The following is a 68,412-nucleotide window of genomic DNA, read 5'->3' as shown; positions in this document are numbered from 1 at the left end:
CTTTTCGACCTTTCCAGTTACGGCGTGGTCGACGTCAATGAGGAGCCGTACTATCCCCCTCTTCCACTTATCATGCACCCTCCCTGCTGCCCCGATAAGCAGGCTGGGTACCCCGTTCGTCAATACGTGACTCGATCCCACCTTGGGATATCCACCCATGTCGACACCCTGGCCAGGGAACTCCTCCGACTCGGCACCTCGGCCGAAGAGCTCTGGTCCAACGCGATGCAAAGGATCCTGAACGACTGGCATCGACGGATTAACATGTTAAAGAAGGACATGGTCCGGGACCCTGACCCCCGCAAGGTTACGGCCTACATTGACCCGGTATGTCAAGTCATATCGTCCCTGTTCGGGCAAAAGTTGGCAGTTGAGAAACCACAGAAGTTGACGGATGCATTTTACATTACAACTTATGTTTCCGACTGGTTTCTCAACCGATAACTTTTGCACGAACAACGATATTCAGGATGGTTTTGTCGTAGGATTCTCTTAACTTTCTTTTCATGTCCAGATTGTAACCTATTTGGAAGACATGTGGCGCCATATCACCGACACGGCTTGCTCCCCCGCCCAGTCAGCCTTCGTGCTCAAGAACCACGTCATCATTTCGGGGCTGGTTGTCTCCCTGAGAATCTGCACCAGTGTGGATGGTCTGCTTCGGAGCTTCACCAAGTTGTTGGAACACTGTGACACCTTCCAGTCCAGCGTCCCGATGAGGAGTCAGCTCGATTATCTTTCCCCAAAATTGGCCGCCTTTCAGGTCAGGATTTAATTAAATGCCTATGTGCTAATTTTTTAGTAGTGATTATTAAAATGTGAGTTTATTTATGCAGGAGTGGGGCACTCTTTCAACCGTAACTCTACTGGGAATGCCTGGTTGCGTTCATATCGCGGGCATTTACCCCGTCGTGTTCTCCCTGCCGACGAAAACACGGCCAAAGAAGGTCCGTTTCTTCGCCTCAAATGGGAAAAGTTACGAGTATCTTGTCAAAGGGAACGAGAACTTGAACGTGGATTCCAGCATGATGCAGTTACTCACTTTGAGCCAGTCGTTCCTAAAAGAGCCCGTTTGGACGTATGCAGTCACGCCGTTAGGTAAGTGGTTATCTAGAGTAGAGGAACTATTTTGTGAAAATTTAAACCGGGTTTTTGTGCAGATTTAGATCGGGTTTTGTACACAATTTAAACGGGTTTTGTACAAATTAAAACGGGTTTTTGTTACTATTTTTTAGGAAACCGAGGCGGCTTGATCCAAATGGTTCAGCGCGCCACACCAGTCTTCCAACTGTACAAGCGGCATTTGAACCGAACGATGCCGGGAGAGCGGACTTCCGAGATGTTCTGGAAGAAGATGGCATCCTACGGGGTGGTTGGACGGGATCGCACAAACGTTGACGCCTTTACCCTGAAACAAGTCTACCACTCGTTGGCCAACTCGGCTCCAAAAGATCTAATCTCGAGAGAAATGTTTTTCGGTGCGCCGAGTGCCAAGGGATGGTTCAAGGCGGTCAAAGGTATGCCTAATTAATAGTGAGAGGTGTGTAATTGTGTGACCTTAACCTCTTGTTTGGCACAGGCTTCACGCGAGACTCTGGAATCTCCGCGTCCATCGGGTATCTCATGGGGATCGGGGATCGCCACTTGGATAATATTTTGGTCGACGTGGAAGACGGGAAGTTGGTGCATGTTGATTTTAGCTTAGTATTTGGTCGAGGTGCCAAGCTCCGCGTGCCGGAAGTGGTGCCGTTCAGGATGACACAAAATTTTGAGACGGCCTTGCAATACCCGGGAGTTGGGGGTGCGTTCTCCAACCGGGTAGAAATGACGATCTCTGCCTTTCAGGAAAACAAGGAGCTGGCAAAGTTTTGCGCAAGGAGCATTGCCTTCGCGTCCCAGGTAAATTAATAAGCGACAGATTTTTTAAGGAATAAAACTGTTAACTAATTTGACCCTTGTAATTCTCCTTAGATTGAGGAGGACTTTGTCATCGATCCCACCAAACTTCGCACGATTGAAGTCATCTCTGCCATAAGCATATTTAAAATGCGGTACATACCGATGATCCAGAATATTAGGAGTTCTCGGTATGTCATTCTTTGACCTGTGACCTACTTGTTTTTTTTCTCTCCATATCTTATCTTACCTCTTTTTTGCAGGACTGAAATTGCCAAAGTGCTCCTTGAACTAAGCCAAGTACAGTACGCCATAAAACAGCAGACCGAACTCGTCGCGTTGTACTCCAACTCGGTGGAGCAACTCACCGTGACGATGGGGCACATCAAAAATGCCGAATATGACCCCGCTCTATTAAAAGAACTGCACACTCGCATCGTCCTCATGGCCGCTCCGTCCATGGAGTGTGTCCAAGAACAGGTCCTCTTCCGGTTGACGAGTCAATGCAGAGAGTCTCCTCGTTCCGGGAACGTTGCAGGGGATCCAGTCGTATGGCTGAGTCGGGTCGGCGACCTCCTCACGCACGACCTCCAGACCACCGTGAAAAACAAATTTGACGAATCTACCCGGCTCAACGTCTCGAAAAGAGAACTACTCGATAAGAAGGCAGCGTTGAAAAGAAGGCTAAACAAGATGCGTCGTATCGTCGCAAATCTGGATCCGCTCCTGGTCTTTGCTGCCGGTCAGTTGGGAGGAAACGGGGGTAGCAGTGGGTTTTGGGGACCGTTTAAAGCCCTCGTGGAGGACAAATGGATCGGAGACGTTGCCCATATCTGGCTCCACACCCACATGGACGTCATTCCCGTGGGGGAAGACTTACTCGTGGCGGTGGAAGTGGCTGAACTGACCCTAGTCGAAATATTCCTCTCCGTTGAAAACGTTCCCGTTGTAACGATGGACGACTTGGTGGGTATCGACGGGAACTTGGAGTATATCAATATGGCCCGTGTCGACTCTTTGATCGGTTATGTGGCCGACAAGGTGGAGGGTTTTAACGTGAAAAGCTCGGTAAGTGAGGTGGCTGACTGAATTTATGATAAGTTGTGCAGTTTATCTTACTAATTTGTACACCCTTTCAGGTCGAAGTTTTGGTCCGGGATGCGAGCAATGATGTCAACCTGAGTAAAATGTTTGAGGGATGGACACCCTGGATTTAGTCAAATCTTCTCCCCCTAGTCGTCCTCACTTCAGGAAGAGTTACCAAACTTATTTCACTCCACAAAACTCGAACAACGAACAAGAACAGAAAATCTGCAATCAATACTTCTCTACATTTTTGTCCATTACAAATAATATCTCAAAACACAAAACGAATGGTGCCTATCTTTTATATCTTATCATCATCCCCCCATAGTTTTTATCACCTCGAAAGTATTACTTTTACTACTACAAGAAATCAACTAAAACTTTTTAATTTTATACACAAATTTTATCAGTCATGAAAAATGAATGAAATATTTATCCAGAAAACGAAAACGTCAACTTGACTCATTTCTCATGAAGACAAAGACAAGCTTCCGCTTTAATAAATGTTGTTTGACATGCACGCACGGACGGGTACATGTATTCTTTAATGATGATGATGATACCGAGCCGGGTGATCGGGATGTGTTGCTTGCTGCTGCTGATACCCGGGTATTAGCCGTGGTGGTGGTGATGGTGGTACTGGTGGTGGTGGTGATTTAGGGAGAAAAGAGAGTGGTATTGGTGGTGGTGATGCCTCTCTCTCTCTCCGGGGTGGTTAGATCGATCCGTGACGTGACGCGGAATTGTGTTGCGGCGTCCAATCCCAAGGCAGGCGAGTGTGTAGAAAGAAGTAAAAGGAAGAAGAAGAAGAGCATACATTATTTTGTAATAAAGGAAAAACACTCATTCCTCAGCTGAATAGTAATAAGTTCCCTCCAACGATAAGATAACTGTAAAAAAAGGCGAGGAGGGTAATCATCTCGTTAACGGCGATCCGGTCTGTCCTGTCCCCCATTCATTGTTCTCTCCTTCCTTTCACCTTTGTACTGTTAAAGGTGTCGGTCGGTGGTATGGCAGACTTTAAATTGTGTGTGTAGTTGGGATTTTTGAAGATAACTAACTCGAGGGTTTAAAGTTAACTAACGGTGTGAAAGAATAAGTCGGTAAATTTCTAGTAATTGCAAGTAATTAATTTTGTTGCCGAGAATTAAGGAGTGAAGACTGTTTCGTGAACTTGATTGATTAACAATTTATTAGACAGTGACGACGATAAGTGACAAGGTTAAGAAGGCGATAAGTAGACGAGGAGGACGACATTATCTTATTGAAAGTGTGAGTTGTTATCGTTATAATATCAATTTTTCAGGTTTTTAAACTTTTGTTCCAGTATTTTGGTCGGCTTTGTTCGATTCCATTTTAAATTTAAGGAAACTTTAATAAATTTGGGCAGAAATTTGTAAACAAACTTCGTCATCAATTAATTATTCATATTCTGTGTGATATAACAAGTTTAATTAATGAAAAACCTATAAAATCTGTATTGTTATTGTTCCTCTATAGATAACCGAGGCGAGGTATCAGCGACTTTTTCCTTGGCTGGCCCCACCCACCACACCACCACCCCACCTGCCCCTACCGCCACACCCGACAAGTTTGCTATTATGCAAACCCTTTTTTCCTCATGTTGAGTTGAAGGTAAGTCGTGTCGCCGATAAGTTCAACTGTATCTCAGTTAAACAATCATAGTTATCTTCGTCGATTAAGTTTATTGCACATTTTAAACAAACGACAACCCAGTATCGTTAACAAATTAACACGTGCATTTCCCAACAATTGCCTTATCTCGATAAGTACGGTTTATCACTGCAGCAGTGTCCTTATTTACACGTGTAACTATGTAGTCACACTCAACTTAACCATGGTTAAGCAAGGACAAAATCTGTCTGGGCTGGACTTTTGGGTGGATTGGAAGAGGATGAGGAGATTAGTGAATGTATTATTCAGGTTAATGCATCCTGATAACATTGATATGCAGGCAGATTACCATTGCATACATAGATTTTCATTTAATCAGCTAAATGTATGACTTTAGGAGTCGAGCTTTGCATTCCATTCTACAATTTGCATACATATCATGCCGGCGAGAGACTTAGATATTTTCTTAGACTGTCGGCATATATAATTAATAACCAGGAAGCTGGAAGAGTAGAAGCCGAGATAATAATATTGGACGAGGAGTTAGTGATAGGAAGACGGAGATGATGATGGCAGACAGAGAAAGGCCAAGTAAGACTATTTATTTCGTTAAGAAAAATAAGAAATTTCTAGCTGTCATCAATTACAAAATTTTGGGTAAGATTTTTATCCTTCTCTTGATTTGTCATCGATTTCGCACATGTGCTATCATCATCATTTCATCGAGTCATGTTAATAAGCAGACGAATCACAAGAAGACAAAGAATTCCACGTGTCTTGTCTTGTACAGAAATTAATTAATTGAAATATTACTTCAATAAAATGTGATGTGACACAAATAAAATTGGAAAAGTTGTTTAAGGAGTTTAGATAAATTGCTAATTTTGTCATTTTGTTTTTCAGGGATGAAGCGAAGCGCTGACAGAGATATGGGTACTCCTTTGAAACGTGCAAGAAATGTGGGTCATGAACTTCGCATCTTGATCCCATCCAGGGTACGGATAAGAATTATGTTTAATTTAAGAAGGATGACGAAAAATGTTTATGTAAATTTGTTGTAGAACGCGGGCAGCATTATTGGCAAGGGTGGCAGCAACATTAGTCGCTTAAGGACAGAGGTACGTAAAGGAATGATTTATTGTGGAGTACTTAATTTGATGCGGTATTTTGTATCGTTACAGAACAAGGCAACAATCAGTGTGCCAGATTGTCCGGGTCCGGAACGGTAGGTTTTCAAAATAGTGCTATTGATTGCAGAGATGGTCGAAATACTTTATCAAAATACAGTGTTTTGAGCTGCTTTCTTCCCAGGGATTGGATATCAGGGGGTGTTACACTCACAAAAAGATGGAAATCTACGTGGAGAAAAAAAAGTCATACGAAAATATGTTTTGTTCGACGAAATTAACTTTTTATTGGTGTCAAAGTACTTTGTTTTTTAACAGTCGATGAAGTAAATGTATTTTCTAGTTAATTTCTTCACAAAACCCGTATTTTATACTGACCGTTGCCTTCTCCACGTAGATTTTCATTTTTTTGTGTGTGTAACACCACTGGAAATCCAAATGTTGAGAAGAACGGAGCTCAAAATATTGTATTTCGACAAGTTGTACTTGCTTATTTGACGTCAAAGTCGCCGTCATCCATTCTAAACTCTCGTTTGATCCTTTTAGACTCATCACGATCGCGGCGGACGATCAAGATACCAGTTTCAACGTGTTGACAGAGATTGTGCCTCTACTTGAAGACGTGAGTGTTTCCTTATTAGCCCTTATTTCCCTTAAATAACTAGCTAACAAATTGATTATCTCGTTTTTGTTGTAGGCGAGTAGTAAGAATGGCAGTCGGAGCAGTGGTGGTGACCGTGGGTCAGACTCGGGTGCTGCGACCTCCAGTTCAGGGGCGGAAGTTCGTCTCCTCCTGCACCACAGCCAGGTCGGCTGCGTCATTGGCAAGGGAGGCGGCAAAATTAAGGAGCTTAGAGAGGTGAGACTCCATTACGATAGCAGTGGCTGCGGAAGCTGTGGGGATATGAACATTGTAGGATAAGGGAAGGAGGGGTTTATACAGATGAGGAGTTGATAGGACATTGTCCACACGCTTCCGCAGCCACTGATTACGAGTATATCCATCCCAATCAGCCACTGACGACTCGCACATCTTGGCGACGTTTTTAGGATCTCCCAACCTCAGCAAAATTGACATCCAAAGAATGACAAAGATGTCTTTAAAACGTGTCTTATCTTGCACAACACGCGACACGACTTAAAGACATCTTTGGCATTCTTTGAATATCAATTTTGCGGACATTCGTGTATCTTAAGAACATTATGTGTAACTCGCCATTAGCTAATTGAAGCAGTTAAGAAGCATTTAATTTAATCCACTGCTTTTTATTCATTTTAGTCGAGTGGTGCCCAGATTAAGGTGTATGGGAGTTGTTGTCCTCGAAGTACAGACCGCGTTGTGGCCGTCGTGGGTGGATCGGACGTTGTGGTAAATGCTGTCAAGCAGATTGTCGCATTAGCGGCGGATGTAAGTTCTATTTTTTAATTCGTCATCCTTAACTTTTTAACTGACTTGTGTCCTTATTTTGTTGTTAGAGTCCCATCAAAGGGATGAGTGAGCAGTACGACCCGCACAACTACGACGAACTGTACGCGGCTCAATACGGGGGATTTGGGGAAGGGCGAGGTGGTGGGTATGGTGGAGATCGCGGCTACTCGCGTTCCATGGGGGGAGGAGGAGGCGGGGGACGAATGATGTCCGGAGGTGGTGGTGGAGGAGGCGGTGGCGGCGGGGGGTCGAGAGGCTCCTCCTCCAGATATCGGAATGGCGGCGGTGGTGGCGGAGGGAGAGGAGATGGACTTAGGGAGAGTGGAAGCTCCTCGTCGCGAGGAGGCAGTGATCGTGGTGGCAGTCGTCACCGGAGTGGAGGTAACAAATAATAAAAGAAGAGGAGAGGAGAGGAGGGATGGTGAATTAATATGTATTCCGATTGTTATTTAAGGGAGCAACAATGGAGGTGTACGCGGCGGTAGTGATGGTGCCGGTGGGTCATATGACGAATATCCGGACGCTGAGAGGACCACGAATCAAGTTACGATACCGAAAGAGGTCAGTCAGATCGACAATAGAGATCGCTCAGCGTAGAGTGCTCTAAGATTTCGATCACGAATTTAAGTAGTATGAAATTTGCGACACAAACAATCTCCTAATGGTCACAACTGGCAGAGGCATTTGCATCCTAAGAGAAGAAAACGCGCCTAAAAGTCGACAAATTTTACACTTTCCAACTTTACTGCTCATTTTCTCCTCTTCGGATGCAAATGCCTCGGCCAAACGTTCCCATTGGGAGATCGCCTCTTTCGCAAATTTCATATGTCATCAATTGAAACTAATTTTGTCCTAATCATACGCTGGGAGACCTGCATTGTTAGTAATACCTATGACCAACCAACTCTAACTTATATTTAATTGTGCAGTATGCGGGGGCAATTATTGGGAAGGGAGGTTCCCGCATTCGCCGGATAAGGGCGGATTCCGGAGCGAGTATTACGATTGATGAGGCTCTCCCTGGGGCCACCGATAGGATCATTACGATCGCCGGAGCACCCGGACAGATACGCATGGCACAGTATTTATTGCAGCAAAGGTACCAAATCAACCTCCTCTCCCTCCCCTAAAAATATTAACGTCTCAAATTAAACTCCTCCCCCCCCCCCCACGAATATTCCCCCTAATTTCTGTCTTCCTCTTGCAGCGTCAAAGACCACGGAGAACTGAAGGAGCAGCACTAAACAATAAAGAAAAAGGCATAATATGATGATCTGAGTTAAGAATCCACCTCCAACCCACCAACTTAATAATGATATAGACTACACACACACCCACCCACACACCACCAACCACCACAGATACTAAAAATAGGAGTGGATCTTCTCCACCGTAAAATACTACTTAATACTATACTACTCAATTTTACAAGATACCATTATTATAAATACTTACAAACCTGCCCTTCAATTGTTAACCGTCAGAAGAAGAAGAAGAAAAAAAACAGTTATCCATGATATCCTCCTCTCTTCACTATTGTGTATCTACTACTATCTACTACTACTTTACTCCTGTGCTAAAAATTTATACCCTCAGCCAAACCAATAATCTTCTACCCAGTACACGCCGACAAGTATTATTTTACTAATAATCAATCCTAAGTAAATTAATAACCTCCTTTGTTTTTTTTATCATCGTCACTCTTGACCTTTTCTGTGACCTGGTCGATGCATATTGTTACTTTCTTTGCATGTGGAAATCAAGTTTATCCTGTTTTCCAAATTTCCAAACTTAAAAGCTATGTTCTCAAGTTCATACATAACATAGGACTCGTAAAAATCAACGCATTTTCAATCAATTCTCCGCTCTGGGAATTTATTTTAAAATTCTGGACGACAAATTTGTAGTCGGTGAGTTGATTAATGGAATGGCGTTGAGTTTTTTAACCTAGTTTCGATGAGACCCAATTTTCCTGAAGGCTTCTTAAACTTGAGATCTCCTCCTTCAAAAATGGCCAAAATCTGGAGTGTACATTTTCAAAAAATTGGCAACGACTTGTTCTAGAATTTTAAAATACATGCTCAGAACCGAGAAAGGATTATAAATGTGCTGATTTCGACGATAAGTCATCGAGTCCAATGATAAGTAATTACATACTTATCGTTTTACTTAAGTAATGCACTTCCAATTTTTTTTAAAGTGTCACATTTACATATAATTTCTCCTCCTAGAATTTGTTACATACACGACTTTGTATGTATGTATTTCTACTTTTGACAAGCTACTCACTCACCTCACTCACTCACCCAGATACTTAATGTCACCACGTTAGTTCCTAAATTTCGACTCTTATCCTGCGCAGTTAAAGAATAATTTACATGTTCACGTCTTGAGTTAATGAGAATCCAATATCAGGCAGGGTCAGTACATATTTACATATATTACTTACTACGATTTAAACCTAGAGAGAAACGTCGTCAATAAAACTGTTTGCTATTAATTGTTAATTATCATTACTGCCGACTAGTGCGCACGTGTATGCGTGCAAATTATCGTGTCTCCTCCTCATATAAAATCCCCCTTTGTTATTATTTTGTATCGTGTACAATTTCCTTGTTGTCGTTGATGTTTGCTTGTTACGTAATTTTATTGATTGGATAGTTAATTAATTAGTTAGTTAATTAGTTAGTAGTACTTACAATGGAACCTTTTTTCAAGCTACACCTGGATTTTGTAGCGAGTTATATAACAAAATCAAGCCAAAAATTAGGAATTACCAGACCCTTATCTTTCCGTTGAAGGGTACCCCCTTTGAAGAAACAAGGTTCAATTTTTGAGTAAATTTTTCCTCCACGTGGCCAAAACCACGTGGGAACTTTGCCCCCAATATTTTTCTTCGAATGGGTCCCTCAACGGAATCATAAGTGCCACGTGATTCCTAATTTTTGGCTCGATTTTTTACTATAATCCGCTCCACAATCCCGGTCTAGCTTGACAAAAGGTTCCCTTGTTCGTGTTCGGGTGTGACAATTAGTTGGTTATGTCCTTATTTATATACATTGATTGGTCATCATCATGACGGCGGTGATTACAATGATGACGATGATGATGATCCTATAGTATTAAATTTGCATTTGTATTAAAAAATACCTACCTACTTCACCCCTCCTCCTGCTCTGGGGTGTGGTGGGGCGTCATTGTGCGTCGCCACCACCGCCGCCACCATAATAATAATGATATTGCTATATGAATCTGTTTGTAATACGAGAATGGAGACGTGGATTGGGGATTGGAGAATCTCTCTCTTTTTTCTTCGGGGGAAGGCGCATTTACTTCGACGACGAGGGGGAGGAGGAAGGAGAAGAATAAGAAAAGAGCGTAAATATTTAAGAGAATGAAATGATCATGTAATATCCTATATTCCATTAAATTATCCAATCCACCAGGACAAAAATTGAATAATAAAATTTCACGTCAACCTAATTAAAATCATGCCAGTTCTTATTTGTCATGATGTTCAGAAATAATGGACGATAAATACCCACAGTTTTTCGAAATACAATGCAATGCAAAGTTATCATCTATTGTTGTGTCAAATTCTGGAGAATCGCGAGTCAAAACTTTGATAAAAATTAGGACATTTTCACCCGAAACTTATTTAGTTTCTCGATTTTTCTCAATACTAATCAATGCATGTATAGTAAAACCAAAATCTATCGATATGTTAAACTCTGGAGAAACACGAGTTAAAACAGTGTTCAAAATTTGGGAATTTTCATCTAAACTTTCGACTTTTTCTTCTAATCCTAATCAATTTAAAGTCTTGATCTATCCCTGTGTTAAATTCTGGAGAATCGCGACCCAAAACTTTGTCGAATATGAGGGGGAGGTCCGACACTACATATTTTCTGACCCCACTTCTTTGCTCATGTAAAAAACTTTGAAATTTTCATCATTGTCTCAAAATGTCCCCCAATCTTTCCTTAACCCTCAGTACGCAAAATTTACATAATTTCCCCATGAAACGTGCACCTTGCATAGTATTCACTATCCACCCACTCCCACTCGTTCCTTCTAGATATTCAATGATCAAGAAAATTATCGCTCATTTTTAAAAACAAGTATTTCCATGTAATTTAATATTTTTGACTTGATGGTTATAATTATTATTTCACAAGTAATACATATAATTAGTCACACTAATTAACTTTTGCCAGGGGTAGTGTACACACATATTTTAGTAGTTAGTACATACAACAGTGAGGAGACGCTATACATACATATAGACTAACAGGAAATGGATAAGTATTTAAATAACCACATAAAATAAATTACACCATGATATTCTCACTACTCACTACTTTTTCATAGGCATCCCTACTCTGCGCTACATTTACATATGCGCTACATTTTTTTACAAAGTGTTTTTTTATAGAAGCACAAACTGCACAGGAGAAGGACACCGTCCAAAAAAAAGTTGGAAATTTACCCCTATATTTTCGGAAGAGTAAGATCAATATTATGGGGTCATAAATACATATGTAAATGAGTAAATAAGTGACGAATAATTAACCCACTTTGACTACATAAATACAGCTAAGTATAATTACAGTGTGACATTTTCGCCAAGATTGGCCACGTACTAAATACGTAGATAGATACATATAACTACAAAAATAAGCATGTGATGATAATGTCACGAGGGTGAAAGGTTGACATAATCTAATTTTATAAGTGAGTCATTAAAAGTGATGGATTTTTTAGAGTCAAATTTTACACTAAATTACAGAGAAGTAGATACATAAATATGTACGGGGAAAGCACATTTATTAGGAGATAAAGATACATCGAGAGAGAGAGAGAAAGAGATAGAGATAGACTGCTATTTATTTAGTAGGAGGACTTACTTATGGATGAAATTATTTCCCACGTGACGCTAAAAAATACCGCATGGCTCTACTACATATTGCTAAATACTATTCATGTATGTATCATTGCATTGTTCCAGTAGTTCGTGGAGGTAAGGTATAAGGACACATCTAAATAAGTACATATTTTTGGGGAAAGGTACATACTTCTGGAAAATAATACACTGGTAGAGTCAGATATTAAGTACTCCGTACTGGGATTGATTTGGTAGTAATTTTCTACCGGATTGGTAATAGTTTTCCATTGTCACAACATTAGGAATAAGTAGTGTCCCTTAGAGTCGTAAATTTACTCCGGTCAGTAATGATTTAACCCCAGTTTTCTAAGAGTTTATGAGGGCAAAAAGAAGGTAAAAGTGTGAGGTGAATGTTTAGACAAAAATACTGCGGCATGATAAGGATAAGGACTGGGTGGTTATCATCTAGATTATTAAAAGTCGTTGGTGGTTGGGAGGAGGCTGTGAGGAGGGGACGGTTGTCTCTTCCCGAGGAACTCTGACCCTAGCCGAGCCCTTTTCCAGGAGAAGTCGGGCGACGGGCGGAGGAGGAAGGAGGCTGGTGACCGCTTCCCTAAAAATTCGGACCCCAACGCGCCACGTTTCCGTTTCCCCAGAAATTCCGACCCCAGGCGTCGCTTCCCCAGAAACTCGGACCCCATCCGCATCCTCGCCCGTTTCGAGAGGGAGGAGGTGAAAATACCGTCCGAATCCGGCCAGGAGGAGGAAGGTGGCTCCCAAACGTCGCCCGCGGTCTCCTCCTCCAACGAAGGAGGGGACGACCTAGATATGCAAATTATTTTAATTTTTGCATGTATGTAAATCATTTATTTCCAGTGTTTCATTTTTTGCAGGTTTTGCTACATTTTTCGCACTTCAAAAAAATGCGAGGTGCAAGAAAGTGCAAAAAATACTGCGCCACGCGCCATACAACTGCGTGGCATCATTTCTTGCGCCGTGCATTTCTCCCAGGTCAAAATAATTCTCTGCAAAAAAACCACTTTCTCCCCCTTATTTATTCCACGTGGTGGTCTTGCACCCGAAACGCTCTTTATTTCGTGACAGGTAACTGTTTTTGCTCACCTTTTCCCAAGAAACTCGGACCCCAGGCGTCGCACTTGTCTCAAAAATGGGAGCTCATCTGCAAAAAATACAAGTTCATATTAAGGACCTTTCTTTTACTTACTTACATATGTCCACTAATATGTAACTCACAATTAATGACATTGTTGTTTGGGAGGGACGCGGCGTCGTAGTCGTCGACGTCGCGGACCACGTGGTTGTTGAGCATGAGGGGGAAGGTGTTGGCTGCGACGGTGGGGGGCGAGTAGGCCGCGAGGAGGAGGGCGAGCAGGGCGGACGCGATGAGGGACGAGGTCAAATGCTGCGCTTGACGTGGCTCCGACATCACAAACGTCTCGAGGGCTTCGGACTTTGGCTTCTGATTGGATCCCAACTTTTCTACGTGATCTGCAACTCCAACAAAAACAGGAACAAATCAGAACTAAATTTCTCGGAAACATGATGATTATTCAGTCGACGTGATTTCCTGCCAGGAATTAAGTACAGGGTTCCCCTCTGATTTTTATAACGACACAAAACCGGTTCAGAATACAGAATTTTGGACGTTCAAAATGTTCAAAAGTGTCAAAAATGGGGTAAATGCTACAAGTTCTTTATTTTCGAATTCATTGACATATTTTTGTGTAATCTCCCACTAATTCTGAGCATTTTGCTTTGTAATAAATACCACATGATTTAGAAAAATGGTTAATTTCTCATAAAAAACATGAAAACAAAAGTTTTTCCAAAATTTGCAACCTTGCATACACTCGCTCAAAATTGATGGTGGATCACATATCTGCGCATAGATTTGCAAAAAAGTCGTTAAGAAAGAAGTTGTAAATATTAATCATTTTGCCTCATTTTTCAATGTTGGACACTTTTGAAATATTATTTTGCGCAGTTTTTGTACGCTTTTGGACGTAAAGTAAGGACGGACCAAAAGTAGGTTTCGACCCTATTAACGAAACACTGCTTAGATAATTCCTGTTGCGCCTTCTTCTTCTGTGTCAAGGCCACTTATTATGTATGTGTCATCCTAGAATATTGAGAAACCAGTGGAAAACGAGAGGTCTGATTACATTAAGTCCGGGTCTTTTTTTCTGAAAATTATTTGCATCTCATCATACTTTCAGGAAGTAATGAGTGGATGGATGGACATAGTGAATATGTGAGTGACTGACACCTGTCAGTCACTCACTTTGACATGGAAATGACCCAAGGGAGAACGGAAGTAGAAAGTAGTAAACACGTTCTTATCATCACGTCAATTCTCGTACATACTTCCTAACTAATTGCCAATTAAATAAATGTATAAGTACGATATTAAGTACATGTTCACATCCACGTGGTACATGTATACATAAGTACACTTCATTTTTCCAGAAAAAAAACAACACAGTTTCTGCGGAGAAAGTTGACCTTTCACGATTTTGAGTGTCATGCAGTCATAAGTTTGCTGAAATTAAATCGTGGTCAGAATGGAACGCCAGGTCACGTCACGAGGTAAGAAGGCAAACTTGGGGCGACTATAAGTCGTACGAGTGAAAGTGGGGTTTCAGGTGCTTACAGTTTGATTCAATTAGACAGCTTAACTCCCAAGAAGACTGCATCCACAATGAGGAAGATGCTATATATGCTAACAAACATTTCATTCATTGAACATCTTGCATTTGATGAGACACTAGTCGTAGGAATTAGCACGGACAGACTGACACGGCCAGACCACATCATTAGCGAGCCAGGAAGGGTGCTAATTAAGATTGGGAAGGAGAGGGAGAAAGTATATCCAGTCTCATTCTGCCCCCCGTCCTCTCTGTCTCTCTGCCAAGTTGACGGGGAAGTTGAGACAAGGTTTATATTTCCACTTCCACCTCAGGCTACTAAACGGGAACCACGTCAATGTTTCACTTCAACTCTTCTGATTTAAATTCAGCCTGGATTATGATGATTGGCAAGGGGGGATTATCCTCATCGTCACCCGATGGTTTATAAATACCCCAAGAGAGAGGAGGTGACCTCTGACTGAAGAAGTGACGATTCTCAAGAAAATAGATATATTTATCGAGCCCCATCCATGTTTTATTCATTTCCCCTGTGTCGTCATCTTCTACTTCTTCTTGCGGAGGAGGAAATTGAATGATTTCTCGTAATTCTGCCTGCCTTCCCCCCAGGCGAAGACCGTCACAGAGTGGAACGTAAGTATTTTTAGTGGTTTTAGTGAGAGATGCAGTGGCCGCGGAAACTAAGCCGTGGGGACATTAACATTGTCGAATAATAGGGGATGAGAGGTTTATATAAGATGGGGGAATGATGCGGACATCGAACAAACGTAAGGATATTGTCCCACGCTTCCGCGGCCACTGTACATCCTCCCTTTACACATGTATCTTTAACGCGGAAGCCGGGGGGACATGTGGGTACATTAACATTTTAGAATTAGGGAGTGCAGGATTTATATAAGGTGGGCAGATGATGCGGACATCGAACAACCGTGGGGACATTGTCCCTCTGTCCTCACATACCTTCCGCGGCCACTGTTTTTTTTGGTGGACGGACCACGCCACGGCCAGATAAGAGAAGAGAAGAGCCGGAGGAAGCCGTCCATCACGGGGGATGAGAGAGTGACTCAACGTCACGTCACGTAGCTGCGCCAAAACCCACGCCAATTTCAGACAGGCCACTTGTTGGTGGTGGTACTGGAGGTGGGCTTATAGGTTACCGGATGGGGTGCCCACCTCCATATTAATTACAGGACACCCTTGACAGCAGCAGCAGCAGCATGTAAATACCAGAAATGAAATGAGCTGTGAGACCAGACCCCATTTCTTATTTATGCAAATTTCAATTTCCTCCTCCTCCTCGCCCCGATCACTGCTTGTTGGTTGCCTATTTAAGATATGTAAATGAGGAAGGAGAAGAAGGAGGACAAGAAAATGAGCTGGGGGACGGGGAGGGAGGCAAGGCGAGATTTTTCATCACGGGGACAGAAGAAAATCTAGGATTTTGAACGAGACAATTCTGAGAATCTGATTTCTCCGCGTGTCTGCTTTCTCTCTGGTTCGTGATGGATTACGTATTCATGGCCCCATTTATTGACTCGATTGTTTTCCTCCCTAGTTCCCCTCTTCTTATGTTGAATGCAAAATTAAGAAGATAACAAGGCTAATTATTCGGCAAGATTGCATTGATTTGGAGGAGATGATAAGCACAGTGATGGTGAGAATGAATAGATAAGTAAGGAGTGTCAGCCACCCTTTTCCCTCTGGGGAAAGGAAGGAAAGCGAAATTGAGGGGGCAGATAGAGATGGATTATGTACTTATTCACTGTTCCAGTTATTCACTCGATTGTTTTCCTCTTCCTTTCGTTACGTTGTTTCGTTCCATGCAAAATTGAGGAGGTGAAGATAACAAGGCTAATTATTTGACAAGATTACTTTGATTTGGAGGAGATGATAAGCACGCTGATGATCACAATAGATAAGGAGTGTGTCACCCTTTCATAAGGCTAATTATTTGGCAAGATTACATAGGTCGAGATGATAATCACGGTGATAGTGAAAATGGATCAGGAGTGTCACCCACCCTTTTTCCCCTGGGGAAGGAAACGAAACAGAATTTGAGTGGGCAGAAAGCGACAAGTCTAATTATTTGGACAAGATTTTGAGATGATAAGCAGGGTGATGGTGAGAATAGATAAGTCTTTCTTTTTCGCCCCCATCCATTCCTCTGGGGAGGAAAGGCAAGAGAGTGAAATGGGGCAGAAAGAGATCATCTTCATTCCTAACAAAATAATGCGTCATTCTTCACGAGCTCAATTTAGTAATTATGGTGCCGTTCTCTAAAGAAGAAGAAGGAGATTAGCCAGTCAATTGTCCTCCCTCCCATTGTGGTGGCCTCTTCTATATATTGATGTCCATTCTATTGTTGTGCACAAGCAGAGACCGAAATACCAGGGTTTCGGGTGCAAGAAATAACGGGGAGAAAGTGGTTTTTTGCAGGTAAATATTTCGACCTGGGAGAAATGCAACGACACCACGTCGCTGTTAATACATGCGTGGCTGGATGGCGCACATTTCTTGCACATTTCTCCCACTTTCTTGCACCTCGCATTTCTTTCTTTGCACTGCAAAAAATTAGCAAACCCCCGCAAGAAACGAAACACTGCAGAAGATGACGTATTTTGAATAGGGTCCCCGAATAATGTGGAACATTTAATTAAACGTGGGACGTATTTAGCAGAGAACGCCGTCTTATTTAATGACGACCAACGACGACCCACGACGCACTACTGTCCGGTCCCAAGAGACTCTAGAGGAGAAAAATGACTCCTTTTTTAATTTCATGATGATTCTTGTTAATGCAGCTTTTAGTCGGCTTTTTAGCCTCCTTCCGCTCCGTCGGTCCGGTGGCCGGCCCAGCAGAGCGGATCCTCAAGGAGACACACCACTTACTCAGCCCGACTTACATAATTACCTGAGATCAGGACGATGCAGGGGCTGCGGAAGCCGTGGGGACATCGGGGGGACACTAACATTTTAGACTAGGGGAGGGACGGGTTTACGTACATAAGATGGGCAGATATGGGGACACCGATCAACCTTGGGGACATTGTCCCTCTGTCCTCACCCTTCCGCGGCACTGTGCATCCTCCCCCTTTGCATATGTTTCCTCAGTGGCCGCGGAAGCCGTGGGGACATCGGGGGACATTAAAATTGTAGGATAGGGAAGGGAGGGGTTTATATAAGATGGACATATGATAGCGACACCCAACAACCGTGGGGAAATTGCCCCCCCATTTGTCCCCTCACCCTTCCGCGGCCACTGTTAGCGACGATTATGTCAGCCAGATTTTTCTGAGTCATGTTTTTCCTTCAAGTGGGGAAAAAAAGAAGTCGCAGATTCACAAAAAGTTTAAAGTGGCCGACGGAAATGGAAAACCTGTTGATTTTTTATGACTGACTTGAGACTGGAGTCTACGTACGTATGTACATAGTTTTTATTTCCCCACAACTCAGCCACCCGAGAGTGAAAGTCATCATAAAACGAGATAAAAAGTTGTCTTCGAATCAAACGTGGTAGTAAATTGGTTGCTTTGTCTGAGATCGATTTCACCTCAAAATAAAACTAAATCTGTATGCTTGGAGGAATCAGGGCGAACAAAAAGACCACTTTTGTGGTCCGTGAGTGAGCAGAGTTGTACATGTGGCATCGAGGAATGTAACATAAGACTTGAAGTCATCACCAAAATCGTCAAAATCCTTCTACTTTTAATCATTTCTCCAGTCTGGGAACTTATTTTAAAATTCTGGAGGACAAATTTGTAGAACAGGGCAGTTTCCAATTTTTAAAAATAAACACTCCAGATTTTGACCCATTTTGGCGGAGGAGATCTCAAGTTTAGGAAGCCTTCAGAAAAATTGGAACTCGTCGAAACTAGCTTCAAAAACTCAACGCTACATATTCCATTAATCTACTCACTGTCTACAAATGTGTCGTTCAGAAATTAGTTTTCATGCCGTGATCATTGCACAAACTCTGATCGTGTACGGAAGTGGGGTGTACATATCCATCCGGAAATGGAGTCATGTTTGTCAACCTACAATTCTTTGTCAATTTGAGTAACCATTTCGGCCCGATTATCCCACATGATTCGCTTCTTTGCTCGGCGGAGAAAAAGCCACTCTCAGTTTTTTTACCTTCAAAGTCAATAAAAAAAAATCAGACACGAGTGACGAGCTTATTTTATGATCTCGTACGTACATATATATACATCGTCTGTCTCGTTTTACCTCAAAAGGTAAGAATTCTTCCTGCTTTGATCATCATCTTGTCGCACTTTGCCCCCGTAAAACTTCCATACGGGTTCGGAAACTTTGTATCTATATGTTCCTGATTTGATTTGAGCCATGATTATGATGAGGGTTCGGTCTGTGGTTCGTCATGTGGAAATGTATTTAAGATGATTGGAAATTAGACAAGATTTTCTAAAACGGCTACTTTCTTAAATATCACGGATTAAATCGAGTGGAGCTAATCCATCATCGTTTAATCACGGGTACAATTTCTGGCTCAAGGTTTCTTCTTCTCGGAAATGTTCAAAGGGAAACGTATAAAATTTGGTGCGGGTTGAGATTTGATGGATGGCACGTTTAAAGGAGGGCACGTTTTTATTGAGGAGTACAATTCTCCAGGTTTTTTTCTTTTTTTTAAAGCAACCCACAAATTTGAGTGAAAGCTTTCGTTATTTTATTTTTTATTTTTTTCGTACGTGGGTGGGAACGTTGGGGATTTCCCAAGTGTCGAGTTTTAAGTTTGACGTGGATCTTCTGACGGGGGAAGAGTCACTATTTTTTTTGATGGGAGATGAGAAAAAGTGAAAGTTTGGGAATTATATTTTTATTGGATATTTATTATTATTTTGACCATTTTGTCTTTATTTTTTTTGCCATAGGTCAAACTGGGTGAAAATCATGTAATGTTTTATTGTGATGCCAAAGGAACTTTTGAGTACCGTAAAATTCATGTAGCTCATCCCATAAATGTGAACATTTTCTACCAGAGAAATTCGCAAGTTTGTAGGCTTGGGTTTTGCAGATTTTTTTTGCAAAACTGAATAATTCTACTAAATAAAGGTGACTTGTTTAGTTCAAAACTCGGCCCAGTACGGGAAAACAACGGATTTTTGTAAGTTTAAAATAAAAAATAAAAATCTGCACACTTTTCAAAAGCTTAATCGATGGATTCATGATTCTCAAATCTGCATAATGCATGATTCCGCTGGGGAAAAGGGAATGTTTTTTTTTATTTTAAAGTTACAAAAACCCTTCATTTTGCCGAGGTTTGAACTAAATAAAAGTGTTTGTAGGTAGTAAATGTGTGGAATTTTGCAAAAAAAAACCTGGAGGGAACAACCCTCATTGTTACTATTTTTGCAATGTGAGGTGCAACTCTGGGTCGAGAATGGACATATTATCAGACCACGGAGGTGTTTTAATAAGTTGGATTAATGTGTGAATGAATACTAATCGCAATAACAAAGTGGGAGGTATGTAAGACCCACTAATCTGCACTATTAAATGGCTTATTACACGTTTCTATTATGTATAAACGTAGGAGGAAACGTAGAGCTACACATGTAACTTGCAACGACCACATATTTATGTAGTTACTGTTAAGATAATGATGTAAGATTCCGCTGCTTGCTGAGACTTGGATAAGGAGGAGGAGGAGGATGGGATGCAACTTTGATATTCATGGTAACATTGGCCTTATGCTCGTAACAAGTGACAAAATGCCCCCTGCACTACTACAAGTACGACTTTCTCTACCTGTACATCCTTAGTCTAGGGCTGGGCGAAATACTTTGTCAAAATGTACCCTATTTTGACCCATGTTTCTCTCAGGGTTTGCATTTCCAGAGGTGTTACACCCAAAAAAATGAAAACTTACGTCGAGAAGGCAACAGTCACGCGAAAACGCAGGTTTTATAAAGAAATTAACTTCTTATCGCTGTCAAACTACATTTTTTCCACGATTTTTTTTTTAAATAAAGCATTTTTCCTGGGATAAAAAGCTAATTTATTCACAAAAACTCGTATTTTTGACTGATTTCTGCCTTCTCAACGTATATTCTCGTCTTTTTGTGGGTGTCACACCCCCGAAAATGCAAACCCTGGGAATAACCGAGCTCAAAATACTTAAGAACATAGGATTTTGCCCACCTCTAAAATCTACAAGTAAGTAAACCTCCTGTGCATCTCTACCATGTCCCACTGTTTCCGACCTCCGCACGTAAATAAATATTTGCAAAGTCTCTCCTTCTTCCTCCTCTTCCCAGCACAACATAACAATTAGGCGAGGATATAATAGTTATTGTTCTAATTATAATAATCCTCCCCACACAGGTTGCTGCCCATGTAGAAGAAGAACATCATCACGACTCGCCAATTACTGAGAGAAAGACAACACGGGGGACAAAGTCCTCCAGGCTCTCACTCGTGAAGGAGAAAGTAAAGTTGTCTGATGGGGAAAGTTGAGCCTGTTTCGTGTCTGTCTCTCATATGAATTTCATTCCTGAATGGAATTACATTTAAATTATTATTGCCTACGTGGCGATGATGGTGCATGGTGGGTGGATCCATATTCCACATTTTTATGGTGCACGAGTACCCATGTAGTATTGTTATTGTGGCTGAAAGTGTGACAAAGTTGGACCCAGAGGCCCACTTTTGATCTCTCATCCCATCTCATCGGGCAAAGTGCGGGGGGAAAGAAAGAAGTTTCCTGAAATTCGGGTCATAATTGAAGACCCAGGAAGAGAGTGTGTGTGTGGAGAAAATATGCTTTTGAGTGGAGTGTGTGTGTGAGTGAACAGAAATAGGAAGGATTGTCTCACTTTTACCCCAAGTGGATGAGAATGATGATACATGAGTATTTTACGCAATAATGAGACCACACTTGTCACCATTTCCTCCTCTTTTTTTTGTAGTCTAAAATTAACTCGTTTCATCTTTTTCTGCGTGGGAGGAGGAACAACAAGAATGTTTTGGTGAAAAGTTGTCATGTGTGGCGATGAATGGATGAGTGACCAGGGGGTCGATGCGATGCATACACGAGACGGGGAAATGTGAGACGAATATGAGAAAATCTCTGCATTTTTCTACTTCATTTTGCTCGTGATGAAATGAAACCTACAAATTTTATGGTTCTGCTTACCTTGTTACTTCCTGATGGTGACTTTGGGTGGGTGGTGGGAGGAGGAGGAGGGTGGAGGCGAAGTACTGTCCCTTAGTCTTGTCCCTTGTTCTTCTGTGTTCTTCACATCCGGTCGACCAAGAACGACTTTATCGTGGGACACATGTCCTCTCTCCGGAAGGGTCGCAGTACCAACTGAATACTTTCTCCTCTCCTGAGCTATTAAATAAGGAAAGAGAGAGAAAGTAAATTGACTGAATATGTGAATGCAAAAAGTTATCCTTGTTTAATAGTTGACAAGATGGATGTGTTTTGACTTACTTAATGAAGGTCTCTGCTTCTCCGTAGTGTGGGTGTGGTTGCTGTGACTCTTCTATTTTTTGGTCAGGCTCTCTCCAGTGGCGGCGGAGGTGGAGGTGGGGTCCTTGGTGAGAGCACACTGTTCCTGTGGCAGGCAGGCGACGGAATATTTATAGCGGCCCTGCTACCCAAACGGGGACGCGCTGTCTCACTCTTTCTCTACCTTCTACTTTCTACTTTCTCCAGGGTGGGAATAAATAGCGAGTGCTTCTGGTCGGTGGCGAGTGGGTGGGTGGATGTCGATGGACAGATGGTGGTATGATGATGATGACGATGATGACGCCTTGTGCAGAAGGACGTGCAGCCACGTCCAGTCCAGGCCATCACGCTATCTTAGGAAGAAGGGCTGACCATGCTGTACGGACAAACCATGACCTTTTCCTCCCCTCTCGGACATTGGTGAAGTAAAAACGTCGAGGCAAAAATTAAAAACAAAAAATCTGAACCTTTTCCCCACCAAAAAGTTGTATACATTTTGTAAAACTTACATTATACTTGGACAAATTTCCTAGATTTATCATGAAATTGCCTGTCGTGAATCGTATGGATTCCCTTGGCGGTGGAAGCAGGGGGACATTGCCCCACCCCCCCCCCCCCAGAAATTCAGCAAGATCGTGTCTTTCCCGTTAATAAGGCCCTCCTTCAATATTACCATTTTCAGAAAATGTAACTCTATGGACTTTGCCGGGGAAGAGTTTAATAAATAAAACCATAAGGCCCTCCTCCTCCAATCCCAAAATCCTAATGTCCCCCCCAACTTCGGGCCCCATTGCCCTCAGAAGGAAGGAGTGGCTCTCATATCGACATTCTGGTGGCGGTGGTGGTTAGTTAGTTGATTGGTCAGTGCGATAAATAAATTATGGTTGGCTCTGTCATGTGATTGTAGCGATCATGGATTATTGACGGTAGGCCGATTTATGAATGAGTCATGGGCTACTTGATGGAGAGGGGGCAGTAGCTGCAGCAGGGGGAGGAGGAGGAGGAACTCATCATTCGATTAACCGAGATGCGAGGAGCGAATCCATTTACTTTCACTCGGAGATAAGTTCACACGGAATTTTTAAGAGGTGCTCACTCTCTCTCTCTCGCTTTCTCTTCTCTCTCTCCGTTCGTACTCATATTTATTTGCTTCGTCCATGGGGAGGGAGGGGAACTGGGTAGACGTAAATATACGACACCGTGATACAGATGTACGCACAGGTCTTGCCCTCATGGGGAGGTACATCAGTAGCAGTTCTAAACTTGATAACGGTACAGGTTGTAGGATACTTCTTTTTATTGGAGAATTTCATGAGTATGTATTTTCCCTGATTTGACACATTTCTGTGTTTCGTTTCTTGCAGGTTTGCTACATTTCTTGCAGTGGAAAGGAAAAGTATTTACAAGAAATAAGCGCCATCCAGCCACGCGTCGTATGCCGTATTTACCCCGGCGGGGGTCGTAATTTCTCGCGCTTTGCATTTCTTGCCGACCGAAATACCTGCAATTTTCCATTTCTTGCAAGTAGTTACCTGACCCGAAACACTGCACCGATTTCCTTATGCAATTCTTCCTCGGCGTGGTGGTGAAAGACCGAGTTGATTTGACCTCTTGTGACAGATTTGATATCCCACTTCGTCCTCGTCGTCACTGGCCGCGGAAGGGTTGTGCCATGTCCCCACGGTTATTCGATGTCCGCATCATCTCCCCATCTTATACAAACCCGTCTCTCCCCTATCCTACCATATTAAAGTCCCCAGATGTCCCTACCTATGGCTTCCACGGCCACTTCTCGTGGCGAAGGACGTCACCTTCATTTAGTTCGAAATGCCTAATTACCTATGAGAGAAAGTTATCGCGTGAAGAGATGAAAGGAATAAGTAAGATGATTGACTTTCTCCTCCTCCTCCTTTGACACGAATAAATCTGAGATGCCGTGATGTCAAAGGTGATGACCTCGCCTTGCCTTGCCAACCAGTCAGTCAGTCACTCTGGGCAATGAGCATGGCTGTTTGAAGGAGTTGGAAAGTGAAAACTTGTCAATTAGTGGAAATAAGGAGGTAGAAGGTGAGCGACTGAGTTGAGGAGGAGGACAACTTTTTCCACAACTTTCTCCCCTCCAGACTTTCCCTTTCTCATTCCTCTAATAACAAGGCTAATAAATACACGCAGGGTTTCGGGAACATATCCCGGGTTTTCAGGAAATTTTGATTGCATTAAGATTGTGTTGGTTTGCGTTACATGTGGAAATCAGGGTACATTTATGTATGTATTAATCTGCAAATGCATAGGTGAGAAATATGCTAGCTGTTAAAATGAAATCATATATGGTTAAAGAAATTTTCAAAAAAAAATCTGTGAATACAAAAATCCACTTCGAATGGTTTTAACCACTGTGAAAAAAACGGTTTTAACCAATTTTGGAAATCAAAATAGTAAATGGGGCGGAATATTACAAGTATTGCATGTTTCGATAATCTCTTGACGCATATTTATGCAATCTCCCACTAATTTTGAGATTTTTTTGTCTGTAATACAGCAAGATTTAGAACATTTCTCAAATTCTCAACTAACAAGGGAACATACCGAGGTGTCCAACGAGTTAAGGGTCGACACCTATACCAAAATGACCACAGTACATGACTTATTAAACAAACTGAAGGAATTTCCGTGTAAAATTCACTTTTCGTCAAGTTGTGACGATATTTGTGACGAGCGCATGACGATCGGGTTGCCAGAGAGGGAGAGGTCGGCCGCTGAACGATCAGGTCGACCACAGAGAAGCGTCGTCTTCAGAGATTTCAAATTTTTGCAAATTTTGAAACAATTTTGAAATTTTTAAGAAATTTTGAAAACATTTTTTTAATTTTGAAAACATTTTTTAAGTTTGAAGATATTTTGAAAATATTTTGAAATTTTGAAAAACTTTTTGAAATTTTGATGAAATTTCGAAATTTCTAAAAAAATTGAAATTTTTAAAAAGTTTCGAAATTTTGAAATTTTGAAACAATTATGAAATTTTGAAAAAATTGGAAATGTGTAAGTTATTTGAAATTTGAAATCTCTGAAGACGACGACGCTTCTCTGTGGTCGACCTGATCGTTCAGCGGCTGACCTCTCCCTCTCTGGCAACCCGATGGTCATGCGCTCGTCACAAATATCGTCACAACGTGACGAAAAGTGAATTTTACACGGAAATTCCTTTAGTTTGTTTAATAAGTCATGTATTGTGGTCATTTTGGTATAGGTGTCGACCCTTAACTCGTTGGACACCTCGGTATGTTCCCTTGTAAGAAAACATGCTAAAACAAAAGTTTTTCCAAATTTCATGGTATTACACGCACATCAAAATGCTCCAAATTAAGGAGAGACTAGTTCCAAATATGTGCAAAGACTGACAAAAAATTCGTTTGGACCCCAAAACGAGACGCTGCACGTGCACCACTCGGTATGAATTCTGTGTTAAAACCCGCATGCATGACGATTTGTTGCACAAAACCGAACCCCCGACAATGATTTACGAACCCTGGCGTGAAATGGATTGGATGCGGATCAATGACGTTATGCCGTGCAAGCAAATACATACGTATTTTCGTACCAAGACGCAACAAGTATACATATTTGCATAAATATGTTAAGTAATAAGGCTATTACTAACCCGAACCGTGAGAAAATAACTTGGTCAATTATCCCCTCAATATTTCGGCCACTTTGCTTTGCATGAGCACTTAACAACTAGAGTTATCCGATGACCTGGATAATAAGAAAAAACCAGACCTACACAAAATTCGAGACGAGTTCATTCGCCTACGCGTTATATTGGTGACGAATCGTCACATTACGTAATTGGACGGCTTGTTAGACGCACGACACAACTTTTCACCAACATTTTTTTGTCCGGCTTGACTCCCAAGAATTTTACTTACGCAGCCGAGAAGAAGACCAATTGTTATTTGGATGACTGCAGAAATATAAATATGTATGTTTCGGGTGCAATAGTAACCTCTTGGGAGAAATAAGGGGGAGAAAGTGGTTAATTTTGACCTGGGAGAAATCCAGGGTGCAAGAAACTACGTCAATCTGCAATACTTCGTAGGGCGCGTGGCTGGATGGTGCATATTTGTTGCAGTTTTTTGCACCTCGCATTTCCTTGTTTCCCAAACCTGTTCACTTTCATTCATGTAACTGATTATGATAGAGAATGATAATGAATGAAAATGAATTTCCTGTCATTTGAATAAAAATGAGTGAAAGATTCCGTCATTTCAGATGAATGACTGTGAATGAAAGATTTCTCACACATTTCATTTTTCACCCTATGCTTAATACATGAGGCGAAGTAAGAATGAAGTCAGATGAATTGAAATGAAATGAACTTGAGCGAAAATGACTGAATGTGAATGAAAATCTTCGGTTCGAAATCAGGATGACTGAAATTTGAGTGAAAAAGTGTTTTCGAACAGGTATGTTATTTCCCAGTGCAAGAAATGTATGGCAACCCGCAAGAAACGAAACACTGTCCAAAAATCCTGCAAATGGAGTAAAGTATGAATTGAAAAAGATGATTTGGTTGCCTTTTCTAAAACATATTTTATTCTGGATTTGGTTTTTTACTACAGTTCACCGTATTTTTTTAGACTTGTTATAAACGGCAGTCTGTCTACTCGAAAAGTAGCTAATAGGCTAAATATTTGTCAATTTAATGTCATGCCACATGTCAATTAATAAATATATGTCATAGATAAATAATATGTAAATAACGTTAACAATGTATAAAAATGAGGTGGGATTTTGTTTGGAGAGTATTTGGTAAGGTTTGTTTTGGTACATAACCGGATGTGGAAAACGTAAATGATTTCACTCTTCAATTGCCGGGAGCCAAAATGACTGCAAGAAAGAAATCGTATCAAGTGTTAATTGATGGCGGTGCATAGTTAAATATAGTTGATGAGATGGATTTGCATAATTGTGCTGTGAACTCACCATATTTGTACACCCGGTCGCCATCATCATATATTTCGGATTAAATTGGACACAGTGAACGGGTCCAGTGTGGTCCCCGGTCAGCACGGCCACCTAAAAATGACACGTGGAAAAGGAAAGCATAGTCAAGTTTTGGTCAAAATTTTGAAATGTATGAATTACTAGACGATCGGCCAAATGTAACTGATAAAATGGTGGTATGCTCTCCATTTTAAGCAAATTAGTGTCGATCCATTACAAAGTTAATTAGTACGAAATTTGTAAAAGACACGATCTCCCAATGGGCACGTTTGGCAAAGATATTTGCATCCAAAGTGGGGACAACGCACATTAAAGTCGACAAATTTTACATCTTCAAATTTACTGGGCGTTTTTTCCTCTTCAGATGCAAATATCTCTGCCAAACGTGCCCATTGGGAGATCGTGTCTTTCGCAAATTTCATACTAATCAAATTTGTAACCGATCGACTCTAATCTTGTCAAAATCGGTGAGCATACGCTTGGAGACCTTCATTCTAAAGTTTTGAGTCATGATTCTCCAGAATTTAACACATCAACAGATTACGCCTAAACATTGCGTGGTGGCCGATCATGTATTAATTCTGAACAATCCATAATTATTTATTCTATCCACCTTTCGTCCATGTTCCGTACTCCAGACGTGAATGGCCCCATCCATACTTCCGGACAGGACGAATTGTGAGTCAGGGCTGAACGAGGCTTCAATCGTGGCAGTTTTGCTGCTATTGAAGCCCGAGAATGTTTGGAGGGGGAGGCCGTGAAAAGCATCGACGAGACGAATGATGGGGCCGTGCGTGGAAATCATGATGGTCTTCCCGTCCGGCGAGAACTTCAGGGACGCCCACTCGTTCTCGTTGTCGTAGGCGAATTTAAAGGTGGAAAACGGCCCCTAAAAGTAAAAGGAGACAAATTACCATCATATTTTTACATATTTGTAATGACACACAACTTTCAAGGGTGTTTAATTAACTAAAATGTCAATTTTTCAATATTTCTTGCTATAATTTTGTAAATGTTTCAGCTATTTGTTGCAAGTATGTAAAACTATTCCATTCTGGTATCTATATTTTTCAAAAATACACGAAGTTTGTCAATATTTCAAGGATTTTATACTATAAAATTATCTCCCCAAAAAAATTTGGCCATAAAAAAATATAATAATTGCATTTAAACAATCCAATTTCACCAAGAAATCCAAGTGTTACATTTTTAAATCATAAATACTTAAGTATTTGATAAATATTTTGATGGAGTTGTTAATTATTGAGGTAGTTCACGCAGTCATTGCATTGGTAACTTTGTAAAATCAGTGTGTCAGCATAATTTGACAAACTTTTCCGAAATAAAGGGACGCCCTTGATCTGAGTAAGTTTTCAAAAATGTTTAACCTAATTTTTTACGTGAACAATTTTGTAAAGTTTGTAAGCTTACGGGTTTTACAATGTTACCAAAGCCTGAGTGAATTGAGTCGTTATTAGTAATTCACTTCGATAACCAATTTAACAAATTGCTCACCTTTTCGAAAGACCGCAAATCATACAACTTGATACTTTCATTGTTAACTCCGGCCGCAAAGATGAGTCCTTCCGGGTCAAAGCCGGCCACCGGGATGCCGAGCAGGGGCATCAAACCGATGCAATTTGGCGACCGTAAATCCCACAAGCGCAACGTCTTGTCCAGCGACCCACTGAGGAAGGTGTCGTCCATCGGCGACATGCACAACGTCGTCACCTTCTTCGTGTGTCCGGGAAAATAGCGGAGATATTTGTTATCGTGCAGGGACAAGTAGCGGATCGTGTCGTCAACCTTGGTGGAAGAATGGATCGCCGTGTTCTTCGCGTGAGTAAAGTGGATCAGGTCGACGCCATACTTTTTCGAGTTGAGGACACGTCGTTGTCTGTGAGAAATTGATAATTAATTACACATTAATTACGTGACTTATCGCCAAAATTGTCAAAACCAGCACATTTTAATAATTTCTCGCTCGCCTCTGGGAACTTATTTTAAAATTCTGGACGACAAATTTGTAGAGCTTGTTGTTCCCAATTTTTTAAAAATGTACACTCCAGATTTTGACACTTTTTGAAGGATGAGATCTCAAGGTTAAGAAGCCTTCAGGAAAATTGGGACTTATCGAAACTAGCTCAAAAACCTCACCACCATTCCATTAATCAACTCACTGACTACAAATTTGTCGGCCAGAATTTTAAAATAAGTTCCCAGAGCCGATAAATGATTCCAAATGTGCTGATTTTGACAATCTTGGTGATTCGTTATCGTAAAATGATTAAATTCGCTTATCTTCCTTACGTTCCCTTTTCACAGTCGTAAAGAACGATCTGGTCATCATCCGCAGAACTGATCAGGAGGTCGCCTTGTGGTGCGAAACACAGGGAATTTATACGGTCCGTATTTTCGCGAAATACTTTGGCGACACGAAATTTTCGAATTACACCGTCAACCAGATGCATCCCACGGTCGCCCAAGAGGTGGGTGTCCATTTCGACATGGGATTAAGCAATTAACTAACTAACTAATTAATTAATTAATCTGTCGTCCGAGAGAGCAAAAAGTTCTTCACAAAGTCAACAAGATTCGTGTGATTGTCGAGTTTGACTTTTTGCCTACCGCACTTGAGAACGGAAAAATATGAGAATCAGTGACGCGCATGAATGGATTGCATTTGAGACGGAAATTTTGGGATGGAAATTTTGAGACGGGAATTTGAGATTTAAAATCTTAATTTTGAGAGTAATAAGAGACGAAAATGAGATAAGAATAGCAATTTTCTAATTCTGCTCCTGGGACATTAATGATTAAACTAATTGGTACATAAATTAATCACGATGCTAAACATAATTTGGATAAATACGCAACAAATGAACCGTGATAATTGTGTCCGATCGTTTCCAATTTTCTGGTTTGATTTAAAAAATGTGTTAAATTCAGCAATATTTCCAGGATACATATTTTCATGAAAAAACGTTTTAAGAATGCGAATATGTGCAAATTTTGGGTGTTACATGTTATGCAAAAAAATAACTCATATTACGGATATTTGCATGAGAAATGAAATATGAAATTGTTCTTCTGCTTCTTTTAGACGTGAAAAGTGTGAATACGTGCAAATTTACGAGTATGCAAAAAATATCTTACTACTTTTTTTCAAATTTCTTACTTTATTACATCCAAATTCTTATAGTTTATCGGCGTAGCGTCGTGTTTTTAGTGGTGAAGAAATACGTTACGTTACCATTTCAAAGTTCCACCCACCATTAAGTTTGCCCGTTAACATTATTACAAAAATTAATTAGCTAACTATATTAATATTAATTATTTACGTCCTACATATTTATTCAGTAATTTGATAGCCTTGATCACCTTCATCTTATTAATTAATTGCCCTCCTCTACACAGATTTACATATTTTTGTGTCATTATAAATAAACAGGACAATGACAGCGACTTGTCCCGAGACTCGCTCCTCCCCCCGGAAAAGGGTTCTGCAGTAGTAAAATAGTAGTAAAAGTTGAAATAAAATGGCCTAAAAAACTAGCCTACGCCGGAGAGAGGAGGAGGACCAAGATAACGCAAGAGATAAGTAACATTGACAAGACTACAAATTATACATACATACATCGAGATAAAGATAACCGTAAAAAGTATGATAACCAGTCCATCATAATGTACAATGAGGAGGAAGAAGAAGAACAACAAAGTAATTGTTTTGCCTATCCACGTGGCGAAAATTGGCACATTTTTCGGCTAAAAATGTCCCCCGGGGGAAAAAACTCGTGTCTCTGCATTGGTAAAATTTTGCTAAAGAAACAAATTTTCATTTTGTAATTTCCTGAAAATTTCCAATTTTTCTGCATAAAAAAATCCTGTGCATTTTACTCTACAGACAAATTTTGCAGAAAAAAAACAGACAAATCTGCTGGAAATTTTCCATTTTTCTGCACATGTCGAGAAAAATGTGCAAATTTACGCCACGTTGATTTTCCCAAGGTCTCGAAGAATATACGCATTATAGTCCGAGCAGCACTACATATCTTTATAAATACTTTGCCAATATTGACGAGGAATATGTACATACATATTTCTAGATAAGCCCTCCACATATTCACTTATCTTATGCCTACCTACACCTTATATCAGCGAGTTACATACATGTAAATTGTTTGTTCACTACTCGTTACGTACTTAAGTAGTTTACAGTTTTTGAGTCAATATTTTCAGAATATATGAGAATTTTCCTCCTCTACTCGAGTTTATTTCGCTACGAAAGGCCAAAGAGTCGCGTCTCCCTCTTCTCGTCAAATTCATATTCATACGTAAATTTTATTTAATTAGTTTTACAATTTTTCAAATAAATTAGGACATAATTAAAACAGGTTGATTTTCTTTCCTGACCATCTTTTTTTAAACAATGGTACATACGTATTTCAGTTAATTTTACGTTATTCTGATTTTTTTAGTTATCAATTTTCCCAAAAAACGACAGGTACATACACAAGACCACACCCACCCACCATCACCCCGTGATTAATGGAGGTCTCCCCTCGTATGCTCTCCGATTTGGAGTAAATTAGTGCCAATCGATCGCAAATTTAATTAGTATGAAATTCGGGAAAGCCACAATCTCCCAATTGGCACGTTTGGCCCAGATATTTGCATCCCAAGAGGAGTAAACGCGCAGTAAATTTCACAGGTTTTACACTTTCAAAATTTTCTACGAGTTTTCTCCTCTTGGGATGCAAATATCTCGGCCAAACGTGCCCATTGGGAGATTGTGGCTTTCCCAAATTTCATACTAATCAAATTTGTCATCGATTAACACTAATTTGCTCAAAATCTGATCAGCATCCGCTCGTCGACCTCCATTCTTAGTTACACACCTAAAATTCATTCCTGTGAGAATATTACGATACATAAATTAATTAACTTCCAGCAGAGATTTTACGTATGTAAATATAAATAATTTTCATCCGAATTTTTTCTTACATGATCAATTCAGTACAACAATTAGTGGTAGCAGGGGATTTATAAATTAAATACATTACATTACATTCAATGACTGGCTGTGTGTGTGTGTGTGTAAATAGCAACAATTAATTAATTCAAAACACAATCCCTACTTATCTTATTAAATATGTAAATGAAGACGATATATACTCACATAAATTTCGTAACACGTGTTTCCTACTCATTTACATATGTATGTATAGAGAATGGCATCGTTAATTCATAAAATATTATGCACTATTCCTTATTACATGTTACCTTTAATTTAATATACTTCATAATTTTGACTTAATTGACTTCTTCCCAGGCTGCTCGTTTTTAATGATTAACAATCAATAAGTATTTTTTTCTCGTATAGTTACCTACCTACCTACTAGTTAATTAGTTAATTAATTAATTTTGAATTCAAGTTACAGTTAAATAAAACGGTATAAAAAAAAGAAAAGGAAGAAGACGAGAGAAGATTTCTGTGAGTTTCCATTTTTATCAGTTTCTCATCGCAACTATTACGAGTTGAGCCAAGGATGTTGCAAACATTCCGCGGCCGTGGCGCGTTTCGACGGATCGAATTCTAACATCGGGACTAAAAAGGAGGAGAATCCGTGCGCGTCGGCGGCACTCCATTCGTACTTTTCGTACAAGACGTCATTCAGCTTCCACGGTTTGAGACGGGTAATGTGACGAAGTTCACCTTAAAAATAGGAGAGCATAGTTAGTTTTCTGAGTAGATTTTACGTTTATAATTTGGATTGAGTACCTTTTCTGTTAAAAAAGTCTCTGGAGTACTTCCCATTGGTAGCTATTTGTCGAGGAATGGCTCCTAAAAGTTCGATGATGTGGGCTAAGTGATCCTCATCCCGGGAATAGTCGTCCCCCGTGTGTGGTTCGAATAAATAGTCGCCCGTCGCCATCTCAAATGCCTAAGGAGGAACAAACATGCTCACATTTTAACAGTGTTTCGGGTGCAAGTAACAACTTGGAAAATATAACGGGAAGAAAGTGGTTTTCTGCGGATAAATATTTCCACCTGCAAGAAATGCAAGTGCAAGAAACGACGCCCCGCCATACGGTGCCATATGGAGCATGTTTCTTGCACTTTATTGCACTTTCTTGAACCCTGAATTTCTTGACGGTGCAAGGAATTTAGCAAACTCGCAAGAAATAAAACACTACATTTTGGGACTGTAACACTGCATTTAGCTCATTCATAACTTTGTCCTCACCATGCAGGCCGTGCTCCAAATATCCGCCCCAGTTCCGTACTCTGCCCCCAGTAAGACTTCCAAACAACGGTATTGACGAGTTTGAATATCCTCCGTGAAATGGTGATCCTACACAAAATGGACACATGCAACATCATTCATTCATTCATCAGAGTGACGCATGTATAAAGAGTGCCAAGAAGACGACTTACGACCCAGCACGCATTTCCAAGATCTGCAATTTTAATCTGAATATCACAAATTTCCTTGACCGGGTCTGGCCGAGCAAGGATAGATTTCGAGTCGGGACATGACGTCGTGCGACGCATGGCGGAAGAAGACGACGAACTCCCCGCGGCACCACCACCACTGCCACCGCCACTCCCACTACTAACACCTCCTAAAAATTATAACGTAGTAGTCAAAATTGCCCTCCATTATTAAGTATTCAAGGCAAATATGTACCTTCATTCTGCATCATGCCTCCCGCCATGGCATCCAGTCCGCTCTCTCCCGTACTTTTCGACTGGTGCATGACCCCACCGCCGCCGCCGCCACCAACGTCGTCGTGCCCGTTCAGCGGAGACATGGTGATCATCGCGTTGGCCAAGTTGTTGAAACTGGACCTGTTTTCAACCGCTATTTGGACAAGAAAAACAATAGCCAAACATTGATTACATCATCCAATTGAAATTTGCTAATGAGTTGGCTTTAAAATCACTAGAAATAGTCACCAACTACTCGTGCAATATTGAGTTTTTAAGCATTGTTCAACTCGTAGATAAATTTAAGATGAAATCGTACAAACAAGTACAAAAATGTTAACTTTTTTCACTTTGAAACCAAACTGTTAATGAGTCGTAGACAATCTTGTCCAAAAATTAGCAATTTTTTTATTTTGTTAAAGTTTAAATTTATCTGGGAGTCCAAAACATGCTTAAAATTTCAATTTTGTACAAGTTAATGCACTAGTTATAGTGATTTTAAGTAAGGCCAACTAATCTAGAACTCATCTGCAACACTGAAATTTGCTACTTTACTCACCCAAGCTTTTATCCTCCCCTTCAGACCCGTCTCCACCACCGTCTCTTCTCATCTGGGGACGTCCCTCGTCGTCATCGACGTCCTCATTATTCGAATCGTCCCCCCTCTCACCGTTCTCCTTCTCCTCCTCTTCGCCACTCTTGTTATGAGATCGACCTCCTACAAATACAACACCCAATTAAATTTCCAATCACACCCACCCACTAAAAACAGCAAGCCTTACCCTCCGCGCCATCACCACCGCCGCCGCCCCCACTGCACGACGACTCTTCGTGATCCCCTCCGCCTGTCATTTCCTCCTCCCCGCCGCCATCCTCGTCCGCCTCTTTCAACTGTTGCAGCTGCTGTTCCAGCAGCTCGGCCTGCTTCTTGGCCTTCTTTTTCATTTTCTTCTTCTTGTTCTTGGACATTTTCGAGGTAGACGTACAACTCTGGAATTCCTTCGGGGCTGTGCTCACTGCAAGATGAGAGATAAACATATATTAATAAGTTTAACAAGCATTCATTGAGTACACGCACGTCAACTTTGCACATATTTTGCATCGCACCTCCGTCATCTTCCGGAATATGGACATATCGATTTATAAGTAGGATAAATTTACAACACAAATTTCATCCTTTTCCAGAAACACAAGTTTTTATGTCACAAATTTCGTGACAAATTATTTAATCTAGGATTCGATGACTCAACGTTAAAATAGTCAAAATTAGCACACTTTTTTTAATCAATTCTCTGCTCTGGGAATTTATTTTAAAACTAGCGTATAGCCCGGCCAAGGCCGGGTTCTAGAGTTCCAGTGGGGGGTGTGCCCAAAGCGAAAAATCCGTCATGCTATACTTTAAATAATTCCCAGTGGAGACTTCGTCGTACTACATACATACATCAGAGTGAGGGTTTGCCCCAGTCATACTGCATTTTAATTAACCTGGTCACAGTACAATTTGATTTCCCCCTGTGGGAGTAGTTGAATAGCTAATTACTTAAATTCCCGTCGTGTGGGAGTAACTGCATAGCTAACTATTTATATTCCCGCGCTTCACGCTCCCGTTCAGTTCCATAAACCCCAACTTCTATAATTAACGTCAAACTATTGACGGATTCGGATTCAGCGTCAAAAATACATTCGAATTGATATGCGACATCACGGATAAGCCATATTTGGCTGCCACGGTCACGGGAAGGTCACGGGGGCCTCGGAGGTCAAAACTATTAATGGCGTTGGATTCAGCGTCAAAAATACATTCGAATTGATATGCCACTCGCTGTGGGTGGAGTTTCTCAAACTAAAATAATTAATTAATAGTGTTTATCACGATCACTTATCATGATAACCACTATTGATGAGTAATGATGGTTGGTTGATCAGTTGATGTATGTATGGGGTAGCAGTTCATGCATTCATGCATGCAGTGTTTGCTCCGCTTCCTTCTTTGTCTCCTCTACGGGGCGACTTGCATTGACTTACGGACCGACCCAGAACTTAACACTGTCATTTTATGGTAGTGATTCTGAACGGCAAATTTGTAGAGCAGGGAGTTGCGAACTAAAAAATATACACTCCATATTTTGACAGGTTTTGAAGGAGGAGATCTCAAGGTTAAGAAGCTTTCAGAAAAATTGAAACTCATCGAAACCGGCTTCAAAAAATCATCGCCATTCCATCAATCAACTCACTCACTACAAATTTCTCGTCCAGAATTTTAAAATAAATTCCCAGAGCCGAGAAATGATTAAAATGTGTGGATTTTGACCATATCGAGTCCTACGCTATGTTTTTGCGAGCTAAGTATGTGAATATTGCCGTGAGTAGACTCCCATTAAACCATTTTGTAATTATAATTAATCTAATTCTTTTACCTGCCGACCCAGGCAAGCGTCCCCCCTGCATTTGCCACGTTGTCGCCTCATTCGCTAAATTTCTCACATACGCGTCATCCACACACATTAGAATATTTTCCGGCTTTATATCCGTGTGAATTATTTTGCATTTCGTGTGCAAATAATCCAGAGCTTGAAGCGTCTGCAAGAAAACAAATACAAAATCATAATTAACCACTTCCCAAAACAATCCAGACAAGAAATATACCTGTTTAATAATAGTCTTGACATTTTGCAGCGGAATTCCTTGATAGTTTGACCGAATGATCAACTTTAGTAAATTGTTTCCCAACACTTCAAACACCATGCAGACGTGGATCCCGTTCACCCCCGTGATCTTAAAGTCGTCCAAGAGTTGGACCGTCTTCTCGCGGTGAGGATCACCCACGTCAGACTCGCGCACCTGGAAAAACACCCACCAAAAATTAATTAGTTTAAAGCTAACCAACTAAACAATGGAGGTCTCACAGCGCATGCTCTCCGATTTTGAGCAAATTAGTCTCAATCGATCGCAAATTTAGTTAGTATGAAATTTGCGAAAGACACGATCTCCAAATGGGCACGTTTAGCCGAGATATTTGCATCCCAAGAGGAGAAAATATGTCTTAAAGTTGCCAAATTTGACACTTTCCAACGTTACTTTACATTTTCTCCTCTTCTGATGCAAATATCTCTGCCAAACGTGCCCATTGGGAGGTCGTGTCCTTCGCAAATTTCATACTAAATAAATTTGCCACTAATTTGCTCAAAATCGGATCACATCCGCTGGTCGATCTCCATTCTGAGAACAAAAATTATCTCTGAACATACGCATTTGAGTAGTTTGATTTCGTCGAGAGCCGTGTCCGTGTAGTGGGGCGCGCTCTTGACGACTTTCAGCGCCACGTACTGCCGACTTCGCTTCAAGTCCCAGCAGAGCCAGACGGTGGAAAAGTGTCCCCAACCGAGCTTCCTCACCACGTGGTAACGACTGTGAAATAGGTCCCCAATCCTCACGGGGTGGTAGCCACCTGTGCACACAAGTTGTTTTTTAGATGACGACCCTCCACATGTCACCAATCCACCCATGTGGTCAAGATACTTGGTCAAAATAGAGTATTTTGAGCCCCGTTTTTCCAAAGGGGGTGAATTTCCGGGGGTATTACACCCACAAAAAGACGACAATCTGCATGGGGAAGGTAACAGTCGTACAAAAACACAGGTTTTGTGAAGAAATTAACTTTCCATTGCAGGAAAAATACATTGTTTTCTAGATTTTTCAAAAATACAGTGAGGCAATTCACGCAGTCATTTGTAACTCGTAAAATCCGTGCGTTTTGTAACATAATTGTATAAATTTTTAAAAAATTAAGTGACCCCCTTTATCTGATTTGTAAGCTTACACAAAGTTGTAACCTTATTTCTCCTCGAAATACTTGCAAAATTGTGTAAAACTTTGCAGAATTTCCAGATTTTGGTAAGACTTGCGTGAATTGAGTCAATATATTTCGACACCTCTATTAAAAGCTTAATTTCTTCACAAAACCTCTATTTTCATACGACTGCTGCCTTCTCCAGGTAGATTCTCCTCTTTTTATGGCTCTAATACCCCAGGAAATCCAAACCCAAGCTCAAAATACTGCCCAATCCTCACCCTTGCAATAATCCTTGGGGTCTTCCTGCTCGTCGTCGTCGGATCCCAGGATTTCCTCGTCATCGTCGCTCCCCTCGCTCGTGTTGGACGAGGTGCGTGGGTCAGATCTGCCGAGAAGAAGAAGCAATCCTCTCATTATCAACCATTCTTGCCAAACCACCAGTTATGCAATATTCATCACCGTCATCATCACCATTTGTCGTCATCATCATCCAAGCAATGCGTGCGTATTAGTGAAGCAGGAAGAGTTAGTACTAAATTAAGACAATAATATCCATCCCGAATGTGCCAAATATTAGCACAAACAAACAACACCAAGTAAATCAAGACGATATCCACCCGAATAATGTGCGAAATATTAGCACAACGATGGTACACCACCAACAATACAATCCAACCCCAGCCAACTAAAGAACACTTTTATTTTCACATCTTATTGTTACTCGTACTCTACTACAACTAGCTAAACTACAACACATCAAGATCAAGACTACGCTACGAATCGCATCAGAAGTAGATATGCACACGTGTGTGAAGCATGAAATGAAACCCACTCAAATCCCATCAAAAAGTACACAAAAATAATCGACATTTACATAAATACATATTTGTAAAACACGTGTTTTTTAATAAGTTTTGAGGATCATCAATCATCACTCAAACGAACCCGGAGGAGGACGACCGTTGTTTATGAACCGTCCTACGAGTCGTGGCGTTGTTATCGTGCTTATCTTCATTATCCTCGTCACCCTTCTCATCTTCGTCCACCTTCTGGATCGCCATCAGCTTAAAGGTTGGAGGGTTCGAGTGATGCGTAAAGTCAAAGTCGAACACGAACTTGGTCTCTTTTGGGGGTGTCGAATCTGTCGCCGTGGACGCCGTGGGGACGCTATTCTTCTTCTTCGGGATGGAGGACGAACCCGTCGACGGATTCCGCGGAGACAACGACTCATTCCTTGTTTTCTGCCCACGTGGCGAAACAGAAGGTGTCGCCGAGTGCGGCGGTAGAAACATGTGCATCACACGTGTAAACGAGTTGACCAGTTTGGACCGGAGCATGTCCTGTTCTTCCTGGGCGGATGGGGGTGGTGGTGGTGGCATTGGGATGGACAGGAAGTACTGCGCCGGCGGTGGGGGTGGTGACGGGATGGGGGAAAGTGGGGGCGAGAAGTCGGATGGTGTCGCGTTCTTCAACGTTCTTCCGTGCACGGGACAATTGTCAGCTGCCGGGGGAATGTGGGGGTTGATAATTATGTTGGGACAGTTCTCGGGCGTCTGGGGCTTCGCGATTATGTTGGGACTGCTGCTCGTCACGTGGTGGGAGTGGAGCAGGTTCAACGAGGGCGGGCGGATGGGCGGCACGGTGACGGAAATCAAGTCTGCCTGCTTTCTTCCCCCGAGTAGGTCCGATTCTGAGGCTGACGTCCGTTCCGTCCGGGGTGGGAGGAGGGGTCCTCCTCGGGGCGATGTACAAGCAGCCTCTGGGATGAGGGTGGAGGACACGCATTTCCGGAGGAGGGAGCCGGGAGGAAATCGGTCAGCATAGCCGAGCGAGCTCTTCCTCCCCAACATGCTTCTTCCCTTAATCGTGGTCGTGGGGGTCGTATTGACCTCGTTGACTTCATCCTTCGAGGGGACAGTCTCTGCTAGGAAGCTGGGTCGTCGTGGAGGTGGTGGCGTGGTGGAAGAGACACGAAGAAGGAATATTTTGTCCTCCTCCAACGCCGCCACGACGTTCCCCCCGTCGACGACACCCGGCTCAACCACTTTCTCCAAGGGAGTTGCCTGAACCAAGGGAAATAAGTAAATAAAAGCCTCAGCTTTCTCCAAATTGGGGGACACAATTCCTCATGGGAAATAAGTTTTCCTTTTCTTACGGGTTTGCCACATTTCTTGCAGTGGAAACGAAGCAAGTCAAGAAATGCGTGGTGCAAGAAACTGCCAGAAAGTGTAAGAAATTTGTCATTTAGCCACGCGCTGTATGCTGCATTTACAGCGGCGGGACGTAGTTTCTTGCACCTTGCCTTTCTCCCAGGTCAAAATATCTATATGCAAGAAACTACTTTCCTGCAAATCTTTACTTGCACCTGCAACACCCTGAAAAATCTAGCCACTTCCAAAATTTCGAAAAGTACCCAAAAATTAACCACCTTGAACAAATCCTCACACCCGACAGCTATATCTGCAGCCCTGAAACATGACCACTCCCACTAATTTCTTCACTACCCTGTCTGACATAACCTTACATACTATACAATTTCGTCTCAAATTAGTCCATTGTGTTACGCACATACATAATTTTGCCTAGAAAAGTACATAGATACAACTGCTTCAACCCACTCACCAAAACTTTTACCTAGCCCAACTTTTCCCTTATTAATGTACACCTTTTCTTTCTTTGAAGAGATCAAAGAGTAGGTGAAAATGAGTCCCAAATGGAATGATACGTAAGTGAGACGACTGAATGTCAAATTCTCAATCAATTTTCAATTATTCTCGAGCAGAGGAATCCTTCCATCAGCCCAATCACTCACTCATTTTCGACTCGTTTATAAGAAATCCAAAAATAACAAAGAGCGAGAACCTACGTAAGGTGAAACTTTTGTCGGGGAGAAGCCCCACCCGTGTGTACGCAGGTTGGGGTGAAAGTCGGGTTTTTCTCTAATCAACAAGTTGTTGCGGCATCGCTTATGTAAAAAAAAATGCGGATAATAGACTCCTTCATTCAGGGTCGTCGTACATAAGTTGAGACGTTTCGACCCACGTACGCAAAAAAAAGTTGAGGCCCAGGCGTCACCACCCACGCCCCCACACAGTTTCAGGTGCAATCAAGAAACCAGTTGAAGAAATAATGTCAAGAAAGTGGTTTCTTTCGGGGAAATATTTAGATCTACAAGAAATGCACGGCGTTTAAGAAACCACTTCCCGATCCTGCATACGGTGCGTGGCTAGATAGCACCTCGTATTTCTTGCATTTCTTGCTTTCCAGAGCAAGAAATGTGGCAAACCCGTAGGTAAGAAACGAAACACTGCGTCCATATTTGTTAGAAAGAATACTCAACTTACCTCGGGGGAAGGATGAGACGACGATGATTCTGCCGCAATGTCCACACTTTCTCCTCCACCTCCTTTCTCCTTATCGTCCTTATCCTCGCCCCCCTCCAGCTCCGCGCCGCACGGGCATCGCTCCACCACCGCGATCCCTTCAGCCCCGCCGCCGCTCCCTCCGTCGCCACCGTCCCTTTTAAAGCGCGCCATCCTATCGTCCAACTCCTTTCCCCCTCCGCCACTCTCATCCCGCTCCTCCTCCTCCCCTGCATCCCTCTCACCCACGCCGTTCCTCATCCTCACCCTGAATCCAGCCCTTCTCCGTCCCCCCCGCGACAACCGCCTCCTCCTTGCCTCCCTCTTCTTCCTCACGCTCTGCCACTTCTTGTAGCACGCGACGACCACCAAGACGCCGATGAGGAGCCCCACGGCGAACCACAAGCCGGCAAAGTACACGCTGTAGTCCGTCATCACTTCTTGCCGCGGGGGGTTGGGAGCCACGACGGTCTTATTGCTCTCGTTGTGACGCCCGATCCGTGGTCTGCCCATGGACGGGGGTGGTGGCATGGCAGGTGCGACTCCGGTCCCTTCAGGCTTCTTTATGGCGACGGGACAGGCAAGATCCTCCGAGGACGAGGCCGGTGTCACGACTGATTCTCGATCTTGCTGATGTGCGAGCAGGAGGAGAAACCACTCTTCCATATTCGGACTGAGCCCGCGGTCCAGGGCGACCCCGTATTTATCCAGCCTCCCACAATGGGCAGGTGGTGGCGAGGATGATGCCATCACCGTCGCCCTGGCTTCGGCACTCTCACCCCCACCCATCATCACACCGCCGCGTTACCTCGTCATCATCCCCAAACAGTCTCCCAACGCTTTATCCACGCTACTTTCTCCGGATGGGATTCATAATGTCAAAAATAGCTTCAATTCTAGTCCAGCCTACTGGATCACATCATCATTTGTATCGCATCTATCCATCCAATAATGATACGGAGAACAATAGAGGCACACTTTATGTACATTCATATATTACACGCACCCAGTGTGATACAACCACGCAATAAATAAGGCACATCCATAAAATACAATGCCCACTTATATCACTCTACACAGATCCACCACCATAAAGTCGCACAGATTTCAGACTAATATTCACAATGCAACAAGATGATGAACCTCGAGTTGATTAAGTTTCCAGGAACAATCGGGACGTTTCTCACTCGCTCTCAGGAATAATGATTGAAATCCTAAAACACGACGCCGCCTCAAATGAAGAACAGGTGCAAAAGCAGGGAGACCAATTAGTTCGCAACTTTCATGCCGCTTCATCTATCTACTAATTCACTCCACTAGGATATACACCACCACCTTCTCGAGCACATTGTCTACAAAACCAATCTAAACACTCACTTTACTTTTAATATCACCCAATTTTCAATAATTTGGGAAATTTCAATCCCATCTCCTACCCACCACCCACGCTGCGATTGGCGAAAAATTCGATTACTATGTGCTAAAAGGTTGCGATTCTTATTCAGATGTGAGCCAATATCCAACTGGCGTGTGAGATATGATTGCCAAAAAGCGAGCGTATAAGACACAACAACATTCTACGCTTCTTAAGTAAGATTCGGCATAGGTCAACGACGACGAAGACGACGAGGATGACTTTGCAAAATGCAAACGCCAGCCAAAACCTTGCTCTTTTTATTTCGCACGTACCGACCGACCGACTTGTATACATACATCTCATTCAGTCACACCATCCATACGGACGAACGACTCGCATAAAAAATGGTACACAAGGAAAAATCTGTACTGCAGATCGTACCCCATCGGTTGGAGGATGCGGAGTGTGTACGGAAAATAAATAAAAAACGCTTTTAACTAAATACTTACTCGACTGCATCTCTCGTCATCCTCAGAATAGAATACCTCACTTCGCACCCAGAGTTGTACGTATGTACGTGTTTAAAGGGGGACATTTATGTATGGGATGCCACCCATTAATTGAAATGCATGCCCCCATTAATATCCACATCTCCAGGAAATTTATATCAAAATTCCGGGAATTTATTCCATCTCTTCATTCAACATATACAACTCTAACCGTGATGTATTAAAAACCGTGAAGCCTCCTGGGTCTTAAGGGGCATTTCCACGACACCTCAATTCCATACCCAAGAATCCCGAGTAACGCCTTTCCTGCTAAAATTCGGCCCAATTTTCCGCAAAAAACTTTAGCGCGGAGTGATTTTTGCAAACAATTATGCACATACGGTTCTGCAGAGTAAAACCGATGCAATTAATTGCACAAGTAGAAATCAATGAATAATTTACAAAAGATGGATGCATATTGCATTCTGGTTAATTTGTAAGGGTGCAAGCTATATGCCCCCCCCACAGACGTTCAATTTCCTATCTTATCATCAACCTTTATTCCCTACAATCTAGTAATGTTTGTTCTTGTCGTCGTCCCCACAGCGTCCTTCTGCGTCCTCCTTCACCGGTGGTAATAATAACTCAAAAAGCAACGCAACTCTTCTTCTTCTGTGTACATGCATAGATATTTACGGGTAAACAAATCTCGTAAAAAATGGCAAGTCACACATACACACACGTAGAAAAAACCAAAGCCGCCGCAACCTTACACTACTGTTGGGTTCTCTCTCATTTATTATTACTACTTGGTCAAGGTGAGGAGCAAATCGAGCCAAGAGAGAGATTACGACGTGCTGAAGCTCATAAATTATGACAGAAGAACCGCAATTTCTCAATTTTGCATGAACAAGATTTTGCCTTGCAAAAAATTAGGGGATGCCTTTTTATCCACTTAATTCAATTTAATGTCATCTTTTACCCTATCTGCTAAAAAAATTGCCAATATGACGTCCAATATTTGCATATCTGATTCTTATAAAATTTCAAACTGTAAATTTTTGCATCTTTTTTTTACAGAATCCATACTATCGCATGAAGAGAAAGTCAAGAATATTCACAAGGGTTAAAAAAATTGGCAACAATGCGTCAAATATTTGTGCAACTGATCTAAATTTCATAATCACAGCGGAACCATAATTTCTCAAATTTTGCACAAGATTTTTCCACGTCCAGCCTTGCAAAAAATTAAGGGATCCTCTTTTATCCACTAATTTAATCTGATCTTTTACCCCATCTGCCAAAAAATTGTCAGTATTTGCACAATTGATCCTAAAAATTCCAAAGTGTCAATTTTTGCATACTATTTTCAGTTTTTGGTCAGAATCCGTAGTGTCCCACGAAGATCACAAGTGCTAAAAAATTGCCAAAACACGGCGTCTAATATTTGCATGCCTGATTCCCACAAAATTTTAAAAATTCTTCCATACTTTTTTGTTCATTTTCACCTTGCATAATTCTATTTTGTACAGAATCCATACTTTCACATGTATGACGACAAAGTCGAGAGTATTTTCGCAGAAAAGCGAAACTTTCTCCGCTTTCACAACTCTCAGGTTTCTCTGGCCTCGAAATTTTTGTATTTCTTTCTGCTGACTACAAAAACTAATTACAATTTCTGCCTCATTTTATCCATACTTGAATGACAGAAACTTGTTTGATGCTCGATTAATCAACGAGGTGGGATCAAAGGTGGGAGAATAATGAGATTAGTAAGTGTGATAAATATAAACGGCTACTTTTAGAAATCTGGTGCGACAAAAGAATAAAAAAAACATGTATTATCCATCGCCTCCTGACACCTTTGTTTTTTCAGAGTAACAAAAAACCGTGAGGCTGTAAAATGTTCGCCAGAAATTTGACATTTTTTCTAACCAGACAATTTTATCATACTTCTTGCACCAAATGTGTACCATTGTTCTTTCAGAGTAGATAAATACATAGCGAAAACGGTGGGGCTATGAAATGTTCCCCAGAAATATGTAATTTTTTTCCTAACAGTCTTATCAAACTCATCCCATTGTTTAAAAATATACCATCCAGATTTTGACACTTTTTGGCGGAGGAGATCGCAAGTTTAAGAAGCTTTCAGAAAAATTGGAACTTCTCGAAAACTGACTTTAAAAACTCAGGCCATTAATTAACTCACTGACGGCTAATTTGTCGTTCAGAATTTTAAAATAAATTCCCAGAGCGGAGAAGAAATCATTAAAAATGTGCTGATTTTGACAATTTTGGTGATGACCCATCAAGTCCTACGAATCCTAAATCCTTTCCATCAGAAAAAATAATACAAAAACACAACCTCCACCGTTAAACAAATCAGAAGCAGACACGGAAACAATCAGAGAAAAATAATAGGACAAGATGCATTATTATTATCCCTGCAGCCACTCAGAAACAATGGATGAGCCCACCTCACCACTCATCCACCCAGAGGACAATTAAAAGCGGGGACAATTATAGCTGAATCCTCACCAACTCGTGTCATCATCACACTTTCCTCGAATTCTCACCACTTTCTCCTCTCTTTCACCTCTTCGTACCCAATTTCACTCGCTCAATTTCAACTAGCAACGACTTCTTCCACAACCTTCACACCCCAGTGGCCGCGGAATCGTGGGGACAGGGGGACAATCATCTTCCCATCCTACAATGTTAATGTCCTCATGTCCCCCCATGTCCCCACGGCTTTTGCTCTCCTCCACCACTGACCACGAGGTATTGGTGACTAATCGTATCGTGCCTGTGGTTGGTGAAAGCAGATCTGTTCCCTCCTCCTAATTATAGCATCAACAAGTCAACACTTAAGCCCACACAGTAATAATTTCCAGTCAACAACAACAACCAGACACACCTGCTGGATGGATGGATGGATGTAACAAAAGCCTGCCGGAATCATGTTACGGGATGGATCGATAAATAACCGAGGAGAGGAAAAAATTGATGAATCTGGCTAAATTCCTACCACTCGGGAAGGACTGATTAAAGCGTACGAGATCCACTTTCTTCTTGGGACAAGTATGACACAAATCTCCTCATCAAACACAGCAAGCATAATGTTCTCAAGGATGCCGACTGCCGGGCAACTACTTTCACCCGTATTTTACACTAACAATGGACATTTCCCAACGTATGCTGTCCGATTTTGGGCAAATTAGTGTCAATCTATGACAGATTAGGCTGAAATTTGCGAAAGACACGATCTCCCAATAGGCACGGTTGGCAGAGATGTTTGCATCCCAAGAGGATATAGCGGGCTCTAAATCTGACAAATTTTAAACTTTTAACACCTATTTTCTCCTCTTGGGATGCAAATACCTCTGTTAAACGTGCCCATTGGGATATCGTGTCTTTCACAAATTCCATACTAATCAAATCTATCATCGATTGACACTAATTTGCTCAAAATCGGAGAGCATACGCTGGGAGAACCCCATTGTCAGAATGTACTGATTATACAAGGACGAATAAGTGAGCGAGATGATTCCACGTTCTTCTTGGGGAAAATATCCTACAATCTCCTCATCAAACAGGGCAAGACTAGAAACTGCATATTCTCAAGGATATGCCGACTCCAATGGGCAACGACTTTCACCCCTTTTTTACACAAAGCCACAAGGTTAAATGTAATGGCATGCAAACTATTGCAAACTGTGCTATATCTTCTCCTAAGACATCAATCACCAAATATTTAGTACGTCACCACCTCCACGACCACCCACTCCTCACATGCAATGCAACCATTATCCTTGCTTGCATGCATTTCTTTGTCACCTTCATCCGTCCGTCCAGAAAGGAAAGCACGTTCCAATATTTGCATACTAGGAGCAATCAATCGATTCATACGCCTCGGGCTCTCCATGACGCCGGGCGGGATGGGGAATACAATCATTAATCAATACCATGCCCCCTGCGCCACGGAATTGTGGGTGGGGACAATAACATTAATATTACAAGACAATAAGGGGAGGAGTTATGCATGATTGAAGGAATAGGAAAGGTGTGGACATTGTAGTCCCCACAGTTCCCCCCTGATCAGCAGAACAGTGGCCGCGGCGGAAGCGTGGGGGCAGGGGGACCATGCTCCCACGGTTATTCGATGTCCCCATCATATATAAATCCGTCCCTCCCTTATCCTACTATTTTAACGTCCCCACATGTCGCCACACCGTTCCGCGGCCACTGCTGATCAATAAATCCACACTACTCTACTACTTTTACTACTCTGGCACGATGGACGAATTGGCACGTACGTCCAATCGATCATCGATCCCCGTCCGTATCAAGAAGGCAATTATAATAACAACGATTCAATATAAGTTGCATAAGCACTGCATTTATAGATAAGCACCGATAAGCAATGATAATTAATTAATTACTGAAATGACGACGATGATGACGATGAACTAGATAACTGTCTACTTACCGACTGTGGTTGACATCCCGGCCTCTTGGAGATCCTCGCCCAGTTCCTTTATTATTGGACCCTCCGCCCCCTCCCCCTCCGGCGGCCAGCTTCTTGTTCAGGAGCAATTTACGATGCTTCCTCTTCGCCCGGATCGCCATCACTGTCGACGACAAGGAGGAAGACGACGAACAAAACCACAAAAAACAAGAAGGCATCATTTAGTTTTAGGAAATATAGAAATATTTTTTTTAGGAAATTTTTGGGGAGAGGAGAACAACGACGACGGTATGAGAACACGTCCTCAAAAGGACACCGACCGCTCAGGACAAGCGATGCTATGTGCGAAGTTTAGTTTCACTTTTTTTAACGGGAAATATATAAATATTTTTAGGAAATTTTGACAAAAACGACGACGACGCTATGAGAACACGTCGACAAAAGAACAAGGACAATTCCGGACAAACGATGCTATTTATTTACTTGCCCAAAGTCTAGTTTCACTTTTTTTAACCCGAAACATAAATATTTTTAGGAAATTTCAACAAAAACGACGACTATGAGACCACGTCCACAAAAGGACAGCGACAGTTTGGGACAAACGATGCAATTTATTTGTCCAGCCCGATACAGGAGATAAACACGACACGGTAGCTAAATTATTGTGACACTGGAGGTAATAGCTCCGCGATTAATAGGCAGTCATAAAAATAGACCACTTTTTACCTTACTTTACCTCTGCCTCCCTCCAACCAATAAACACTTTCTCTCCGCATAAAGGAATTAGAGGAGAAAGGAAGGAAGGAAATTCGCCTACTTATCCGTGCGGCAAGGTTATCGTCATCATACTCGATAAAAAATATGACTGACTTTTATTCGATAAAATAATAATAAATTGTAACTCCATTTAAGAATGTAACTCCTAACTTATTAATAAATCCGTATCACGCAACGCTATTAATTTTGAAAATTCCATTCACAAACTGTAACTCAGAGAAAATTGGGAGAAATGAAATAAAACTTTCAAGAAACTTGACAGGAAATCAATTTAATTGCAATTAGCCATATGTACATACATACATAATTTAATGTGTCCATTTTTAATGAAAACTGTGGCACAATCGGGAAGTTGTTATCTCCTCCCCCCGTAAATAATTAAACCGTATCATCAATCATTTCCTTAAGTGTATCCACCCAAGAAAAAGATAAGAACTTACCTCTCTTTGACGACGACATCTCCTCTGTTCTTTATCCTTCTTCACTTTTACACAAATCTGTACGAACCCCACCCCCCACTGGATCAAAAAGAAAGACGAAAATATGTCCCCTCCAACAAACAAACTAATTCTCGCAGAAAAAGTTAAAACATTTCCTTAATTAAATTAATTGTTCAATTAATCTCTCCGCTGTTTTTTTAAAAACGTACGTATATAACTTGGCAGCGTAGTAAGTAATCTCTAATTTTTTTGTACACCACGCAGGACAAATCGTGGGGAGAAAGAGTAGATTTTGGAAAAATTGGGGGTAAGGAAATTTTGGGATAAATTTCCGAATGGCAGGCAGGAACTTTGTGGTAGAAGTTTTTTTGTTTGGAGTGTGAGACGAGATCCCGCAGTAAACCAGGTGGATGGCCGACATGTGAGGCAGACCCGCTCGCCTTCAATACGATATTTTTGACATCGGCTTCTCTCTCCTCAGTCAGATAAGCAACAACGTGCTCTCGTTTTTATCAAGATAATCACTTATCGTCAACTTTAATTAATTAAGGAGTAGGGGATTCTTTTATAATTTGTGGTTTTTTCTAAAGGAGGTGAGCTGAATGGATACCTGTTTTTTTCGGATTATGGATTGATGAATTAAAAAAAAATTGGATTGGATTTTTTAAACAATTATTTAAAATTTTATACAATTATATTCTTAATTATGTATAGCTTCCAGTGTCCAAAGATGAAAAACACTAGTAGATTTTCTCGTAGTACTTACCGACCACTTATCGTTAAAAATCAGCACGTTTTTAATCATTTCTTCCCTCTGGGAATTTATTTTAAAATTCTCAACGACAAATTTGTAGAGAAGGGAGTTACTAATTAAAAAGAAGTAATTTTAATTAGTTCCGACAGTCGAGGAATGGTTAAAAATGTGCAGATTTTGATCAACTCCTACATTCAGTCTTGTCTGACAGATTTAATAAAATCCTAATTAATCAATCAATTGAATTCAATCGAATCTCAAAAAATGGCACACATTTTGTAATTAGACTATTTTCTTTTAGATAAGCATGGACCCAGCAGGACCATCCTCCTTGGTCGGTTATCAAGATGACGACAAAGAATCGAGGAACTTCTTGACCAATCTGTACTACGATTTGCATTACTACCGCAGCGTCGTAGAAAAGGCCCCCCTCATTTTGGGGATGGTCGAAGACGACGACGACGACGACGAGGAGAGCATCATCAGCAAAGGGATCCACTTGTATGAGGAGGCTCAAAATAGGGGCAAGCACGAGGACTACGCCATGGACGAAGATGAGGAGGAGGAGGACTCCAAAGTCGTGAGTATATAACCTACCTAACCTAATTTGCGCCATAGTTATACTCAAGGCAATTCATGCCGTCATTAGTAACTTCGTAAATTCCGTGTGTTTCGTACCATACATAAGTGTGTTGATTTTTGTGGGATAATTTCCCGAAATGTATTCGCTTTACAAAGTTATACAGATTGCGTGAATACTGACGCAATTCACGCAGGCCTTGGTAAACTCCGTAAATTCTGTAACCTTTACTCATATTATATTTCGAAGGAAAATCAGCTCCCAAATTTTTGTAAGTTTACAAATCAGATTAAGGGCGTCCAGTAATCTTGTAAAAGTATTTTACAAGCTTTAAATTGTTACAAATGACTGCGTGAATTGTCTCACAATAACACTGGCCCAACTTGATAAGAAGTTAAATTCAACTCATTTATAAATCCTTATAACTAAAATTAATCTTAACTAAATTTATAATTGTAGAAAATAAAGCGTGAGAAATTGGACTCTGGCGTTACTCCTCCACCACTGACGGAAAGGTCCACCGCGATTCTCGCCCTCCTCACCAAAGTTGCGGCCGGAAGTGACGAAGATGACGATGACGACGAGGATGAGCAAGCGGTGCAAAGTGGAAAGAAGAAGAAATCTCTCAATATTTGGAACATGATGGATAAAAAGTTCAGATTTTGTCCGCGGTGCAGTAATCTCCTCCAGGTTTGTGTACATACCAATTAACTAGAATATAACCTATTTAGATTGAAGGACTTTAATTACTTAAATGTATTATGTTTTGGTCAGGTTAATCAAAAAGTGAGCGGAAAAGCGACTGATGCTTGGCGTTGGAAATGTATGACGTGTCCTTACTCCCTCCCCGTCACGAGACAACATCGCTACGTCACATTCGTTGAAGAGGTGGGTGAACATGTTAAAAGCAGATCTCATTTCTTGCGGGTTTGCCACATTTCTTGCACTGATAAACAATCAATGCAAGAAATGCGAGGTGCAAGAAACTGCGAGAAATATGCGCCATCCAGCCACGCGTCGTATGAACTATTTACAGCGGCGGGGAGTCGTTTCCTGCGGCTTGTATTTCTCCCAGGTCAAAATATTTACCTCCAAAAACCACATGTTTCCCATTGTTTCTTGCACGTGGTTACTTGCACTGATTAAAAACCAGATCGGTCTTACCCCGTCGTAAATAATTTAGCAAATAGTTTACGAAATTAAACCATGACAATTGTTTTACTGGTTAAACAAAACCTAACCAAAATGTTTTGCGATATGTTGCGAATTTCGTAAAACTTGCCAAGTTATACTTAATTTGCGAAATTAATAAGTTGTCCTGAGTTATGTCACACCATTCTAAAACTAAATATTTTTCTCTCCCTTTTCCAGAACCCGGATGACGACCAGGAACTCATCGTCGAATCCTCGAAAGCTAACGAGCATCGCCAAAAGACTGAGGTCATCTGTCCCGAATGCTCCCATAACGAGGCCTACTTTTACCAAATGCAAACTCGCTCTGCGGACGAACCCATGACAAATTTCTATGAATGTTGCAGCAGAAAGTGTGGCCATCATTGGCGAGATTAGAACGTGCATTAGATAACAAATCATTAATCTTATTTATTATTCCTTTTACTGTAATGTGATGTGTTTTACATAATAATAGTTTTTCGTACCATAAATAAACTAAACGTGACATCAATTAGCTAACTAATTACTTAATTATTATCATCATCTTGTCATCATGGCATCAGATTAACGTAGGATTCGAGGACTCGCCACTAAAATCGTCGAAATTAGGACATTTTTAATCATTTCTCCGCTCTGGGAAGTTATTTTGAAGTGCTGAACGACAAATTTGTAGAACAGGGAGTTGCCTATTTTTGAAAATATACACTCCAGATTTTGATAGTTTTTGGCGGAGGAGATTTCAAGTTTAAGAAGCCTTCAAAAAAATTGGAACTTGTTGAAATTGGCTTAAAAAACTCAGTGCCATCCCATCAATCAACTCACTGACTGCAAATTAATCATCCAGAATTTTAAACTAAGTTCCCAGAGGCGAAAAATGATTACAAACGTCCTGCTCTTCCCAATTTTCATGACGCCTCCCCGAATCCTACATTACTCCAAAAAACTGAAGCTCTCTCTCTCTCTTTCTCACTCTTCCAACTGCACTTCGACGAGAACGCCACCATTCGCTTGGCCAACTTTGATGTGTTCCTTCGTATTGTCAAAGTGTTTATGGATCTGTTCCCTCTCCTCGTTCACTTCCAGGTTCGGCAGCTCGGTGCGAATCTTGGCGAGGAGTTGGTTCAACAAGGCGGCCGTGATTTCCTCGTTCCCCTTCTCCAAAAAGTAGACGTAATGATTGAGTAGTTCAACAAGCAGCTGGACCTGCACGAGCGTGTCCATGCACTGGCTCCCGATCCGGACCCCTTTCTTCAAACATTCCAGGACCCGTTTCCCGTCCCGGATCGGCAGCCCGTTCGACGCCACGTTCTTCCCGGACCAGAAGAGGTGCGCGCAAATCCCGACACCGCGAGCTTGATCCGGCTTCTTGAGAAGTTTGGACGCCGCGAGGGCACAGTTTGTCGCGAGGGGTTCGTGATTCTCTTCTCCGAAGCAGCCAATCTGCTCGAGAGTGGCGATGATCAGGGTGATGGCGGCCAGTTGGGCTTTGCTGTCAGAGATTTCGTCCTCGTACAGGGAGAAGGCCTGACAAAAAAGGATACATTATTATTTTGTTGATAAGTATTTATGATAAGATAACCAACCTGCGACATGTACTCGTACGCGACCGTTTCCCTGTTTTCGAACGGTATCTGCGCAATGGCAAGGGCACCTTGGAGAAAGAGACGCAGCGGCAGTTCCGCGAGTTCCGCCTTTGTTAAGGCGACAATCGTCCCGTGGCAAAATTGGAATATTTTACCACACTTCTTCTCCCATTTGTCGTCCTGCAAATTAAATTCAGACAGTTAAGTTAACAATTAGCTCATTACCAATTAAGCTAATTCAAAGTATTAGCACTGCCCGACTCACCTCCTCCTTCATCTCGGCGTACTTGAAGGCGAGTTGGTACGCTGCGAAAATGATGGGTGGTAACGTGAAGGGGATTCTTTTCACGCCGCCCGTCCCCAAATGTCGGCGCGCCGTGTTGAGTATGATGTACTGCTCGTCCGCATCCTCCGACGATAAGAGGTGCAGGAATCTGCGTGGTCAATCAATCAGTTAATCAATCAATCAAAGCAGCTCAATTATTTACGTATATGACATCATAATCCGAGGGCGGATATGTATTTATCTTAATGACGACCGACGGTTAAACTTTGTCGATATTTCGTCAATTTTTCGTAAATACATATCCACCCTCTGCTCATTATCATCTCCTCAAAGCCCACCGACCTTCCCAGGAGACTCTGTTCCTCGGCAAACTCTTCCGCATCTGCAGAGCCCCCGTTGCCATCGGGGGCGTCCGCTTGGTCCTGGATGAGCGGGTTGATAAGCCCCAACATGAAATCGATCTGTTCCGAAGTCCCGATCCGGGTCTCGTTCTCCAACGCGTTGTTGATCAAGTACACGGCGATGCTCTTGCGCCCCTCGTAGTCCATAAAGTCCAAGAGATTCCCGTAGTGCTCCAGCTTCAGGAGGGTCAGCACGTTGTCGTAATTGTCCACGGGGATTTTGAGGAGGAGGAGCAGCTCCCGGCCGACCGGACTCGAACCGGAAATCTTCTCCAGGTCGAACTTGTTAAAGATTTCGCACGTCTTGCCCAACACGTCGTCCACATAGTCCACGTGGTCAGGGTAGCATTTGTTGGCCAGGTTGATGAGGGAGACTTGCAGGGAGACGATGTCCTCGGAAGGCATGTCCGGCTTTGACTGGAAAGATAAGAGTTAGTTGGGCTCGTGATTAAGGTTGGACTCGACGACTCATCGCCAAAAATGGTCAGAATCAGCACATTTTTAATCATTTTTCGCCTCTGGGAACTTATTTTAAAATTCTGGACGACAAATTTGTATAGCAGGTCGTTGCCAATTTTTTAAAATATACACTCCAGATTTTGGTACTTTTTGAAGGAGGAGATCTCAAGATTAAGAAGCCTTCAGAAAAATTGGAACTTATTGAAATTGGCTTAAAAAACTCAGTGCCATTCCTTCAATCAACTCACTGACTACAAATTTATCATCCAGAATTTTAAAATAAATTCCCAGAGGCGAGGAAATCCTTAAAAATGTCCTGATTTTGACGGTTTTGGCAAACTTTAATTGTGTTTCCTCACCATGATAATTAGGGCCACTTGTTTAGAAAAGATGGAAAAGAGTTGCAAATCCTCGGGGAGGGTGGTGCCGCCTGTGCCCCCATTATTCGCACCCGGCTCGTCCTTCCCCCTCTGCGTGTAGGCTGCGAGTCTGTCGATGAGGGCGATGATGATGTTCTTGACGTTGACGGCGGGCTGGAGTTCGGCGCAGGCTTTGAGGAAGGAGTCGAGGGCGGTGAGGTGGAACTCGTCGGGAAAGACTTGGATGATGCATTCCATAAGGTACTCTTGCGCTATGGCGTCACGACACGAGACCACCTGCTCCAACAGGCTCGGCAACACGCCCTGCAATCAAATAATTCAACTCAATTAAAAAACTGGGAAGAGATTTATTACAATTACAAACCATACATTGGTGAATAGCGGAAATGGCGTGTTTATGAAAAATTACAGAAATTTTGACGACAAAACGCTAAAATTCTACCAAATATTTAACAGAGTAAAAGTACTAATTTTCAGGTATTCTTGGCCTAGAGTAGATGAACTATTGATAAAATTTTGAAATAATAGCTGAAGAAATACCTCATTACAAAATACTGATATTTACGTAACATAAACATTGAAAAAAGTATCGTATTTAGAAATTTTAGTCACAATAAATAATAACAATCACAACCAAACTTTAATATTTCAATTCGAAATACCAAAAGTATTTCAATTTTTTAGCAAATTCCTAAAAATTAGTGTACACTAGCATCCGAAAACAAACTTTTTCTTCCAATTTCTACTAAATTCTCCATCCATGTAAATTATTTAGTCACAATATTCGATAAGAATTGTTCGCCACACACGCAAAATTTGACATCTAACCATCCAAAATTCGATAACAACAGATCGATACATGATAAGCGCCCTCCTCTCACTCCTCACCCTGGTATATCTCTCCAAATCGATACACTCCAACTGCGACAAGCGGACGAGATTCGTTCCGACCAATATTCTCAAGTCCTGCCGTTCCTTCTCCCTCCTCTCCTTGTCCCGGGAATGACCTTGGTGCTGCATCCGCACCCACAACTTGTTCATCTCGGCAAAGTTCATGAGAACAAAGTCGATCGAGTCTTGAACCGAACCCCCGAAACCGTCCTCCTCTCCGGACGTGGTTATCTGGGTGGCCAACGTGGTCGGCGGCGGCGGAGGGGGCGGGTCCGCCCCCTCCACCAAGTCGGGAATGTCTGGCAGCACGTTGCGCGTACATTGGAGGAGGTAGTTGCGCAGGAACAGGCCGCGCAAAGGGTGCTGAACTCCGCGACACATTTCCACCATGTCCTTCAACACGTCGCGACAAAGGACTGGTTTCGTCTTGATGTAGACAAGACCCACCGTGATGAGGAGGTAGCTGCGAGAGGAGAGAAGTTAATTAGGTTGGGATTAATTAGTTAATTAATTACAATGGAGGTCTCCCTACGTATGTTCTCAGATTTTGAGGAAATTAGTGTCAATCGATCACAGATTTAATTAGCATAAAATTTGGAAAAGACGCGATCTCTTAATGCTCAGATTTGGCACAGATATTTGCATTTGAACAGGAGAAAACGTGCAGTAAATTTGGAAAGCAAAAAGTTTGTCAACTTATCATTTTTCAACTAGCGTTTTCTTCTGTGTCAATCGCTCACAAATTAAATTAGCAAATTCGCAAAAAACACAATCTCCCAATGGTCACGTTTAGCAGAGATGTTTGCATCCAAAGAGGAAAACACCTGCCTTAAAATCAACAAATTGTACACTTATTTACTGCGCGTTTTCTCCTCCTCAGATGCAAACATCTCTGCCAAACCCTCCCATTCCGAGATCGTGTCTTTCCCAAATTTCACACCAATTAAACCTATCACTAATTCCCACTAATTTCCTCAAATTCTCTCCACATACACCGGAAGACCTCCATTATTCCTTAATTATCAACATTATAATTACAGTCTTGGCACGATATTCCCAGCATACTGGACAAGTTCGTAAAGATCCGAAACTTGTCGCCCTTTTTGAAATTCATCCACCAAATAGATTTCGAGGTGACGAAGCTCATCCGTGACGGCCATGTCTGAAAAAATCAAACTTTTCAAAATTCTCCTCCCTAACTTGCGCCATAGTTAAATCAAGATTTCCACCAATTATTTACATAATTCGTAGTAACTCTTCGGCGAGAGCATGGACGTTCTGAGTTCGCCGAGCATGGTGGACGCGTGTTTCAACCCGTCCATGAGGCGACCCTTATCCAAACAACGTTTCATTTGGAACGCTTGCATTTTCACGATCCCGAGCGCCTCGTCCAACAATTTGTCCTGCTCGTCCGGCGGCGAACTGATTTGCGGGGCGGTCGGCTGTGAAATCGTCAATAACAATTTGCAATTAATTAAATGGAAATCTATGTATATCAATAGTTTTAAATGATTCTGATCAATCGAGCCTTCATAAATTTACACAATAACAATTTGCAATCAATTAAATTTAAATCTATGTATTTAAATAATTCTAACTGATTGTTATCAATTTTCACCTTAATAAATTCAGATATTAAATTTTAAATCAAAATTTGTGCACCCAATTAAATAACAGTTTCGCAGTTGTAACCAATTAAATTTAAATCTGTGTATTTTTAAATAATTGTAAATGATTATAAATGACAATTTGTCATCAATTGAGCTTTAATAAGCTTAAATTTAACTCAAAATTTATATTGTTTTAAAAACTCACCATTTTTAAGGAATTTTTATTTCTTATTTCTTCTTAATAATAATTTAGATAGATTCTTTTTAACTATTCTTTGGTATCCTCCTCCCCCTGAAGAAAAAGTGGGTTTACTTATCACTCTCCATGTATCAAAGGAGTAGATTTAGATTTAATGACACATTAAAATAAATTAATCCAATCCAATCCAATCCACCCAATCATTATCCTTATTTATGTATTCCCACCGCCCGGTTTCATTCACGTCTGGTGGTGAATGAGAAAAAGTGGATTATTACCGTCTGCTGGGGGATTTGGTGCATGGCGAGGTTTTTCATGAGCGTTGGTTTTTTAATCCTACGCTTTACATGTATAATTAATTACCGATTACAACAATTTTTCAGAGTCTCAAAAAATTAGCTAGTAATTTTTGCATAAATTGTTACAAAAAAAATCTCATCATTTTCTACGCATGGCTTGATAATCAATGGTAGATAGTATTTAGCATTCGAAATATTAACAAAGAAAGTAAACGATTTAGTCTAAACCGTTTCCTCGTTAACTCCGTATAATCCAATTATTACCGATTAATTATTAATCACTAATTAATTAACTACAAGTGGAAGAATAATGAGTCATCCACTTTTTTTTGACAAAATAAAGAAGGCTCGTCATCAAAACGTGTCTTCTCAACTCTTGAAATATTCATTAATGAATGTTACTTTTAAGTAAACTGTGCTTATACTTCATCCCCTGGTAAATTTCGCCATAGTTAAATTATAGCATAATTGACGCAAGTTAGCAAGGAATAAAGTTGAAAGTATAAACCTACATTTGCATATACTTGCTCGAAAATAAAGTTCATTCATTCATTATACATGGAGATTTAGCATGATAAGTATTTTTTTGTGACGTCGCGTAAGGATGTGTAAACTGGTGGTGGTGTGTGTGCCATACAAAACTAATCCGCTTTACAACATGCACAGAAACATTTGGTTTGAATGGAGAGAGAGAGAAACAGAGAGAGATTTGCAAATTTGCAAGTTGCGAATTCCAGCCGTCTCAGGTTGAGGAGAGGGGTATCGTTTTGTGGGGTACAGTCGCCTTGCAGGGGGTTCGTAGTGTGCTCACTTTTGGCAGAATCGCCTCAAAAACTAAAACTCCGACTCACTCACTCACTCACTCCTCACTGAATCCAAACCCATTTGTGCTGCGAATTATTATTAGTGAGGCAATTCAGTAACACTGTAAAATCCGTGAACTTACAAAATTCTACAAAAAATTGCAAATATTTCTAAAAAAAATTAGCGCACAAATTTGTGTAAACTTGTTCAGATCAAGGGTTCAAATCTTTTTATGCTGTAAAATTATGGTGCATAATGCACAGATTTTACAAAGTTACCATTTCAATTATGGCGTGAATTATTCAGATGTTTGCAACCCAGTAAATTTTGTAATTTTTAAAATTGTAAATACATAAATTACAATTTGTAACAATTTGAATTTGTAAATTACAAATAATTTACAAATTAATTATTCCTTTGTCAACATCCAAGTGAATTACGCTCCTTATTGAGATGAGACAATTCACGAAATCCTTCTGGCTTCATTGCAAAATCCTTAAATTCTGTAAACTTTTACGAAATTTTACTCATATTTGGAAGGAAAATTAGGGCACAAATTTTTGTAATGAAAAATCTGAAATGATTAAGGGAATCTTTTTATTTTGTCAAAGTTTTTAAAAATTATGGTATATAAAACGCACGGATTTTACGAGTTACTATTACCAATGAGGGCATAAATTGCGTCAATTATATTTACAAAAAATCTCGAAATGCTAGGAAATACAGGGGAAAAAAATAAACAGGTTAAAAATTGCGTGCGAATATGTGACGATATTCTACTTTATATTTATGAACGTGGAAAAGTTTATTTTTTGAGATGAGTGAGATTGAGACGAGATTTTCCATGGAATTCGGGTCTCACCTGTCTCATATTGCCTCCCACAACGTCTCCCATTCTCACTTTTCTATATACCTATTAGATAAATGGGCCATTAAACACACCAAAATTTTCTGGATTTGACCCAAAACTACTTCATACTTTCTGTCAAACGCACTCTACAAATATTTTTGAAATGGTCAAAAACGACAAAAAAAAAATCCGACAAAAATCTGCAAAAAAATAAGCGAAGGAAATTAATTTCCCTTCAAGACACGTGAAATCTTGATATTTTAATTCGGCAAGATACAAATCGATTTTTCAAAAAATCTAAGTTTTGACAGGAGATTTCCCAATTTAGGAAACTTTATCGTCATAAAATCTACAAATTATGCAAATCTACATACTTTCTCTTTACAGTGTACGCACGGGGTGAAGGAAGAAATATGAGACCCGCAGGTCGTGGAAAGTTGAATTTACGTAAAAATCTTGATTTCGTCACTATTCTAATTAATCAGCAGGCTTAAATATTTATACTTCGGTCAGACTACAAAGCACAATTCACATTCGTACCTGATAAGATAATAGGTTTTAACAAATAAGCAATTTTTATAACGATGTGATAGTTTTATTTTAAATTGGACGACAAGGAAGAAACTTCTTGCTAGAAAAGAAAACGTTTTTTAAATACCAAGTAAGTTGATAACTTTGTATTTATCTTTGTGCTTATCACTCCCAATTTTAATTTTAAAGTAAATTTTTAATCTTAGCAATTAATTAAAAATGCACTATTTCATCTTGGTTTTTACTTCAGTTTTATTTTTTATTTGATTGACAGGAAGAAGAAGCTTCTTAATAAAAATCAGGCGAACGTTTTTACACTTTTTACCAAGTAAAGTTGACAAGTTTGTATCTAAATACACGACTGTAATTGATAATTAATTAATAACGCACTATTTTGATTTTTGTTTGTCCCCACTTTTAGACAAAGTCACCTATTTACCTTGATGTCACTCACACTGATTACCAATCAGCGTCGATGGAAAACGATAAATAATGATCAAGTCGGCCTCGTCGCCTTCCGGAAGTGAAGGAACCGTCGTTGAACCTACTGAACGCATGGTCATGCCACAACGGAGGTAAAACAATTGTCCTTTTTCGTACAAATTTTCAATTTCTGACAGACAATAGTGATTACTGAAGTTTTTTGTACAATTTAGTGCAAATTTTGTGGGTCGTGCGTCGTCTTGAAGTATATTTACTGACATTATTTACATATTTATTTTCAATATTTTCAGCCGGATGGACTCCACCCCATCATTATTCCGCTCTTCGAGGGACTTTGAAAACCTAAAAACCGAGCGTGGTCGTTTAGCCACATTTTCTCTACCGCCCGGCTGGCCCGTGACCTTTATTCGGCCCCAGGACTGCGCAAAAACGGGATTTTTCTACTTAGAAGACGGCGACAAGGTGAGTTATTAATTAATTAGTACATAATATTTACACAATTTATTAACCAATAATAAATAAATTACTTTAGGTACAATGCGCATTTTGTCGCGGAATTGCGGGCGAGTGGGAGGAGGGAGACAATCCATCGGTCGAACATCGCAGACATTTTCCTCGCTGTCCGTTCGTGTGTGACTTACCCGTGGGCAACGTTCCTCTTGGTCAGGAACCGGAAACGGAGGAGGAAGCCCAAGCAGGAAGTGAGGACGTGTGTGGAATCTTTCTCCCTCCAGAACAACAGCCTGGTAAAAATTTGTAGGGACCATTTTCAATTTTAATATTAACCAGTCGTGGACAAAATACTGGTTAAAATACAATATTTCGAGCTCCGTTCTTTCAAGGATTTCTAGAAAATGCTACAAAAAGACGAAATACGTGTTCCGTTAAAAAGTTAACTTTTCTTCGTCGATGTACAAATAAATTAAGACAATTCACACAGTCTTTGGTAACCTTGTAAAATTCGTGCGTTAATTTTATAAACTTTTACAATATCAAAAGACGCTCTTAATGGGAGCAAGTTTATAAAAATTAATAACCCACTTTTTCTTCGAAATATTTGCCAATTTGTGTAAAATTTTACAGAATTTATAATGCTATCTGAATTTGTCTTCACGACTTTTTTTCTAAATGAAGTATTTTTACAGGGGTAAAAAAAGTTGGTAATTATAATTATCAATTACTGATTATTTACTCTTCAGCTTATCTCCGTGGGGCGCGACCTCTGGATGAAAATGTTGCTGCAAGTTTACCAGTTTCTGGGGCGTCCAATCTTGTCACGTACGACGCACGTGTGAAATCCTTCGCCTCCAAGTGGCCCACGTGTCTGACCGGACAGACTCCAGAAAGTCTGGCGGAAGCTGGATTCTCTTATCTGGGAGGATTCGACCACGTTTCGTGTTTCCAGTGTAAGGGGGCCCTTCGAAACTGGGTGCCAGGGGATGATCCTTGGGTCCAACATGCCCGATGGTTTCCGAACTGTCCCTTCGTCATGGTAAACAAGGGGGACGCATTTGTCAAGGACGTCGCAAAAAATAACCCCCCGGTATTTCAATATTTAATTAATCCTTGGGTTCGATTTCAGTTACTTTTTCGTGGAAAACGGGGCGAAGAAAACTGAAAAATTTCAAAATTTCCGAAAAATGTTTAAAAAATTCCTAAAACTGCTCGACAATTCTAGAGAACTTTCAAAATATTTCGTAGCTTATCAACATTTAACGGTTTTCCACCCCCGCTTTCTCGACAAACGCATTGGCACATTGTTACTTCAAATCGAACCCGTGTAAAATTTTCATAATGAATAATTAATTAATTCATAATTAATTCATAATTAATTCATAATTAATTCATAACGACTAATTAATTGCTCACTTATAATCAGTTTCAAATTCCACGTCCCCCACACCACGTGACCTCCTCACCACGGAGGGTGTCCGACCAGGAGTTGCGTGATCTCATGGATACCTCAATAGTGCAGGTACGTACCCACGTGGACATGTCTTCCCATTCCTCAGCCAAGTTTGTATCCCCAACAATGGAGATCTCCCAGCGTATGCGATCCGATTTAGAGCAAATTAGTGCCAATCGATTACACATTTAATTAATTAATATGAAATTTGGGAAAGAGACGATCTCCCAATGGGCACGTTTGGCCGAGATATAAATTTGCATCCGAAAAGGTGAAAATGCGCAGTAAATTTGGAAAGTCTAAACTTTGACAACTGTAATATGCATTTTCTCCTCTTCGGATACAAATACCTCGGCCAAACGTGCCCATTCGGAAATCATGTCTTTCCTAAATTGCATATTAATTAAATCTGCCATCGATTTACACACTATTTTGCTCAATATCGGATCGCACACGCTGGGAGACCTCGATTGCAACCTTAATTTTTACCAGGCCGCTCTTGAGATGGGGATGGAATTAAGCAAAGTGAAGGCAGCTCTTCAGCGAAAAATGCAGCAAACTGGGCACGCCTTTTTAACCACGGAATCATTACTGGACGCCGTTTTACGAAGAAGAGACCCCGAGTATGATTCCGAACCCGATACAGATGACGATGATGACGACGACGATGACGTCCTCCCTCCCAGGAGATACTGTCCCCCCGCGTCCTTCTTTAATGGACCCAGTTCTACCGGAACGTCTCCGCAGGCTAGTAGTTCCTCTTCTTCGTCCGGCGGAAGTGGTGACGAGACGAGTCCGACAACATGCACGCCGAGGATTGTAAAGTCGCCATCCAGTCAAGATCAGCGTCACGCGGGGTCGTCGTCACCTCAATCACAGCCAGTGCCAAGCGAAGAATCGTCTGAAAGTGGGAAAGAATTGGCGTCTAAAGCGGAAGACAGCTTAAATGCGGATCAAGTCGAGAAAGGTAGGATAATAATTCTAACGATGACTCGTCACTAAAGTCTCAGTACATTTTAAAGCATTTCTCCCCTCTGGGAATTTATTTTTAAAATTCTGGACCACAAATTTGTAGTCGGTGAGTTGATTGATGGAATGATGTTGAGTTTTTTGAGCCAGTTTCGATAAGTTCCAATGTTTCTGAAGGCTTCCTAAACTTGAAATCTCATCCACCAAAAAGTGAAAATATCTGGAGTGTATATTTTTAAAAAATTGGGCAAGACCTCTGCTCTACAAGTTTGTCGTCCAGAATTTTAAAATAAATTCCCAGAGCGGAGAAATAATTAAGAATGTGGTGATTTTGGTGATGAAATTGAAGATTTTACTCAAGATTTGTTTCCTCTATTTTCCAGAAAATAATAACATGGAAGAAGAATTACAACAATTACGGAAAGCGACGCAGTGCAAGATCTGCATGGACAACGGGGTCGAAGTGGTCTTCCTGCCGTGTGGACATCTTGTTTCTTGCACGCGCTGTGCAACCGCCTTGTCAAATTGCGCAGTTTGTCGCCAGCCTATCAAAGCCTACGTCAAAACTTATCTCGCTTAAGAAGGAAAAAAACTGCGGATTTTCATTTTTTTATATGACTCCAGTTTTTTGTAATTTGTCGGAATTTTATTCAATATTTATTTATTGCTAATTATGTTGTAAAGGTGTAACATTAAATCCTAATTACTATTTAGTAATGAATTAATCAGCATTACAATTACCTATGTTTATAAATTGATTATTTATTTAACTTCCCCTGAAATTAATTGAGAATACGATTTTATATGAAAATACAAAATTTGCAATATTTTTAAAGAGCGACATTTTTTTTAACCGTTAGACCTCCATTAAAACGTATGAATGTATGTACCTGGAAATACGAGTTTTTAACTACACCAAATTAATTTCTGTATGATTGATTAACCGTAATTCGTAATGAGTAAAGGTGTAATTTATATTGTACAAATTGACTTTAAACTTAAATAAATAAACTTGTTTGGATTGAAATTGTGTGATAAATAATGGTCAAAAAGGTAGCAAACATTGTGGCATGTTTACAAATTAATGATTAAACTATGTAGCAATTTGTATCAATCGTATGAGAATAACATCTTATCACAATTCTGAAATGAGGAAAATGCAAAAACACAAAGTATTTATGGACGACACGTGGTCAGTTGCTGGGACGCTGTTTAGGAGGACATTAATTACATTGATAAAGTAAAACTGAAAATACACTTACAATGGAGGCGCAAACCATGTTCAGCGCAGATAATTTTTTGACCTTATTAGTTTGAAAGAGCAAGTCTTTACAAACAACATTTGGCTCGGCACTTGGGCAGATGCGCAAATTTCAGCACGTTATGGGCGCCGCAAGTTCGCAAAAACGCACGAAGTTGAGCTCGCGCTGGGCATTGCCCGAAAAACCATGCGTTTTTGTGAACTTACGGCGCCCATAACGTGCTGAAATTTGCGCATCTGCCCAAGTGCCGAGCCAAATGTTGTTTGTAAAGACTTGCTCTTTCAAACTAATAAGGTCAAAAAATTATCTGCGCTGAACATGGTTTGCGCCTCCATAGTTGGCTTGTTAATAATTCTATTATGCAATTTTTACCAGTCGTACAAGAATAATTATCTTTTGACAAAGGTGAAATCAGAGAAATATAAAGTATAAACTATAGACAAGGACACTTGATGGGACGCTGTTTAGGAGGAGGAGGACTTTATTCTAAAGGATAAACCTTCCTCAAATGTATCCGTTTATGAGAATAATTACATCAGCCCTATGAGAATAAAAAATAACATTACACATGTCGTCATGCGAAATTAGGAAATATAAAAATGCATAAAGTTTGGGAAACATATTAAGTCGAGGGGTCAGCTGATCAGCTGAAGAACTTCATTCCAAGCCATGAACTTTCTTTAGATGCGTTCTAAGACTGCTTTTCTGCGTGAACGAGTGACCACAGTGAGGGCAGGGGTGCCGAATTTGGAGATGAACGCTTCTCAAATGTGTCACCATGTCACATTTCCTCCCGAACTTCTTGGCGCATTGGGGACACGCGACGACGTCCTTCACCTTCCCGTGAACTGTCTTCACATGCAGGAGCAGATTTCCCTCTTGAGTGAACGCCCGGTCGCACTCGGGGCACTGGAAGGGTCGCGGATCCGCGGAGTGAAGGCGCTTGTGCACCTTCAAGCCATAATTACGAGCGAACCGCTGTCCACATTGGTCGCAGGGGAAGGGTTTCTCCTCCGTGTGGGAGACGAGGTGCTCTTGATAACGATGGTTATCAAGGAATTTCTTCCCACAGAAGAGACACACTCGAGTCCCAGGCCGTTCTGAGAGTGCAATTTTCTCCTCTTTGCTGAGATGGGCGAAAGCACGATGGCGGGTCAAGCTTTGTTTGGAGGCGAACATTTTTCCACAATCGGTACAACTCTCGCACAGCTTTTCCCCCGTGTGGACGACAATGTGACGACCGAGGTGGGATGGACTTTGGAATAGTTTGTTGCAGAAGTAGCAGGCGTGTCGCCATCCCTGCTGCACCACGGCGCGTTCCACTCCACTCATGTGGGTGAAAAGATGCCGCTCAAAGTCGCGACGACGGAGGAAGAGTTTTTTGCAGTGGGGACAGTTAGCATGGAAAATTGGCCCCCGCATCCGCTCGTCGTGGGAGAGGTGGGTGCGTTCGTGGAGGTACGCGCTAGACTTGTTGGTGAAGGGACAAAGGCAGATTATGCAGGGGAAGATTTCCTTCTTCTTCACGGCGCGACGACCACGTTTTCTGCGAAGTTTCTGTGGTAATTTCTTGGCTTTTTTTGATGACCTGCTGCTGGCTAAAGGCGACTTGGCTTGGTTATCGGCACGTGGTTGGACGGGGTGAGGAGGAGGAGGAAGAAGTCCGGCTTCTTGAAGACTTTCTTCTCCGGTGTCTGTTGAGGGGACGAGGCCGTTCTGGGGCGTATCAGCGACCTCTGGCATCCCGTCCAAGTGCAACGTCTCGGGAGTCCCACCGCTGGCGTGCCTCAATCCATTTGCCTGTATACAAAATTATATTATTAGGTCAGCGTGATGATTTGAAGAACGGACTTTGCAGGAAAAGTCAGAATGCAATGTTACCATGAAAGTTTCCATCTTCAAATTTTGACGTGACGCGTGGGTTCTGGGGAAACTCTTGAAATCTGACCCCGTCGTCGTCCGTTGTGGGGATGAGTGCTTTCTGTCTTTTGAGCAAGTTCTGGTTGACCTCCAATCTGTCCAAGGGCAACGCCTCGAAGTTAAAGTAAAAAGGGATCCCTTTCTCTACACAGATATTGTTACGTCACTATTTAAATTTGAGGAACAGATTTTGTATGAAAACTCAGATTTTCATTCAAAATTATGTTAAAATTAGGTTTACCTATTTCTAAAGAGATAGTTGATTTAATTTCTTATTACACCTTCCTCCGTTTAAATATTGCGTTTGACGGGGGGCTGTCTCCTTCGGACGGTGGTGGCTTATCTGCGCTTATCCCACCAACAGAAAAGTCTCGTATAGTCTTAAAAAATAACTAAAATAGTAAAATAGTGAATTGTCGCAAATAGAGGATTAAAATTTAATTAGGGTTTCATCACAAAAAAAGAAGTGCACGTGCCGAGTTTGTCGTATTTGCGGCTGATTTCTCGTTGGGTCGCATTTTTCCCATCTTCACATTCTTTTTCTCATCTCTCAAAATTCATAAATTTTCAATACTTTTTAATTTCCTAGTGTAAAATAAAATGAATTATTTTGACGACAAAGGATTTTTTCATGACGTGTGAAAGAAAATAAATGTGTAAAACGGTACTCATCTCGAGGAAAAAATTGCAATTGCAGGAGAAACAATTCCATGAAAATAATATTTTTTTAAAAAGTATTTTGAATCCTGATACAATTTTATTTTGTGTGAATTGTCATCTGCATAAGAGCACGTGTTCATATGAAAGATAAATATTTAATTAAAGGCTAATCAAATCTGTGGATCTATCATAATTTTTGTGACACATTTCCTCGTAATTCGAGATTTAATTTTCGCAAATCAAGGGTGCTAATTTCTACTTACAGAAAATTCACCAACCTATATGACAAAAAATGGATAGGATTTTCGAGATCAAGTTTTACCATTTTCTCAGACTTTCCCCATAACATGTAAAAAAAAACTGTCATATCGCAATTCATGATAACCACTCGAGCGTCGAAAGGGTTGGATTTGATTGATTTAACATTTTTAAAGTCGAATGAATGCTACAGGAAAATTAAATCGACGATAATTTTTGCATGCATTGCATTTCTGAGGGATTTACCGTATTTTCGGCGCACATAAAATAGAAAATTAGGCCTTAAAATACACGGTTTTCACTAATTTTGCACAATCAAGTATTTCACCACCGATAAAAAAGTGAATTTCTTTTAAAAAAAACCGTATTTTTGTGGGTGTAATAGCCCTGGAAATTCAGAACGGAGCTCAAAATACCGTATTTAGCCCAGCCCTGCCAGGTATTTTAGAAGTTATCTTTTGATTTTACTCAGTAGGCAACTTATGACGGATTGCTCCGCCACAGTCACCTGGGCAAAATTAAGGCCAAAGCCGATACAGTAGTGTTGGAACGGAAGGAGGAACCAATATAAATATATTAATTATACAACCTACCCGAGACGAACAGAAGTTGCAACTTTTCTAGTCTTGCCCAACTCCACAGAGGACAAAATGTGGTCAATTTTTCCTCTAATTTATCTCCCACGGGAACATAATTTAGCTTGAAATTATGTTTCAAACTAGGTAACAATTACTCTAGAAATTGGTAGTGCATGAAAATTTTCATTTGATACATTTATCATAAAGATATTATTGTAATATTGCTTTTCCAATCCAATTTCAAGATCATAATTGATTAAATCTAAATATAACTAGTGCTGTTCAAATATGCAATTATTTTTGTAACAATTAGCTGGGTTTTATTTTAATGAAAATTGATGTCCCCATGCACGGTCTAAGTTATCTTATCCGCGGTCATTGCCTATGAATGATGACCACAACTACGAAGGAAATCTCGATTGAATAAAATATTTTTGGGTGGTTGGAATGCTCCCGATAAGGAAGTGAGTGAACGACCATTCATCAATTGCTTATCATGATAAGATGGAAAGGGAGACTTCCTGTAGAATTATTACTTCCTCACCATCGTCAGTTTCGATATGCAACCCGAACCTGAGCCCTGCACGATTTAAGGGTGATGCACAAAGTGACCTTTCTTCTCGTCATGATGAACTTTATGTCGTCGTCACTGGTCCAGCCTTACATTTGTGTCGGCGCATGGAAAAACGGGAGCGAGACGCGAGCAGACTTTTATACACAACGGAATGACTTTACTCCCTAAAAATCGTCAAGGTCAAAACGGTAACAAAGATTGGGTCATGGCTACAAACTAATAATTCAATTATTCCATTTTTATCAGTCCTATGAGAATAATTAACTTGTCATAAATAGTGAAAATATAATACAAAAATCAAGTATCGAAAGAATTTAGTCCCTTGATGGGATCCTGTTGGGGACGACTTTACTTTGGTGTGTTATTCAATTATGTCATTTTTATCAGTCATATAAGGATCATTATTTTGGGTTACTCCATGAGTTATGGTAATGGACCTGATGTC

General features: G+C 41.0%; 9 protein-coding genes across 18 annotated transcripts in view; 4 read left to right on the top strand and 5 right to left on the bottom strand.

Annotated features, from left to right (window-relative positions):
* LOC110861757 overlaps positions 1-3,432 on the top strand; it is an 11,776-nt gene extending 8,344 nt beyond the window's left edge. The window contains exons 16-23 of the mRNA XM_022110879.2: positions 1-327; positions 515-763; positions 837-1,098; positions 1,236-1,517; positions 1,580-1,899; positions 1,972-2,087; positions 2,160-2,964; positions 3,036-3,432. The exon at positions 1-327 is cut by the window's left edge and continues 7 nt beyond it. Of these exons, the coding sequence (XP_021966571.1) occupies positions 1-327; positions 515-763; positions 837-1,098; positions 1,236-1,517; positions 1,580-1,899; positions 1,972-2,087; positions 2,160-2,964; positions 3,036-3,113 (2,439 nt within the window). The 3' untranslated portion in view covers positions 3,114-3,432. The remainder of the gene's footprint in view (positions 328-514; positions 764-836; positions 1,099-1,235; positions 1,518-1,579; positions 1,900-1,971; positions 2,088-2,159; positions 2,965-3,035) is intronic.
* A 359-nt stretch (positions 3,433-3,791) lies between these two features.
* LOC110861739 (heterogeneous nuclear ribonucleoprotein K) lies at positions 3,792-10,656 on the top strand. 3 transcript variants are annotated; one of them, XM_022110864.2, is made up of 12 exons: positions 3,792-4,254; positions 4,483-4,617; positions 5,521-5,612; positions 5,679-5,735; positions 5,799-5,842; positions 6,291-6,366; positions 6,442-6,603; positions 7,024-7,152; positions 7,221-7,554; positions 7,628-7,734; positions 8,103-8,272; positions 8,381-10,656. In XM_022110864.2, exons 3-12 carry the CDS (start codon positions 5,523-5,525, stop codon positions 8,415-8,417), a joined length of 1,206 nt encoding a protein of 401 aa, XP_021966556.1. In that variant the 5' UTR covers positions 3,792-4,254; positions 4,483-4,617; positions 5,521-5,522; the 3' UTR covers positions 8,418-10,656. The 3 variants fall into 3 exon arrangements, with proteins under 3 accessions (XP_021966556.1, XP_021966553.1, XP_021966554.1); XM_022110861.2 differs by lacking the exons at positions 3,792-4,254; positions 4,483-4,617 and adding an exon at positions 5,139-5,274; XM_022110862.2 differs by lacking the exons at positions 3,792-4,254; positions 4,483-4,617 and adding an exon at positions 5,166-5,208.
* A 625-nt stretch (positions 10,657-11,281) lies between these two features.
* LOC110861756 lies at positions 11,282-22,366 on the bottom strand. Its single transcript, XM_022110878.2, has 5 exons — positions 22,178-22,366; positions 21,878-22,075; positions 13,313-13,567; positions 13,181-13,238; positions 11,282-12,880 (listed from the first exon to the last, which is right to left on the bottom strand). The coding sequence occupies exons 3-5, from the start codon at positions 13,503-13,505 to the stop codon at positions 12,532-12,534; spliced, it is 600 nt and encodes a 199-aa protein (XP_021966570.1). The 5' UTR covers positions 13,506-13,567; positions 21,878-22,075; positions 22,178-22,366; the 3' UTR covers positions 11,282-12,531.
* Positions 22,367-26,759: 4,393 nt separating this feature from the next.
* LOC110861794 (WD repeat-containing protein 82) lies at positions 26,760-29,822 on the bottom strand. Its single transcript, XM_022110924.2, has 5 exons — positions 29,510-29,822; positions 28,715-29,096; positions 27,813-28,088; positions 27,179-27,271; positions 26,760-27,082 (listed from the first exon to the last, which is right to left on the bottom strand). Exons 1-5 carry the CDS (start codon positions 29,698-29,700, stop codon positions 27,053-27,055), a joined length of 972 nt encoding a protein of 323 aa, XP_021966616.1. The 5' UTR covers positions 29,701-29,822; the 3' UTR covers positions 26,760-27,052.
* Positions 29,823-30,355: 533 nt separating this feature from the next.
* Positions 30,356-42,621, bottom strand: LOC110861803. Of its 2 annotated transcripts, XR_004833264.1 has the most exons (14): positions 41,049-42,621; positions 38,650-39,767; positions 37,983-38,089; positions 37,160-37,359; positions 36,558-36,752; positions 36,329-36,491; positions 34,694-34,927; positions 34,471-34,629; positions 33,892-34,065; positions 33,639-33,826; positions 33,448-33,555; positions 32,982-33,144; positions 32,204-32,915; positions 30,356-32,110 (listed from the first exon to the last, which is right to left on the bottom strand). XR_004833264.1 is itself a non-coding variant. In XM_022110938.2 (13 exons), the coding sequence occupies exons 1-13, from the start codon at positions 41,856-41,858 to the stop codon at positions 32,731-32,733; spliced, it is 3,804 nt and encodes a 1,267-aa protein (XP_021966630.2). In that variant the 5' UTR covers positions 41,859-42,621; the 3' UTR covers positions 30,356-32,730. The 2 variants fall into 2 exon arrangements, 1 of the variants encoding a protein (XP_021966630.2); XM_022110938.2 differs by having other exon boundaries at positions 30,356-32,915.
* A 6,394-nt stretch (positions 42,622-49,015) lies between these two features.
* LOC110861790 lies at positions 49,016-51,614 on the top strand. Its single transcript, XM_022110918.2, has 5 exons — positions 49,016-49,189; positions 49,652-49,930; positions 50,390-50,620; positions 50,705-50,818; positions 51,302-51,614. Exons 2-5 carry the CDS (start codon positions 49,658-49,660, stop codon positions 51,497-51,499), a joined length of 816 nt encoding a protein of 271 aa, XP_021966610.1. The 5' UTR covers positions 49,016-49,189; positions 49,652-49,657; the 3' UTR covers positions 51,500-51,614.
* Positions 51,508-57,153, bottom strand: LOC110861789 (vacuolar protein sorting-associated protein 35). Of its 2 annotated transcripts, none has more exons than XM_022110917.2 (9): positions 56,919-57,153; positions 56,344-56,545; positions 56,142-56,265; positions 55,101-55,566; positions 54,192-54,515; positions 53,315-53,790; positions 52,952-53,120; positions 52,687-52,866; positions 51,508-52,627 (listed from the first exon to the last, which is right to left on the bottom strand). In XM_022110917.2, the coding sequence occupies exons 1-9, from the start codon at positions 56,919-56,921 to the stop codon at positions 52,070-52,072; spliced, it is 2,502 nt and encodes an 833-aa protein (XP_021966609.1). In that variant the 5' UTR covers positions 56,922-57,153; the 3' UTR covers positions 51,508-52,069. The 2 variants fall into 2 exon arrangements, with proteins under 2 accessions (XP_021966609.1, XP_035700837.1); XM_035844944.1 differs by lacking the exon at positions 56,919-57,153 and adding an exon at positions 56,722-56,738.
* A 1,973-nt stretch (positions 57,154-59,126) lies between these two features.
* Positions 59,127-63,742, top strand: LOC110861829 (baculoviral IAP repeat-containing protein 7). Of its 2 annotated transcripts, XM_022110966.2 has the most exons (9): positions 59,129-59,526; positions 59,671-59,724; positions 59,818-59,971; positions 60,131-60,302; positions 60,373-60,586; positions 61,040-61,383; positions 61,720-61,815; positions 62,239-62,713; positions 63,099-63,742. In XM_022110966.2, exons 3-9 carry the CDS (start codon positions 59,889-59,891, stop codon positions 63,293-63,295), a joined length of 1,581 nt encoding a protein of 526 aa, XP_021966658.1. In that variant the 5' UTR covers positions 59,129-59,526; positions 59,671-59,724; positions 59,818-59,888; the 3' UTR covers positions 63,296-63,742. The 2 variants fall into 2 exon arrangements, with proteins under 2 accessions (XP_035700874.1, XP_021966658.1); XM_035844981.1 differs by lacking the exon at positions 59,671-59,724 and having other exon boundaries at positions 59,127-59,526.
* On the bottom strand, positions 63,477-66,407 carry LOC110861842 (zinc finger protein OZF-like). 5 transcript variants are annotated; one of them, XR_004833272.1, is made up of 4 exons: positions 66,139-66,407; positions 65,859-66,041; positions 64,350-65,777; positions 63,477-63,961 (listed from the first exon to the last, which is right to left on the bottom strand). XR_004833272.1 is itself a non-coding variant. In XM_035844983.1 (3 exons), the coding sequence occupies exons 2-3, from the start codon at positions 65,871-65,873 to the stop codon at positions 64,635-64,637; spliced, it is 1,158 nt and encodes a 385-aa protein (XP_035700876.1). In that variant the 5' UTR covers positions 65,874-66,063; positions 66,139-66,407; the 3' UTR covers positions 64,323-64,634. The 5 variants fall into 5 exon arrangements, 2 of the variants coding, with proteins under 2 accessions (XP_035700876.1, XP_035700875.1); XR_004833273.1 differs by having other exon boundaries at positions 63,477-63,923; XR_004833274.1 differs by having other exon boundaries at positions 63,477-63,923; positions 64,359-65,777.
* Between the last annotated feature and the right edge of the window lie 2,005 nt (positions 66,408-68,412).

Source organism: Folsomia candida, unplaced genomic scaffold, assembly GCF_002217175.1.
Source record: "Folsomia candida strain VU population unplaced genomic scaffold, ASM221717v1 Fcan01_Sc045, whole genome shotgun sequence".
NCBI lineage: Eukaryota > Metazoa > Arthropoda > Collembola > Entomobryomorpha > Isotomidae > Folsomia > Folsomia candida.
The sequence above is the reverse complement of the archived record's forward strand: the minus strand, read 5'-3'. Positions and strand labels throughout refer to the sequence as shown.

Coding starts and splice junctions, on each gene's coding strand:
- LOC110861739 (XM_022110861.2), top strand. CDS start 5,181: ATGATGATGGCAGACAGAGAAAGGCCAAGTAAGACTATTTATTTCGTT. Junction 5,613..5,678: donor GCATCTTGATCCCATCCAGG/GTACGGATAAGA, acceptor AATTTGTTGTAG/AACGCGGGCAGCATTATTGG. Junction 5,736..5,798: donor TTAGTCGCTTAAGGACAGAG/GTACGTAAAGGA, acceptor GTATCGTTACAG/AACAAGGCAACAATCAGTGT.
- LOC110861803 (XM_022110938.2), bottom strand. CDS start 41,858: ATGATGGGTGGGGGTGAGAGTGCCGAAGCCAGGGCGACGGTGATGGCA. Junction 37,360..37,982: donor CCCCAAGGATTATTGCAAGG/GTGAGGATTGGG, acceptor TTGTGTGCACAG/GTGGCTACCACCCCGTGAGG. Junction 36,492..36,557: donor TCAAGACTATTATTAAACAG/GTATATTTCTTG, acceptor GTTTTCTTGCAG/ACGCTTCAAGCTCTGGATTA.
- LOC110861794 (XM_022110924.2), bottom strand. CDS start 29,700: ATGGACACCCACCTCTTGGGCGACCGTGGGATGCATCTGGTTGACGGT. Junction 29,097..29,509: donor TACGACTGTGAAAAGGGAAC/GTAAGGAAGATA, acceptor AATTTCTCACAG/ACAACGACGTGTCCTCAACT. Junction 27,083..27,178: donor CGACCGGGTGTACAAATATG/GTGAGTTCACAG, acceptor TCTTTCTTGCAG/TCATTTTGGCTCCCGGCAAT.
- LOC110861756 (XM_022110878.2), bottom strand. CDS start 13,505: ATGTCGGAGCCACGTCAAGCGCAGCATTTGACCTCGTCCCTCATCGCG. Junction 13,239..13,312: donor AAACAACAATGTCATTAATT/GTGAGTTACATA, acceptor TATTTTTTGCAG/ATGAGCTCCCATTTTTGAGA. Junction 12,881..13,180: donor TCCGAGTTTCTTGGGAAAAG/GTGAGCAAAAAC, acceptor TTGCATATCTAG/GTCGTCCCCTCCTTCGTTGG.
- LOC110861829 (XM_035844981.1), top strand. CDS start 59,889: ATGATCAAGTCGGCCTCGTCGCCTTCCGGAAGTGAAGGAACCGTCGTT. Junction 60,303..60,372: donor ACTTAGAAGACGGCGACAAG/GTGAGTTATTAA, acceptor AAATTACTTTAG/GTACAATGCGCATTTTGTCG. Junction 61,816..62,238: donor TGGATACCTCAATAGTGCAG/GTACGTACCCAC, acceptor AATTTTTACCAG/GCCGCTCTTGAGATGGGGAT.
- LOC110861790 (XM_022110918.2), top strand. CDS start 49,658: ATGGACCCAGCAGGACCATCCTCCTTGGTCGGTTATCAAGATGACGAC. Junction 50,621..50,704: donor GGTGCAGTAATCTCCTCCAG/GTTTGTGTACAT, acceptor TGTTTTGGTCAG/GTTAATCAAAAAGTGAGCGG. Junction 50,819..51,301: donor ACGTCACATTCGTTGAAGAG/GTGGGTGAACAT, acceptor TCCCTTTTCCAG/AACCCGGATGACGACCAGGA.
- LOC110861789 (XM_022110917.2), bottom strand. Junction 54,516..55,100: donor ATTTGGAGAGATATACCAGG/GTGAGGAGTGAG, acceptor ATTTGATTGCAG/GGCGTGTTGCCGAGCCTGTT. Junction 53,121..53,314: donor GAACAGAGTCTCCTGGGAAG/GTCGGTGGGCTT, acceptor TTGACCACGCAG/ATTCCTGCACCTCTTATCGT.